Source organism: Triticum aestivum, chromosome 2B, assembly GCF_018294505.1.
Source record: "Triticum aestivum cultivar Chinese Spring chromosome 2B, IWGSC CS RefSeq v2.1, whole genome shotgun sequence".
Lineage (NCBI taxonomy): Eukaryota > Viridiplantae > Streptophyta > Magnoliopsida > Poales > Poaceae > Triticum > Triticum aestivum.
The window spans coordinates 532,006,744-532,077,972 of NC_057798.1; the positions used below are offsets into that span (position 1 = coordinate 532,006,744).

A 71,229-nucleotide genomic window follows, 5' to 3' on the forward strand; every position below is an offset into this window, starting at 1 on the left:
TTCAATCTCATTACCAGCAAGTCTCTTTACTCGTTCTGTAATACTTCATCCTGCAACTAACTCATTAGTCACATTGCTTGCAAGGCTTATAGTGATGAGCATTACCAAGAGGGCCTAGAGATACCTCTCCAAAACATGGAGTGACAAATCCTAATCTCGATCAATGCCAACCCAACAAACACCTTCGGTTAAACCTGTAGAGCATCTTTATAATCACCCATTTACGTTGTGACGTTTGATAGCACACAAAGTGTTCCTTTGGTATCCGAGAGTTGCATAATCTCATAGTTTGTGGAACATGTATAAGCCATGAAGAAAGCAGTAGCAATGAAACTGTAACGATCATAATGCTAAGCTAACTGATGGGTCATGTCCTTGATACGTATCCAACATATCTATAATTTTTGATTGTTCCATGCTATTATATTACCCCTTTTGGATGTTTATGGCCTTTATTTTACACATTTATATCATTTTTGGGACTAACCTACTAACCGGAAGCCCAGCCCATATTGCTGTTTTTTTGCCTATTTCAGTATTTCGAAGAGAAGGAATATCAAACGGAGTCCAAACGGAATGAAACCATCGGGAGCATGATTTTTGGAACCAACGTGATCCAGAGGACTTGGAGTGCAAGCCAAGAAGCTGCCGAGGCTCCCACAAGATAGGAGCCCCCCCCCCTGTAGGGCGTGCCCCCTGTCTCATGGGCCCCTCGGGCGGCCACCGACGTACTTCTTCCTCCTATATATACCTACGTACCCCAAAAACATTCAGGAGTGCCACGAAACACAATTTCCACCGTCGTAACCTTCTGTATCTGCGAGATCTCATCTTGGAGCCTTCACCGGCACTCTACCGGAGGGGGGATCGACCATGGAGGGCTTCTACATCAACATCCTTGCCCCTCCGATGAGTTGTGAGTAGTTTACCACAGACCTACGGGTCCATAGTTATTAGCTAGATGGCTTCTTCTCTCTTTTTGGATCTCAATACCATGTTCTCCCCCTGTCTTGTGGAGATCTATTCGATGTAAACTCTTTTTGCGGTGTGTTTGTCGAGATCCGAAGAATTGTGGGTTTATGATCAAGTTTATCTATGAATAATATTTGAATCTTCTCTGAATTCTTTTATGTATGATTGAGTTATCTTTGCAAGTCTCTTCGAATTATCAGTTTGGTTTGGCCTACTAGATTGATCTTTCTTGCCATGGGAGAAGTGCTTAGCTTTGGGTTCAATCTTGCGGTGTCCTTACCCAGTGACAGAAAGGGTTGCAAGGCACATATTGTATTGTTGCCATCAAGGATAACAAGATGGGGTTTATATCATATTGCTTGAGTTTATCCCTCTACATCATGTCATCTTGCTTAATGCGCTACTCTGTTCTTATGAACGTAATACTCTAGATGCAGGCAGGAGTCGGTCGATGTGTGGAGTAATAGTAGTAGATGTAGGCAGGAGTCGGTCTACTTGTTATGGACGTGATGCCTATATACATGATCATGCCTAGATAATCTCATAACTATGTGCTTTTCTATCAATTGCTCAACGGTAATTTGTTCACCCATCGTAATACTTATGCTATCTTGAGAGAAGCCTCTAGTGAAACCTATGGCCCCCGGGTCTATCTCTTATCATATTTGCTTTCAATCTACCTTTATTTGCATCTTTACTTTTTGCATCTATATTATAAAATACCAAAAATATATTTATCTTATCTTACTATCTTTATTAGATCTCACTTTCGCAAGTGCCCGTGAAGGGATTGACAACCCCTTTATCGCGTTGGTTGTGAGTTCTTAGTTTGTTTGTGTAGGTGCGTGGGACTTTTGAGGATTGATACCTTGGTTCTCAAAAACTAAGGGAAATACTTACGCTACTATTGCTGCATCACCCCCTCCTCTTCAAGGAAAACCAACGCAAGCTCAAGACGTAGCAAGAAGGATTTCTGGCGCCGTTGCCGGGGAGGTCTTCGCTCAAGTCAAGACATACCAAGTACCCATCACAAACCCATCTCCCTTGCATTTACATTATTTGCCATTTGCCCCTCATTTTCCTCTCCCCCACTTCACCCTTGTCGTTTTATTCGCCCTCTCTTTCCCAATCTCCTCCTCTCTCTTTCGCTTGCCTTTTTTCTGTGTGCTTGTGTGCTTGTTTGACCTTATGGCTTCGCCTAAGGGTCCTGACCACCTTCTCAGAAGGATGGATGAGATTGAATCAAATATTAGAAGCTTTATGAATTTGCAATTTGAGCATAATAATTTCTTTAGAAAAGAGCTTAAGGAACAAAAAGGTTTTTGGGGGTTTATGAACAAAGAGCTTGATGGTATGGATAAAGAATTTTCTGGTGTTAATGCTCAAATTACCCATCTTGAAGATGCTATAGCCAAAATTTCTGATAAGCAAGCCACCTTAGTCAATAAGATGGTTGCTAAACCAGAAAAGTTCCATGAAAATAATGATGAGGATCTTAAAGTTATTGATGCGTATCCTATTAGATCTATGTTTTGAAATGTGAATTTTGATGATTATGGGACTGATGATGACTCAACTTTGCCTAGAAGGCGTCTCAAGAATTCGGAATCTTTAGATCTTAATGCTAAATTTGGTAAAAGTGAGACTGGAGAATCCTCAACTTCTAATAATATTGAACCTTCTATCTCGGATTTCAAGGAATTTGATTATGATAATTGCTCTTTAAAAGGTTGTATTTCCTTGTTGCAATCCGTTGTTAATTATCCTCATGCTTATAGTCAAAATAAAGCTTTTACCAAACATATCGTTGATGCCTTGATACAATCTTATGATGAAAAACTTAATTTGGAAGTTTCTATACCTAGAAAACTTAATGATGAGTGGGAACCTACTATAAAGATTAGAATTAAAGATTATGAGTGTTTTGCTTTGTGTGATTTGGGTGCTAGTGTTTCCACGATTCCAAAAACTTTATGTGATATTCTAGGTTTACATGATCTTGATGATTGCTCTTTAAATTTTCGTCTTGCGGATTCCACCATTAAAAAGCCCATGGGAAGGATCAATGATGTTCTTATTGTAGCAAATATAAATTTGGTGCCCATGGATTTTATCGTTCTTGATATAGATTGCAATCTTTCTTGCCCTATTATTCTTGGTAGACCTTTCCTTAGAACGATTGGCGCGATTATTGATATGAAGGAAGGGAATATTAGATTCCAATTTCCATTAAAGAAAGGCATGGAGCACTTTCCAAGAAAGAAAGTCAAATTACCTTATGAATCTATCATGCGGGCTACTTATGAATTTTGTGCCAAACATGGCACTAGTTAGATCTATCTTCGCTTTTATGCCTAGCTAGGGGCGTTAAACGATAGCGCTAGTTGGGAGGCAACCCAATTTTCTTTATGTTTTCTGTTTTTGCTTCTGTTTAGTAATAAATCTTGCATCTACCTTCTATTTATATGTGTTTTTATCTTTTAGTTAGTGTTTGTGCCAAGTAGAACCTATAGGATAACCTACGATGATAGTTGACTTGATTCTGCTGAAAAACAGAAACTTTGCACGCACGAATATAATTTTGTTAAATCACAGAAAGGTGATTTTGCGTTGACACTTTTTTCTGCTGTTCAATAAACAAATTTTCCAGGACTTACTATTTTGGTAGGATTTTTAGAGTTCCATAAGTTTGCTTTAGTTACAGATTTCTACAGACTGTTCTGTTTTTGACAGATTCTGCTTTACGTGTGTTGTTTGCTTATTTTGATGCATCTATGGCTAGTAAAATAGTTTATAAACCATAGAGAAGTTGGAATACAGTAGGTTTAACACCAAAATAAATAAAGAATGAGTTTATTACAGTACCTTATGTGGTGGTTTTGTTTTCTTTCACTAACGGAGCTTATAAGATTTCCTGTTGAGTTTTGTGTTGTGAAGTTTTCAAGTTTTGGGTAAAGCTTTTATGGACTATGGAATAAAGGGTGGCAAGAGCCTAAGCTTGGGGATGCCTAAGGCACCCCAAGATATTCAAGTATAGCCAAAAGCCTAAGCTTGGGGATGCCCCGGGAAGGCATCCCCTCTTTCGTCTTCGTTCATTGGTAACTTTACTTGGAGCTATATTTTTATTCGCCACATGATATGTGTTTTGCTTGGAGCGTTGTGTATTATATTAGTCTTTGCTTTTTAGTTTACCACAATCATCCTTGCTGTACACACCTTTTTGGAGAAGCCTATTTGATTAGAATTTGCTAGAATACTCTATGTGCTTCACTTATATCTTTTGAGCTTGATAGTTTTTGCTCTAGTGCTTCACTTATACCTTTTAGAGCACGGTGGTGTTTTAATTTTGAAGAAATTATTAGTCTCTCATGCTTCACTTATATTATTTTGAGAGTCTTTTAGAACAGCATGGCATTTTCTATGGTTCTAAAGTTGGTCCTAGAATGATGAGCATCCAAGTTGGGTATAATAAAAACTATCATAGAAAGTGAATTGGATGCTATGATCAATTTGATGCTTGATAATTGTTTTTAGATATGGAGGTAGTGATCTTAAAGTCATGCTAGTTGGTTGATTATGAATTTAAAGAATGCTTGTGTTGAAGTTTGTGATTCCCGTAGCATGCACGTATGGTGAACCGCTTTGTGATGAAGTTGGAGCACAATTTTATTTATTGATTGTCTTCCTTATGAGTGGCGGTCGGGGACGAGCGATGGTCTTTTCCTACCAATCTATCCCCCTAGGAGCATGCGCGTAGTGCTTTGGTTTTTGATGACTTCTAAATTTTTGCAATAAGTATATGAGTTCTTTTGATTAATGTTGAGTCCATGGATTATACGCACCCTTTCACCCTTCCACCATTGCTAGCCTCTCTTGTGCCACGCAACTTTTGCCGGTACCATACACCCACCATACTCCTTCCTCAAAACAGCCACCATACCTACCTATTATGGCATTTCCATAGCCATTCTGAGATATATTGCCATGCAACTTTCCACCGTTCCATTCATATGACACGCATTACTTTTGTCATATTGCTCTTTGCATGATCATGTAGTTGACATTGTATTTGTGGCAAGTCCACTTTCATAATTTTCATACATGTAACTCTTGATTCATTGCATATCCTGGTACACCGCCGGAGTCATTCATATAGAGGCATATCTTGTTCTAGCTTTGAGTTGTAATTCTTGAGTTGTAAATCCATAAAAGTGTGATGATCTTCATTATTAGAGCATTGTCCTCGTGAGGAAAGGATGATGAAGACTATGATTCCCCCACAAGTCAGGATGAGACTTCGGACTTTACAAAAATAAAAAAAATAAAAAAGAAGAAAAAAAAGAGAAAGGCCAAAAAGGAAAAAAGAAGGCCAAAGAAAAAAAAGAAAAAAAGAAAAGAAAAAATAAAATGAGAGAAAAAGAGAGAAGGTACAATGCTACTATCTCTTTTTCCACACTTGTGCTTCAAAATAGCACCATGATCTTCATGATAGAGAGTCTCATATGTTGTCACTTTCATATACTAGTGGGAATTTTTCATTATAGAACTTGGCTTGTATATTCCAATGATGGGCTTCCTCAAAAATGCCCTAGGTCTTCATGAGCAAGCGAGTTGGATGCACACCCACTTAGTTTCTTTTGTTGAGCTTTCACATATTTATAGCTCTAGTGCATCCGTTGCATGGCAATCCCTACTCACTCACATTGATATCTATTAATGGGCATCTCCATAGCCCGTTGATACGCCTAGTTGATGTGAGACTATCTTCTCCTTTTTTGTCTTCTTCACAACCACCATTCTATTCCACATATAGTGTTATATCCATGGCTCACGCTCATGTATTGCGTGAAAGTTGAAAGGGTTTGAGATTATTAAAGTATGAAACAATTGCTTGGCTTGTCATCGGGGTTGTGCATGATTAAATACTTTGTGTGATGAAGATAGAGTAACAGCCAGACTATATGATTTTGTAGGGATAACTTTCTTTAGCCATGTTATTTTGAGAAGACATGATTACTATGATTAGTATGCTTGAAGTATTACTATTTCTTATGTCAATATGAACTTTTATTTTGTATCTTTTGGATCTGAACATTCATGCCACAATAAAGAAAATTACATTATGAATTATGCTAGGTAGCATTCCACATCAAAATTTTCTTTTTTATCATTTACCTACTCGAGGTCGAGCAGGAATTAAGCTTGGGGATGCTTGATACATCTCCAACGTATCTATAATTTTTGATTGTTCCATGCTATTATATTACCCCTTTTGGATGTTTATGGGGTTTATTTTACACATTTATATCATTTTTAGGACTAACCTACTAACCGGAGGCCCAGCCCATATTGCTGTTTTTTTGCCTATTTCAGTATTTCGAAGAAAAGGAATATCAAACGGAGTCCAATGGAATGAAACCTTCGGGAGCGTGATTTTTGGAACGAACGTGATCCAGAGGACTTGGAGTGCAAGCCAAGAAGCTGCCGAGGCTCCCACGAGATAGGAGCCCCCCCTGTAGGGCGCGCCCCCTGTCTCGTGGGCCCCTCGGGCGGCCACCGACGTACTTCTTCCTCCTATATATACCTACGTACCACGAAAACATCCAGGAGCACCACAAAACACAATTTCCACCGCTGTAACCTTCTGTATCCGCGGGATCTCATCTTGGAGCCTTTGCCGGCACTTTGTTGGAGGGGGGATCGACCACGGAGGGCTTCTACATCAACATCCTTGCCCCTCCGATGAGTTGTGAGTAGTTTACCACAGACCTTCGGGTCCATAGTTATTAGCTAGATGGCTTCTTCTCTCTTTTTGGATCTCAATACAATGTTCTCCCCCTCTCTTGTGGAGATCTATTCGATGTAAACTCTTTTTGCGGTGTGTTTGTCGAGATCCGATGAATTGTGGGTTTATGATCAAGTTTATCTATGAATAATATTTGAATTTTCTCTGAATTCTTTTATGTATGATTGAGTTATCTTTGCAAGTCTCTTCGAATTATCAGTTTGGTTTGGCCTACTAGATTGATCTTTCTTGCCATGGGAGAAGTGCTTAGCTTTGGGTTCAATCTTGCGGTGTCCTTACCCAGTGACAGAAAGGGTTGCAAGGCACGTATTGTATTGTTGCCATCGAGGATAACAAGATGGGGTTTATATCATATTGCTTGAGTTTATCCCTCTACATCATGTCATCTTGCTTAATGCGTTACTCTGTTCTTATGAACTTAATACTCTAGATGCAGGCAGGAGTCGGTCGATGTGTGGAGTAATAGTAGTAGATGCGGGCAGGAGTCGGTCTACTTGTTATGGACGTGATGCCTATATACATGATCATGCCTAGATAATCTCATAACTATGCGCTTTTCTATCAATTGCTCGACAGTAATTTGTTCACCCGCCGTAATACTTATGCTATCTTGAGAGAAGCCTCTAGTGAAACCTATGTCCCCCGGGTCTATCTCTTATCATATTTGCTTTCAATCTACCTTTATTTGCATCTTTACGTTTTGCATCTATATTATAAAATACCAAAAATATATTTATCTTATCTTACTATCTTTATTAGATCTCACTTTCGCAAGTGGCCGTGAAGGGATTGACAACGTCTTTATCGCGTTGGTTGCGAGTTCTCAGTTTGTTTGTGTAGGTGCGTGGTACTTTTGAGGAGCCTCCTACTGGATTGATACCTTGGTTCTCAAAAATTGAGGGAAATACTTACGCTACTATTGCTGCATCACCCTCTCCTCTTCGAGGAAAACCAACGCAAGCTCAAGACGTAGCAGTCCATCACATCATTCTCCTAATGATGTGATCATGTTCATCAAATGACAACACATGTCTATGGTTAGGAAACTTAACCATCTTTGATTAACGAGCTAGTCAAGTAGAGGCATACTAGGGACACTATGTTTTGTCTATGTATTCACACATGTACTAAGTTTCCGGTTAATACAATTCTAGCATGAGTAATAAACATTTATCATGAAATAAGAAATAAATAATAACTTTATTATTGCCTCTAGGGCATATTTACTTCAGTAATAGGGATTCCCAGTCCCAAAATAAAAACTGCAAATAACTAAACAAAACTCCCTAGGATTGTTGTTGGTATGGATGGTACCCATGGATTCGGCTAGCCATGGAGTGTGTTTGTTGGTGGAGGGGGAGTAAAAAATTACTTTTATCGCTTGGGAACCACCACTAATGTGTTTAGCATGGAAGATATTGATAATTCTTGGTCGTGATGTAAACAGGAAGGCTGCATTTCCCAAAATTTCATTTATCTCTGTCTTTAAAACTTTGAGCTCTAGCACCTCTGCAAATCCCTTCTTCCCTCTGCAAAGGGATTATCTATTTAATTTTATGTTGAGTCATCACCTTCTCAAATAAGCGCCAGATCTGAGAGCACTATTGTCATCCTCATGCATTGTGTGTAGTTAATGTTGAATGCATCATGACTGGATCTTTTCTGCCATGAATTAAAATGTTCAGTCGCTGCTTGAACTTTGGAGGTGCCCTGCATTTATGTTTTGCGGTCTCAGAAAGGGCTAGCGAGATACCACTGTTGTCATATTATATCATGGTTGTTTTGACAAAGTGTTGGTGTTCGATATATCTTATTATTACTCTCTAGTTGATTATGTCATTAATATGAGTTAATATAATTTCTAAGAGTTATTGCTAACATGGTTAGTCATGATCTTTGCAGAAAACCAGGGTGCTACTTAAGCTTATTTATGTAAACAAGAACAAAAGAGTTCGTAAAAGTTTTTCTTTATCACTTTCAGTTTATCAACTGAATTGCTTGAGGACAAGCAAAGGTTCAAGCTTGGGGGAGTTGATACATCTCCGCCATATCTACTTTTCCTAACGCGTTGCTCTTGTTTTGGAGTCTAATTGGCATGATTTGAATGAAACTAACTCGGAATGATGTTGTTTTCAGTAGAACTACCATGGTGTTGTTTTTGTGCTGAAATAAAAGTTCTCTGGATGGAATGAAACTTTTTAGAGAATTATTTTACAATAAATAAAAAATACTGGAGCCAAGAACAACCGGAGGGGGGGCTGGTTGAGCACAAGACACCAGGGGGCGCCCCCCTCCAGGCGTGCCCTGGTGGGTTGTGCCCACCTCATGGCCCCACTGACTCTAGTTCTGACGCTATAAAATTCTATTTTTCTAGAAAAAATAGAGGAAGAAGTTTCATCGCGTTTCACGATACAAAGCCGTTGCCGCCTCCTGTTCTTCATCCATAGGCCAGATCTGGAGCCCGTTCGGGGCTCCGGAGAGGGGAACCATTGAGCGCGAACAACCAGAGGGTTACTATCATCGTAATGAATTCCTCCTATGGTAACGATCCATTGAGCGCGAACAACCATTCTTTTGCATTCTCTTCCCTATGTGAGCACATGTGTTGAACCATATCATCGTTGGAGAGAGCCCATATGCACATGGACATGTTGCAGTCTAGCATGGAATGACGCCAATTGTCTGCTACTCCGCAAATGGCGCATACATGTGAAGGCGCCATGTTCCTGTAATGTAGCACGTCACGGGTATAGAGTGTCGAGCGAGACGCCATGTAAAAACTTTAAGTGTAAAAGGCACCTGCATGCTCCAACAGGAAGACCATCCCTTCTGCTCGATCTCTAGGTTTGAAGTGTCGTGGATCTCATCTAGCCATGCCTCTCTACACATCTTTATTTTATAGATCATCCTATAAGCGGAAGGTACAGTAAAACGCCCCTTGGTGTCCTCTGACCAAGCCCAAAAATCGCTGATGTTCCTAGTGCAAAGAGGAACCGTCAAAATTGATTTAGCGTCTACGGGAACAAAAGCTTGTCACGCCAAATCCTCACGCCAAGAGGTCGAAGTTGCATCAATAAGCTCGCTGACATACTGTGGTGGATGTGGTATGAGTGATGTGATCAGCTTCATCGGTCTAGACCTAGGAAGCCAATTATGGTCCCAAATATGCGTTGTCACACCATCTCCTACCCGCCTAATGATACCCTCATTGAGGACATTTCTTTATCAATAATTGCGTGCCATATCTGTGAGGGATTCGATCCCAGCTCCGCTTCTAGGACGGAAGAAGTTGGCAAATATATTGCTTTTAATATACGAGCACTTAGGGAACCTGGTTCCTGCAGAACTCACCAGGCTTATCGACATAACAATGAAATATAAAAATTGGGGTAGGGGAGCCGGTCACCATCGGCCCATCGGGACAAGCGGGTCGACCCAAATTTAATTGCCCAAAGTTACGATAGCATATGCCTTTGCAAGGGTTTTTATGGCCTTGTACTTGTATAAATTTTCAAACTATTGAACAAGACTACTTTTGTTTCATAGTTGAAATGATATCATTGTATTTCACAAAAAAAATTATATCATTGTGTAACCACTCTTCTTTTCTTGTGCAATCTAGTACGAAATGGGTCGAAGCAACCTACCTCGTGTCCTTGAACAGAGAGTAGCACAGGGGGTGACAGGACCATGTCTGGGCTAGAGCGGGCCGGTCCATTCCCATCCTGACATTTTATCATAATAAATTTTCTTGGCAGTAATTTATTAGGAGATCCCCTATTTGCCGCTCTTTGCGTCAAAATGGCGGTGCCACGCACAGGTGACAGCCCGACTGGGCCGGCCCATGGACCTCTACCGCGACACGAAAAGAAGGCAAAAAATCAATAGCGCGGCAGCGATTACAGGATTTGAACTGGCGACCTAATGCTTGTGCACGAGCGCTCATAGCCACTGCACTAGACTTGTAATGTTGTCATTACCGCGGCCTATAGCTTTAAGAACTACTCCCTCTGTCCCATAATATCAGAACATTTTTGACACTAGTAGTGTAGTGTCAAAAATGCTCTTTACATTGTGGGACGGAGGGAGTAAATCTGACTAGGCTCGAACATTTTCTAATTGTTTTATTAAACTCGAGCATTTTCTGAAACAAGAACATTTTCAGGAATCTCAAACATTTTTTTAAGGAATAATGTTGAAAATGATAACAATTTTTAAAATGACAAAGAATTGTTTGAAAACACTGATTTTTTCAAATACGCCATCTGAAAGGATCGATATAGTTGACTAGAGGGGGGTGAATAGGCAACTAACAATTTTTAGCTTTTCTTTACCAAATTAAACTTTGCATCAAAGTAGGTTGTCTAAAAATGCAACTAGGTGAACAACCTATATGATGCAACAACAATAAGTGCACAAGCAAGCAAGGGATACAACACAAATAGCTTGCACAAGTAAAGGCACGAGATAACCAACAGTGGAGCCGATGGAGACGAGGATGTGTTACCAAAGTTCCTTCCTTTTCAGGGGAAGTACGTCTCCGTTAGAGCGGTGTGCAGGCACAATGCTCCCCAAGAAGCCACTGTGCTTCGGCAGTACTACCGCTGTGGCCCGCGGTACTACCGCTGGGACCAGTCAGGGCAAGCTAGGAGAGGAAGGGGAACTCCATTGAAGCGGAAAGGAACAGCGGGTGCGATAAGGATGTGTACGTGTTGATTCCACCCTAGCCTTACCAAAGCGGATCCCCTCTTGATAGTATGGTGACTCCTACGAAACTAGTCCACCAACAGAGAAATGAAGGAGCTACACCGTCTTGAATACAACACCGAGGGGAGGGAATCGTCTTGTGCCAAAGGAAGAATCTCTGAAAAACTCAACGCACACGATTAGTCCGCAAAAGCATTGTCATCAATCACCAAAACACCTTGGGGATAAATATTCCCTTACAATCTCCCCCTTTTTGGTGGATTGATGACAATACGGGATTTGCACAAAAGGGAAAAGACATAGGACATGCGCAAACCCCACAACTCTAAAATGTTGATGGGCTCCCCCTAGATGTGTGCTATCTAGATAAGTGCTTTGGACTGCACGGCACACATACTAGGATCAACGCTCCCCCTACATTTTAGAGACCAACAACCTAAGTAGGATATATGAGAGCAAAGTATATAACAGGATAAGCATGCAACTCATAATATACCGAAGGACTAGATAGACATAGATAATGATAAACTAAAGATAAGGTAGCATATGTCTCACAACATATGTCTGGAACTTAGGTGTCACTGACACAAAACCAAGCAAAGCAAATGGCGAGAAAACACACCACTAAGAAGACACACTCGCGAAACAGACAACTACAACGACACAAATCCCTAAACTCTCTCCCCCTTTGCGAGACACCAAAAAGAGAGGGAGTGTTGCTATGGCTCCAGGTGATAGCAAGCAAGGGTCTCGAACATCAGATCCCAGCGGGATCATCTTCACTGCCGTTGTCGGTCGAGAACTGCTCGGCATCAGAATCTGTCCACGGGTAGTGTTGCTGAATCCACTCCTCCTCCTTAGTAAGCTGGTCCTCAGATCCACTGTTAACGGTGGCACCCAACTGACGCATGAGCTCCTTGTGACGTCCCCTGGCCTTCTTCTCGGCCACATGAGTCATGTACTGACCGTGAGACTCCATGCAGAACAACTTCTTCATCTTGAGCTTGAGCTTCTTTGCCCAAGAGGGCTCTGGCCCAGAAGGGTCATAGTCATCATCATCCTCAGCCTCAGCCTCCTCCTCGGTCTCCATGGCAGCAACAGACGATGTACCCCCAGATTTAGGGACCTGAGTGCCCCAGTTGTCCTTCTTCCTCAGGCGCTTGATCTCATGAGACACCAACTCTCTAGTCTCTAGCATAACCTTGGGATAGACCTGACTCCAGGCCTTCTCAATAAGCAGCATGATGAACGGACCATAAATCGGGCACTTGCGCTCAAAGATAGTAGACAAGAGCTCAGACCACATAACATGAGAAATGTCCAGGGACTCGCCAGTGTTTGCTTCCTTCTCATGTTGGCAGAAGAGAAGCATGTCCACGAGATAAGAGTGAACCATATCCAGATTCCCGATGCGAGGGAAAAGAGTCTCACGGAAGACACGGTGAAGAATGTCCAGAAAGGCGGGCAGCTCATATGTTTCCCTCTTAGTCTCAGGGTTGATCTTCAGCGTGCAGTAGGTCCAGAGAGCTTGCTTGTGAGTGGAGGTTGTGTTGCGGTGAGGGCGAAAGCCGACAGGAGACGCAAGCCCGTGATCTTCCACCCCAAGTAACTCCATGAATGCCTTCCACTTGATAGAAAGCAACTTGCCATTGGTCATCCAAGTCAGAGTCCTGTCCTCATCAGTCCCTAGATGGAAAGTGGCATAGAATTGAGCCACAATATCTGCATCATAGTCCTTGTTGAATTGCATGATTCTGAGAATGTTCAGCTGAGTGCACATCTGAAGAGCTTCACCAAAGTACTCAGGATCCTTCTCCATATAGTCCGTGTCGATGGAGCGCACATCAACATAGAGATTCTTCTTGGCCTTGAGCACATCAAAGAATATGGCAAACTGAAACCGGTTCCAGAACGGACGATTGACCAAAGTGGGTTCTTGGTCTTCCACATAAGGGTTGCGGCGACGCCTTGCCCAGTACTTCTTGGCATTCATTTGAGGCACAGTTTTGCCCTTTGGCTTCGGCTTGACGGTAGACTTCTTCTTGAGTTGAGGTGGAGGTGGAGCACTAGAGGAACCTCCTGCTGACTCTGATGTGCGGTAACGCTTCGACGTGGCACGACCGGGGTTGACACGGCGAGCATGATGCTCAGGATGTTCATCACCTGGAACCAAACACAAGAACACGCAAAACAACCAGAAAGAACGAGCATAAGCCACCAAACACAACAAAAAGGATCAATGAATGGTAGAAACATGATGGAATTTGGCAGGCAGCGGTAGTACCGCGACCTGGAGGCGGTAGTACCGCTCCAAGCGGTAGTACCGCTCCAATGAGAGCGGTAGTACCGCTCGAAGCGGGGAAACAGCGGTTTCCTACTACCGTGGTCAGATCCGGCACTACCGGCCTACCAAATTCAAAAATATTCCTACCAAACGTTAATCCAGAACGTCTAGTTGCCTTCTCCACCCTACTCAAGCCTAGATTTAGCCAAAAATCTAGAGATGCAACCACTATTGCCCCTAAGATGCTAGATCTGAAATATAGACACAAAGAGAGAGGGAGAGAGGGAACGGGGGCAATACCGGCATCCATGGCAAGAGGACGAGGTGGGGATCGACTCCACCAAAGGAAATGGAGAGGGACGCCCCGAAGAAGAAGATCCACCGGAGCCCTCCCGCGGCGAGACGTTGCTGGAGAGACGAAGAGGAGCGAGGGGGCGAAGCGAATGGGTATGGGGGAGAGAAACCTCCCCCTGCCCTGATATAACCCCCTGATCCGCCCCGCAGCAGTAGTACCACGCACCACCAGCGGTAGTACCGCCCAGCACGCCACGACAACTAGACAAAAGCGACTAAGCTCAAAAAAAGAGAGAAACCAACGGCAAAACGACTAGGAAACAAACACACTAGCAAGGGGCCAAGACACACCTCTTCAAGAGAGGACGGTGGCCAAGGCCACCTATGTTTGAGTCAAGAGGTATGGCACCGCGAAGATTTTAACCTTGGGCCCATGACCAAAACTCGTCCTTGAAGCACAAGTACCATCGAAGATGGTTAAAGTGAAAGACTTGATCAATTTATGCCTAATGGGGGGAGGGGGAGTTCATTGAGAGAACAACACTCCCCCTATGTCCATGCCTACACCTAAACTAGACCACGTTGAATGTGGTGGGATGTGCATGGGTTCAAGATACATTGCTCGAATCAATGATATTTAGCTCATGCCTTAACTCGCGAAATCTTGCTTCATCCAAGGGCTTGGTGAAAATATCTGCAAGGTTATCATTAGTGTTGACAGACTTGAGATCGATCTCCCCTCGCCTAATGTGATCCCGGATGAAGTGATACCGAATCTCAATATGCTTTGTCTTGAAATGTTGCACCGGGTTGAGAGAAATCTTGATGGCACTTTCATTATCACACCAGAGAGGCACTTTGTCACAAATGACACCGTACTCCTTTAAAGTTTGCCTCATCCATAAGGGTTGTGCACAACAACTACCGCCGCCACATATTACGCTTCGGTGGACGAGAGAGACACACAACTTTGCTTCTTGGAAGACCAACTCACCAAAGAGCAACCAAGAAATTGGCACCCTCCGAGAGTGGACTTCCTATCCACTTTGTCTCCTGCCCAATCGGAATCCGTATATCCTTCAAGCTTGAAGTTTGCTCATCTTGGGTACCATAAGCCAAAGTTTGGGGTATGAGCCAAATATCGAAAGATTCGCTTGATCGCTACATAGTGGCTTTCCTTCGGTGCGGCTTGAAACCGTGCACATATTCCCACACTCAACATGATATCCGGTCTAGAAGCACAAAGGTAAAGCAAGGAGCCAATCATGGAGCGATATACCTTTTGATCCACCGCTTTACCATTGGGATCAATGTCAAGTTGGCACTTGGTGGGCATTGGAGTGGAAGCCGGCTTGACATCACTTAGCTTGAATCTTTTTAGCATGTCTTGAGTGTATTTGGCTTGATTGATGAAAGTACCTTCTCTTCTTTGCTTGATGTCGAAACCGAGGAAGAACTTCAACTCTCCCATCGATGACATCTTGAACTTAGAGGTCATGAGAGCGGCAAATTCCTCATTGAAAGCTTTGTTAGGGGAACCAAAGATAATATCATCAACATATAGTTGGCATACAAACAACTCCCCTTTGACCTTCTTAGTAAAAAGAGTGGGATCGATTTGCCCAACCTCAAATCCACGATCTTGTAACCACTCGGTAAGGTGGTCATACCACGCACATGGGGCTTGTTTAAGGCCATAGAGTGCCTTATCGAGTTGATACACATGATCCGGGAAGTAGGGATCCTCGAACCTGGGGGGTTGCTTGACATAAACCAACTCATTAATAGGACCATTAAGAAAAGCACTTTTCACATCCATTTGTTGTAACTTAAAGTTGTGATGGGAAGCATAAGCAATCAACAAACGAATGGATTCAAGGCGAGCAACAGGAGCAAAGGCTTCACCGTAGTCGATACCCTCGACTTGGGAGTAGCCTTGTGCTACCAATCTTGCCTTGTTGCGAACGATGTTCCCATGAGCATCTTGCTTGTTCTTGAATATCCACTTGGTTCCAATGACGTTGTGTTTCCCCGACGGCCTTGGCACCAATCTCCACACCTTGTTGTACTCGAAGTTGTTGAGTTCTTCATGCATGGCATTGAGCCAATCCAGATCTTCGAGCGCCTCATAGACCTTTTGGGGTTCAACACAAGAGACAAACGCGTGATGTTCACAATAGTTTGCTAATTGTCAACGAGTGCTTACCCCCTTTCTTAGGCTTCCAACTACATTCTCCATGAGATGACCTTTGGTGGTGAGCTTGGAAGCAATCTTCACGGCACGACGCTCTAATTCCTCCTCGGATGTGGAAGGAGGAGGGTTAACTTGATTATCTTGAGCGCGGTCTTGAGCTTGTTCTAGATCTTGAGCTTGCTCTTGATCTTGAACTTGCTCGAGGGGGAGAACTTGACCTTGGGCATCATTTGGTGGTTCACCACCATCTTGAGGTTGATCTTGCCCTTGGTCTTGTTCACGAGGTTGAGGGCCTTCACTTTATTCTTCGGAAGCGTGTGGGTCTTGGGGAGTTGATGGATCCACTTGAGTGGAGCATTGTCCTTCTCCTTCGGCCACAAGGGGTTCCTCAATGGGTAGGATATGACCCACACCCATTCTTCTTATGGCTTGGGGAAGAATTTCATCACCTACATCACAAGTACCACTTTGCTCCACTTGGGAGCTGTTATTTTCGTCAAACTCCATGTTACACATCTCCTCAATGAGTCCGGTGGACTTGTTGAGGACACGGTAAGCATGAGAGTTTGTAGCATAACCAACAAATATGCCCTCATAAGCTCTAGCCTCAAATTTAGACAAACGAACACCTTTCTTGAGAATGAAACACTTACACCCGAACACCCGGAAGTACTTGAGGTTGGGCTTGTTACCGGTAAGTATTTCATAAGGAGTCTTGTTCAAGCCTTTGTGGAGATAGAGCCGATTTGATGCATGGCATGCTGTGTTGATGGCTTCAGCCCAAAAGTTGTAAGGTGACTTGAACTCCGCCATCATGGTCCTTGCCGCATCCATCAACGTCCGGTTCTTCCTCTCTGCTACATCATTCTGTTGAGGGGCGTAAGGTGCAGCATACTGATGCTTGATCCCCTCATCACTAAGAAACTCATCCAAGGTGTAGTTCTTGAATTTAGTGCCGTTGTCACTTCTTATTGTCAAGATCTTTGCATCATGTTGACATTGAGCTTCATTTGCAAAGTCGATGACGGTTTGCTGAGTTTCACTCTTCCTCTTGAAGAAATATACCCAAGTGTATCTTGAATAATCATCCACAATCACCAAGCAATACTTTCTACCCCCAAGACTATCAAAGGATGGAGGCCCAAAGAGGTCCATGTGAAGGAGCTCCAAGGGTCTCTTCGAGTAGATGATAGTCGTGGGAGGGTGAGCCTTCTCATGAAGCTTTCCTTCGATACACTCACTGCAAGCACGATCTTTGGCAAAACTAACATTTGTTAGTCCACGGACATGGTCCCCCTTGAGAAGACTTTGCAAAGATCTCATATTGACGTGGGCTAAACAGCGATGCCAAAGCCATCTCACATCAACTTTAGCCATTAGGCATGTCGCGGTCTTAGTGGGTCGCTCCGAAAAGTTAATCACATAGAGACCGTTCTCCACATGCCCAACAAAGGCTACTTTAAGAGTCTTGCTCCACAAGAGGGCCACGGTATCAATATCAAAGAAGGTGGCAAAGCCCATGAGTGCAAGTTGACGAACGGAAAGTAAATTGTATGCAAGGGACTAAACAAGCATGACTTTCTCGATCGTTAGATCATGAGAAATGACAACCTTGCCAAGACCCAATACCTTAGAAGATGAGGCATCACCCCACTCGACATTGGTGGGCATAGATATTTTGCACGTCCACCACCAAGTCCTTGCTCCCGGTCATATGATTTGTTTCTCCACTATCGAGCAACCATGATCCCCCACCGGAAGCAAACACCTACAAGAGATCAATGCTTGGTTTTAGGTACCCATTTAGTAATGGGTCCTTTGATGTTAGTAACAAGGGTCTTAGGAACCCAAATAGACCATTCAATGTACTCATAAGGAGAACCAACAAATTTAGCATAAACATGCCCATCACTAGCATGGCACAACACATAAGAAGGGTTAAAGTCGTCGGCTTTGTTGGAGGAGGTGGTTTTGCCCTTTTTGACATCAACACCCTTCACATTGTTCTTCTTCTCCTTAGGAGCACCCTCTTCCTCTTTCACAAAGGTTTGCTTGAGAGGAGGAGGTCGTTTGGTCTTGTCGTTCTTCTTCTTGTTCTTGGACTTGGGTGCGAACCCAATTCCCTCCTTGGCCACAACTTCCTTTTGATTGCTCAAAAGGTTGTTGAGGTTCTTCTCACCTTGAATGCATGCCACAAGGCCTTTCTCAAGTTTATCCTTCAATTTGGCATTCTCCTCCACAAGATGTACATGCTCACAACACGGGTTAGTGGCATATGCATTATCAATTAATACCATATGAGGAAAGGTGGCCTTTTCCTTGGTTAGCTTAACTTGGAGTTGAGCATGAGACTCCTTGAGGTTTGCATGAGCACCCTTCAAGACCTTGTGGGCCTTGTCAAGTACATCAAACTCCTCCTTGAGTCTAGCATGATCAACCCCAAGTTTAGCCTTCTCGAAAGTTAGCACACGAGACACAACAAGAGCATGATCAAGATCTTTCTTTAACTTGGCATGGTCATCGTTGTGTGACTCCTCAAGAGCCAAACGATGCCCACGCTCTTCCTCAAGAGCATTACAGAGATCTGATATCTCATTGGCATAGTCACGACTATGACCTTCCATCTTAGAGATGGTTTCTTCGTGAGCCTCAATCATGTCGTTGGCTTCACCAAGTTGTTCCAAGAGAGCAACAAAGTGCTTCTTGGATTTGCCCTTGAGCTTACTCATAAAAGACTCAAATTCATTTACTTCCTCATTAGACCCCTCACTTTCATCAATGCCATCCGTCAAAGAGGGATTAGTAATGATGGTGGTTTTGATGTTGGGGGTTACCTTGTTGGTGGCTTTAGCCATGAGGCACTTGGCGGTGATGTTCTCGTTGGTGAATCGAAGAGAGACATCCGGGGAGTTGTGGCAATGGCAACGGATGCCATGGCCATTGCTTCACTATCTTCATCATCATCGTCATCCTCACGGTATTCTTCTTGAACCACCAACCCTCGAGTAGGAGTCTTCTTGGTGAAGTTGTTATTGTTGGGGAAGGACTTGGCTTTGTCTTTTCGGATGAGCTTGCCACCATTGTCTTCCCGCTTCTCGTAAGGACAATCCGCAACGAAATGGCTCACATTGCCACAGTTGTAACAAGTTCTTACTCGTTGCTTGCCCTTGAAGCCACTTGAGTTGTTCTTGTTGAAATTGGGCCTTGAGTTCTTCTTGCTCCAAAATTGCCTTGAAGCAAGAGCCATGTGCTCATGATAATCATATTTTGTATCTTCGGGGTTGCTCTCCTCATCTTACTCTTCGTCCTCTTCTTCCACAATGACCTTGGCCTTCAAGGCAAGGTTGGGCTTCTTTTCCCTTTAAGAGCGGAGCACCGCATTATCGGCGGTCTTGTCCAAGATGCTCATTGCAACGAACTCATCCAACACTTCACTTGAAGTCATGGAGTGGAAGTCCGGTCTTTGACGAATGATGGAGGACATGGCCTTGTTGTAGGGCATCATGGCATTGAGGAACTTGCGCTTGATCCAATTGTCATCCATGTCCTTGCTCCCATAATCTCGGAGTGAGATGGCGAGTTTGGTTACTCTCCGAAAGAGCTCACGAGGTTCTTCATCTTATTTCATTGCAAACTCATCGACTTCATCTTGCACCACTTCATAGTTGGAGCGTTGAATGCTTGCGCTTCCCCGATAAAGAGACACAATGCATTGCCATGCGTCTTTGGCCATGGCATGGGGTCGGAGATGAGGGAGATCTTCGGGGAGGATAGCATCTTGGATGATGAAGGGAGCATTCTCATTGAATTGATTATCCACTGCTTCTCTAGGGGTGAAGTTGCTTTGGTCATGTGGATACAAACCTTCTTCAATGATTCTCCAAAGATTAGTATTCACATGATTTAAATGGCGCTTGAAGCGATACACCCAAGAATCAAGATCCTCATTTTTCACAATCTTAGGAGGAGGGCCGGCATGATTTAAATGAGTAGAGGGAATCGGTCCTCCATAAGTTGGAGGTTCCACATGGGCAAAGATGCCGGTGCCATTTCTACCACTAGTAGAAGGACCCTTCTCACTATTAGCTTCCCCCTTGTCGGAGTTAGCATCCATCACCTTGTTAGTGGGATCACCCACTTCCAACGGCGAGGTAGGTAGTTTAAGTCCTTCTAAGAATTTATTAAACATGTTTTCAACCGTGGTTGTCATGGAGGTTTTCAATGTGTCCAAGGCCACATTGAATTCCTCACGGGACACCGCGGTTTCCCCATCACCTGTAGACGAGATCGGATTCACACCGGAGTGCTCCTCCTCCCCACCATCTACGGTGTCAACCATACTCTTCGGGCGACAAAGTCCTTAATAAAGAGACGAGGCTCTGATACCAATTGAAAGGATCGATATAGTTGACTAGAGGGGGGTGAATAGGCAACTAATAATTTTTAGCTTTTCTTTACCAAATTAAACTTTGCATCAAAGTAGGTTGTCTAAAAATGCAACTAGGTGAAAAACATATATGATGCAACAACAATAAGTGCACAAGCAAGCTAGGGATACAACACAAATAGCTTGCACAAGTAAAGGCACGAGATAACCAAGAGTGGAGCCGATGGAGACGAGGATGTGTTACCGAAGTTCCTTCCTTTTGAGTGGAAGTACGTCTCCGTTAGAGCGGTGTGGAGGCACAATGCTCCCCAAGAAGCCACTAGGGCCACCGTATTCTCCTCACGCCCTCACACAATGCAAGATGTCGTGATTCCACTATTGGTGCCCTTGAAGACGGCGACCGAACCTTTACAAACAAGGTTGGGGCTATCTCCACAACTTAATTGGAGGCTCGCAAGGACACCACGAAGCTTCACCACAATGGACTATGGCTCCGAGGTGACCTCAACCATCTAGGGTGCTCAAACACCCAAGAGTAACAAGATCCGCTAGGGATTAGTGGGGGAATCAAATTTCTCTTGGTGGAAGTGTAGATTCGGGCCTTCTCAACCTATCCCGAGCAAATCAACAAGTTTGATTGGCTAGGGAGAGAGATCGGACGAAAATGGAGCTTGGAGCAACAATGGAGCTTTTTGGGGGAAGAGGTAGGTCAACTTTGGGGAAGAAGACCCCTTTATATAGTGGGGGGAACAATCCAACTGTTACCCCCCAAGCAGCCCCGCAGAGAGCGGTACTACCGCTGAACCAGCGGTACTATTGTCCCCTCCTAGCGGTACTACCGCGCACATGAGGGGAGCAGCGTTCTGGACCCAGAGCGGTACTACCGTGGTGGTAAGGGCGGTACTACCGCTTGGGAGCGGTACTACCGCCACTACTGCCGCAGCTAGTACCGCACAACCCGACACGAGAAAAAGAGGCCTCGAGTCGAGGCGTTAGTAGCCCGGAGCCTCAGCGGTACTACGGCGAAAGACAGCAAGCGGTACTACCGCTGAGGAGCGGTACTAATGCTTGATGTGCTTTGGCGGTACTACCGCTGTGGCCCGCAGTACTACCGCTGGGACCAGTCAGGGCAAGCTAGGAGAGGAAGGAGAACTCCATTGAAGCGGAAAGGAACAGCGGGTGCAATAAGGATGTGTACGTGTTGATTCCACCCTAGCCTTACCAAAGCGGATCCCCTCTTGATAGTATGGTGACTCCTACGAAACTAGTCCACCAACAGAGAAACGAAGGAGCTACACCGTCTTGAATACAACACCGAGGGGAGGGAATCGTCTCGTGCCAAAGGATGAATCTCTGAAAAACTCAACGCACACGATTAGTCCGCAAAAGCATTGCCATCAATCACCAAAACACCTTGGGGATAAATATGCCCTTACACCATCATTTTTGAAGTTATGAACATATTTGAAAATTCGTCTGAACATTTATGAGTTTGTGAACATATTTTGAGAACATAATTTTTTTAAATCTGCGAACAAATTTTGAAAACATAAGCATTTTTTTAATTTGCAAACAAATTTTGAAAGCATGGACGTTTTTGAATTTGTGACAATTTTTGAAAGTGGGAACATTTTTTGAAATGCCCGAACATTTTTTGAATTTGTGAAAAAAATAGCCAAGAATTTTTAGAATAGTGAATTAATTTTGAATACATGAACATTCTTTGGATTTGTAAAAAAAAATGGAAAGTGGGAACAATATTTAAATTACCCGAACATATTTGGAATTTGTGAACAAATATTTAAAATGCAAACATTTTTTGAATATGAAATTCTTTATTTTTTGTTTTTGAACTTTTTGTAAAAGAAGCGAGCAATATTTGAAGGTATGAACTTTTTTGGAAAAACAGGAATAAAAAAAAAGAAACAGAAAGAAGAAAAACGAAAAAGGAAAGGAAACGAAAAAAAGGAGAGAAAAGGAAAAGGAAACAGGACAAAAGAAAAATGAAAAACAAAAAAACAAAAAGGAAAAAGAAACAGGTTCAGGAACGTCCTAGAAGGTTCCTAAAACCAGAAAAAAAAAACCGGTTGGAAAACTGGTACAAGTTTCGTAATACCGGGTACTGTTGCGCGCGTTGGTTACGGGGCGGCCCATTTTGTTCGCAGGCCGCTGCCTCTTTGTGCGAATGATCGACAATCTGCCGCAGAATGCAGGATTTCGCATTTATGAGGACCTTGGACGTAACTATTGGCATGCACTGTCAGGGATAACTGCTGTTGTTGACGCGCCATAAAGCAGGGGATTTTGACATGCCGTGACCAATCCTGAAACCGAACGAGTCAGAGTGGCGGGATTAACTTGCTGGTCACCCTGGCTGCATCATTACCTGCCGTGTACTCTTACCAGGCCGTGTGCGACGTTGAATCAGGCAACAGGCCGCCGGCACGACGACCAAGCACATCACGTCACGTCGCTCTGCATCTGCATCTCTGTCGTCGTAGTAATTCGTAAATTCGTTATGCAGCTGCGTTGACGGCTCAATGAGGCCAGGACCGGGTGCAACATACTCCTTTGAAGTTTGAAGGCTTGACCTTGAACACGTAAAACCATCCGATTGTCAAAAAGGAAAAACAGAGGTTGAAACCCTTCCAAGGTCATCCCCTGAACTGACGTTCACATGTGTTTTCTTCCAATCGCGACGCACACGGACGTCAGCCATTTTTAGGCCAGGTTGAAGGTTGTGTGTGACTGACTATGGCCGACCAAGCCACGTCCGCCGGTTTGGCCGCCGAACGGCCCATGCACCGCCACGCGCCCACCCACGCCCGCGGCGCCTTCAACGGCCGTATCGGCCTCGTGCACGCACGCAGCGTGGGCCGATCGTGTGGGGAATGGCTGACCTGTCGCAATATGGCACGCGTCCCCGTCACTCCGCCAGGCGCCAGGGAGGTGTGCGCGGCCGTGGGCGCACGATCGATCGGCGACGTGGCCTACGCGTCGCTCTGTTACATGGGGCGGGCCCCGCAGGAAGCGCGTCGATCGGCCGACTGGCAGATCGCTGTGCCGCTAGCTCTTTGCTGCAATGCTCCTACTCTAGTCTAGGGGAGAGAGGACACAAAAAAAAAATTGGCGGGAAGACACAAATATCTAATTCGTCTGGGGTAGCCACTGTGTTCATCATCACATGCATCGTGAAGTGCAATTAATGGCAAAATAGCGGGAAAAGGGACGTGTCAACTCAACTCTTGCCTCTTGGGGTGCACAATTGCACATTTCAGATCCAGTGGCATGAAGCACGCAGGCCAGCAGCGAGACTCTGCCGGAACGTTCGCAAATAACCAAGCTGAGACGCTGGATTCAACTCAACTCCAAGAGTTGGCAGAATCTGACGCCGAGAGATGCGCTACAGTGTTTACATGCACACGACGAACAATAGTACAAAACCTTGTAGTTCTTCCAAGTAATTCTTGCGAGCAGCAAGCAGTACAACCATTAATCGGCAAGCCCATCAACATCTTAGCATAAGCGTGCGAAGGAACAAACAAACCAGAAAAAACGAGAAGAATTTCGGGAGCGGTTACACGGATTCCCCCCGGCCCGAGCCAAATATCTACATACACCTGCTACCAGCCAAGCATACAAAGCGCACATTCATCAGCATCAGTCGTAGTCGATCAGGCGAGCGCGGCGAGCCCGCCGCCGCGCATCATCTGGCGGAACTCGTGGAAGTCGACGCGGCCGTCGCCGTCCCGGTCCACCTGCCCGATCATGCGGCGGCACTCCTCGGCCGACCGGCCCTGCTTCAGCCCCAGCGACGCCAGCACCGCGCTCAGCTCGTCCACCGTGATGAACCCGTCGCCGTTGGCGTCGAACACACGGAACGCCTCCCGCATGTCCTCGTCGTCCTCCTCCGCCTCCGCCTCCTCGCCCGACGAGCCCTTCGCCCCGCCGCTGCCCGTCGACATAATGGTGCGGTAGAGCTCGCCGAACTCCTCCACGTCCACGCACCCGTCGCCGTCGGCGTCGATGCGCGCGATCATGGCGGCCAGCTCGTCCCCCGGCACGGGGATGCCCAGCTTGCCCAGCGAGTCCTCCAGCTCCTCCCGCGTGATGCGCCCGTCGCCGTTCCGGTCGAACAGCTCGAACACGCGCGCCAGCTCCGCGCGGTCCGCCGCCTTCACCGAGGGCGACATCTTGCTCGGGGCCGGGGACGCCGGCGGAGTTGGAGGCGACGGCGAGGGGGGCGCGGCGCAGCCGCGCACCGGGAGGATGGAGGAGAGGCTGGTCGGGATGTAGGAGAGGAGGCCGGAGGGTGGCATGGAGGGTGGTGTTGCTTTGCTCGCTGTGGAGGCTTTGAAGATCGCTCGAGTCGAGTTGGGTGGGGGAGAAGTTTGGTGGTGGTGGTGGCGCAAAGCTTTTGCCGTGGACCAGGGTTCTATTTATACCACTTTCTCGCGTCTTTCTTTCTTTTTCTTGTAAAAGGGATAAAGTGCTTCCGTGTCCTTGTATGTCAAGAGTTTAGTCGATGCGCGTGGGTTCGGACCCCACAGCCAGCATATTTCTTGTCTAACTTTTGACACGCAAAAAAAAACATTTAAAAAGAGTTCAGTCGATGAAGAATTTCGGACCGACTCTATTTTCCCGGGTCTTATTTGACTTCCAAATAAAGCGTCATTTTGTCTTACTTAATTTGTTACTGGGGTTTCCCTAGCCTAGATGTAAATACTAGTAATATGTAATATATCCCACAGAAAAACGGTATGACTCGCAAAAATAAAGGACGAACAACGGTATGAATACGTTGTTCTGAAAGTACGTGTTCCATGTATAGGAACATGCTACTCTGGACATGTCTACGTATGAACCCATTTCACGAAATTGGCAAAAGTTGCATTTACATATTTTGGAAAAAATACATGTGTGTGTTTTTTTGCGTGTCAATATTAAACAAAAAAAATGCTGGCTGTGGGGTTCGAACCAAAGTACTGTTCCATGTATAGGAACATGCTACTCTGGACATGTCTACGTATGAACCCATTTCACGAAATTGGCAAAAGTCGCATTTACATATTTTGGAAAAAATACATGTGTGTGTTTTTTTGCATGTCAATATTAATATTAAACAAAAAAAATGCTGGCTGTGGGGTTCGGAACCCACGCGCACTTATGTGCAGAAGATCTTAAGCCTTCCCCCTTAACCACTCGGGCAAACCAGCATATCGATGCCAATTTCTCACTGTAGCTCTATTTAAACGTAAAAAAAAGGTAAACAAAAAAACATGCTGGCTGTGGGGTTCGAACCCACGCGCACTTATGTGCAGAAGATCTTAAGTCTTCCCCCTTAACCACTCGGGCAAACCAGCTCTTGCTGTGACAAAGATACATGTTCCGTAAAATATACTATGATTGCACAAACTCACATATGGTCATGCTAAATAACAGTAGAGGCAAAATGACACTTTATTTAATGCCTGGGTAGAAATATGGGGCTTGCTATAGTTGATCAACGTTGCTATTCGTGTATATATATATATATGGAAAATAAGAAAAGAGGAGAGCTACTGAAAAAGTCTGAAATATGGTGTATATATGTGGAAAATAAGAGAAGAGCAATACGGGGAGGGGAGGGAAATTCTTTGGTATTTTTGAAATTATTAAATTTAACTTTTGAATTATTACGAGGCATATGATTTCCACATAACTTAAAAATGCAGCATTCTATTCTTTATTTCGGTGTGCTATATGCTTTGTCCCAGACTTGTTGCCACGATGGAACTAGAAGCTGAAAACTAATACATGAAGCAATATAAAATACATTTGACTTCTGTTTTGAGAATAAAAAATCTGGCCAGGTTACGGCATCTCCAAAAGCAGACCCTCGAATCGCCAGCAAACATCCGGAACAGTGCTGTCCGGATGCGTTGACATCCAACATTGTCCCGCATCAGTCTACAGACCAGTTCGCGTGTCCATTTTCTCATAAACCGAAAGCAAACTAAGGAGGCTTTGCGGGGGTCCGGACCGCCGCTACGTCAAGCTCCGACACCCCCGGCCCACCCAAAACCACACCTAGACCCGGTCTTCATCTCTTTTCCCTTTCTCTGCATCTGCTTCCTCCCTGGTCGTCGCCGTTGTACCACCTTGGTCGTCCGTCAAGCCCTTGTAGGACCTCCGCTGCCTCCACCGCTCCACCCAGTCGCCACGCGCTTTGCCTACGCCGTCATTCGTCACCACTCGTCCGTCCACCATGCAGGTACCATCCACCCATGCGGATGCTGTCCGTGGGGTCACCACGTCCGGTAATTATTTGGTGAAATGCCCGTGTTAAAATTTTGACTTTTTCCCCCTTCTTTGAAGCAATGGATTTAAACATGGAGTCCATGTACGAGCACTACATTGAGTCGTCCAACGACTCGTCCGATGAGGAGGGTTATGCGGGTACAACAACGATGATGCAAGCGTTTCTTCCAGATGTGGAGCGTGCGGAGCATGTGCTCTATTTCAAGGGATAGACCAATGACCATCGAGTGTTAGATTGGAACAGTGCACGTGGGCATTTGACGCTGATGGATGACTACTTCACCCCCGATGCCCTATTTGCTGACAATTTTCGTTGGTGCTTTGGAGTGCGAAAAAATGTGTTCGGTCGCATCGACAATGGCATCCGGTCCTACGATGACTACTTCATCTTGAACAAGGATGTTGTAGGAAGAATTAGATTCCTCTGTTAGCACAAGTGCATGGCTACATAGTGAATGCTTGCATAAGGCACGACTATAGATTCGTGGGACAAGTACCTCTGAATATCTAAGAGCACATACGGAGACGCCATGGTCAGATTTGCTACTGGGGTGGTCAGGGTGTTTGGACCTCATTACTTGAGAGAACTAACAGTCACAGACACCGAGAGGCTCATGGCACTCTTGGAAGCAAGAGGATGCCCATGGATGTTCAGATCTCTTGATTGCATGCATTGGAGATGAAAAAACTACCCAAAAGCTCTACAAGGACAATATCAGCGCCATGATAAGAAGCCCACCATCATTCTTGAAACAATTACATCACAGGACCTCTGAATTTGGCATGCTTTCTCTGGCATGTTTTGGTGTCACATTAACATCAATGTGCTACAGCGGTCTCCATTGTTTGCTAGGTGGACCGAAGGACAAGCTCCTCCATGCAGCTAAGTTGTCAATGGGCATGAGAAAAACATAGGCCACTATTTGGCTGATGGTATCTATCCTCTGTGGGTTACCTTGACCATCTCTGAGCCAGTTGATCAGAAAAGACTCACTTTGCCCAAAGACAAGGAGGAGCTAGAAAGGATATGGAGACGGTATTTGGAGTGCTCCAAACCCGTTTTGCAGTTGTCCGTGGATTTGCTAAACAATGGGATGTGGAGACCTTGTGGAAGGTGGTGATATGTTATGTGACCATGCACAATGTGACTGAAGATGCGGATGAAGATGTTGTCGGGATGAAGATGTTGTCGGGGGTATGAACTTTGAGAACATAGGTGATCCTATCTAACTTCCACGTCAGAATCTGACCATGTTTGATGAGTTTGTCCAAATGCGTCAACGAATTCTAAATCGAGCAACTCAAGAAAGATTTGATTGAGCATCTGCGTGCGGTAAAGATGGGGACAACTATATTCGTAAATATTTTAAGTGTTGCGGACTTAAGAAAAAAACAACAGAGACGGACGTTTAGGGGACAGAGTTGGATGGTCCGCTACCGTATCACTTCCCGCGGACGAGTCCGGACCAGTCCACGGACAAATACTAGTATGTCCGTTTTGGGACGCCGGCCGGCGTTGGAGATGCCCTTGTATATCTCCATGTTTTCATACTAAAAGACTTGCTGGCACGTACTGCCCACTCAATATACATATATACTCAAATAAACGAAGGGAAGGAAATGCTGCAAACATATGGACAAACTACTTTCCATTTTTCTCCTCAAATGCAGCGGCATACAGCACCATTTGTTTTGTTAATATAAAGCGAACATCTTGTCACGTCTGATTGTCTGAACGTCCGGTCCTCCTAAACAAGAGAAGAGGATATGCTGCCGCCGATAGTACCTCCTACGTTTGGGGGCTGGAGACACCTGTTGCCATGCCAGGTGAGGTGAGAAGCGAGAGCTCCCGAAAGGATACCGACGAAAACGGTGGCCGGCCCTTGTCATCAAGTCGCATGCAAACGCGTTTTGGCAGGTAGTTGGTCTGCACTCCTCTTCATATTCAAGTTATTGAGCCGCAGAGGCACAGGAGAAAAGAAAGGCCAAGAAAACTACAGGTCAACCGAAACCGCGTGGAGCAAGCAGTCCCCACTGTACCGTCGGATGCGGATCTCGGTCGTCGACCGTCGCCCGCGATCTCACCGTCCGATCGGACATCGACGGCGCGCGGCGCGGCAGATGTGCCTGCTGCCGCACGTGGGGGGCCGTGCGGGCCGCACGTGCCGAACCGCCGACAGGCCGGCGCTCTCTCATTCCTCGGGTAGATGCACGAATTGCAGCTGGCTAGCCCGGCTTCACTGGATTGCAGCTCATCCCTGAATTGAAAAGGGTGGCAGTCGACCGGGACTGACCTGTGGTTCGCGATGCGCGTGCATGGATTTGGTAGATTAATCCCCGTGCTAAGAATCGTTTGGACATGCCGGGTTAGCTTAATAGTATGGGAGGAGACTTACGAGTTGGGAGGGCGATAGATTCCTTCTCGAATGGCGGCATTCCTTGTGCACCGCACAGTACATGGCGTGAATTTCCAACGGGCAGGCGAGCAGTGCTCGTCTAGTGCGAATAAAGAACAAGAACTGCTAGAATGGTCCTAGCAGTGACAGACACAGACGGACAGTAGCTAGCTTTACCTAATCATGTGGTGTTCAGTTTGACGAAGGGCTCAAACAGGAGGTGACAACTGCAAAGAGCAACGCACGACACCGGCCTCTCATGCCGGGTTGGTTACTTGGCACAGTGACGAAAACACTTGAGTTGAATCTAGTGATGCTCTCTAGCACCGTGCACAGATTACATACATTCTACTTTGACTGATATGTAGCAAAACTGCACTGGCTTGTCAAGCTAAGCTAGTTGCAAAACTGGGCATTTCCTATGAGCATCAAAGAAGGAAAATTGGTCTGTACATGATTGTAAACAATTTGAACCATTCACAAGACTGCCTTCTGTAAAAAAATTAAGCCAAAAAATTTGCAAAGGGCGTAACTAGGTGAGCCTGTTGCACAGCCGTTCCACTATCAACAAGAACGTTGTGCAGGATTGCAGCACCATGGTCACATCGCAGAAGCAACTCTCCCCATCTAGCTATCCACAGAATGGTGGCAGCCAATATTGCCGTACAACAGCTACCCGTCAGCTTGCATTGACCGCGATACTGCTCCAGGACAATCAGGCTTACAACAAGCCGTCAAATCAAATCACTTTTCTTGAACTGAGGACACACCGCATAATCTTGGCCCATGCAGGGACAACCAAGATTGCACAAAGCCACCAGTCACCTTGCAATCTTGTACTGTAGCATCATGAATGCGTTTGGTGTAGGTGAAAATGTTTGTAAAGGCAACACTGCTTTCACCTGGAAGTTCAAAGAGAAAAATATCAGTAACCACAAGCTGGCTCAGCCGCAGAAAAAGATGGTACTCGAGAAAATAATGGAAACTAACCCGACCATAGAAAGATTATATCCAGGACAGGTAGATAAAAAGTCTGATATCGATCGATCCTTTGGAATAGCAAACCTGACCAAAATTCACTAAGGAGCGGATTGCCAATCAGCTCCAGATTGTAGGATTTTTGAACTGTAAAGATATTGCTTCAGACAGGAACTTCACAATTTCTTCCTTTTCAACATCTTTCTCCTTTCTTGCATCGAGATGTCTAACCTGAACCAAAGATAATAAAAGCTTAGAAACATTAGTAATTTCCTGTGAACCAAGTGCAGGTAGAACGATCCGCGGTTTTCCTTGACGTTAATTTTCCTCGTCGAAATAGACATCAATGGTCAAGTTTGTATCTATCCTAAAATTTTCACTATTTTGCATGAGGTTTTTAGCGTGCCTCCGTACGACATTAGAATAAAGGACAGCAGAAAACATATCACGTAACAGATTTTTCAGATGGAACCCAGCAAACTCAAAGATTATCCAAAATAAAGAAAGAAATCCAATGTTTTTGAAAATATGTTGAATTCATACAAGACACTCAAGAAGTCTTCCTAGCAAGAAGGTACAGTAAAGAAAAACAGGCACAACTGTAAAACCAGATTTGAGCTTTTCTTAAGATTTGTACTCACAATAGAAGCAGATGGTCCAAATGCAAATCAGTGCACATCATTCTGGTATTCATGTCACAGCCTCTTTATTTTGTGACGATGATAATAAAACACCAGTTCTTAACAGTGTAAAAACACAATAAGGTAATATAACCTCACATATTTACCTTCACAAGATCTGTTTGCGAAAGACCTGCTTCAGTGATAAATACAAGGCATTTGATGTCATGATCACTGGCGTACTCATATTGTTCTTGAAGACTTGGGTCTTCCTGAGGAACAAACTGGGCCTAATAATAGTAAATCTATCAGCACTGGCTGAAAAAATATATATAGTCTGCAAGGCTTGTGTAGAATTCACCTTTATGTTAGCTTCCCAAAGTTCTGCAACAAGTTCCATGCGCTCGTTTAAGAGTCCACCGCCACCCTTTGAACAGACAAGTACACTGATGCTATTTTCAATCCTGATTTTCAAAAATTATTAGTGCGTCTAAAGGAATTTCAGTGACCGATTAAAGGGGGATGTAGAGTGCAGTACAGATAGATGATCAGTTGTGTAACCTTGGCAACCCAACGTCAGATGAAGGATTATTAGGAAGGAATTTCTCAAGTGCAATGCTCACACCAACAGCACCCGGGGGTTTGGTTTTCTGTGCAGGTTATCAAATACAAGTTAATCAGTTGACAATCTTTCATTTTGATTGTATGATAGGCATTCACAGGGGAAAATGTCGTGGTAACAACAATTATATAACTCCTTTGTTTTCTCGTCCCGAGGAATCACCCGCATTTGAATGTAGTCATGATTGGAGACTGCAGAGTGAGTTTCTAAGCAGATGAGATCAAACTGTTATTAATCATATGGCGTGAGCGACTTCCTATCAAAAGCTGCAGAGTGAGTTTCTAAGCAGATAGAGATCAAACTGCTATTTTAATCATATGGCGTGAGCGGCTTCCTATCAAAACAAACAATGTATTCTAGGGGATGGCTACGGTACAGATAATTTGAGAAAAGTTTCTGGACCTACTTTTCCTTCCACATTTTGCACTTCTCACAATTTCCCATCTGTAGCTGGCCAGTGAAAAGTTATGAAGTACATAAAATACATGATATGTACCCCCCTAGTCACTCCTTAGTTCTAATGCCACAAAAGTTCCATCTCGTGACTCATCTCCTTTGCATCTTCCTGAAGCACAGGTTAGAAGCCTCCCTGTCAAGGTATATTATCTATTTCTCCTTATCAGGACATCAATGCTAAAGGAAGAATTAGAGTTATGTACACCTCGCATCACATTGCTGGTGAAAGAGCTGCACAACAGAACAGCTGGTGCAGTGGTAAAGCACTCTTCTGTTATGTACATCCATTCCCTTGCAAATCTACTTCTATGGGTGTGCAATAAAAAGGGTCTTGAAAATTTAAGATGTCCTTAAAGTTGCCAGGTAAGGATTCCGTGCCATCTATATGTAGTTACTTGTTACTGCAAACAGTTTCATTAATTCTTTTAAGTTCCCCTCAAGCATACAGTAGCATTAAGTACAACTTACATGTGTCTTATCCCAAGCATTTTCCATCAACATATCATATCGTCCTCCAACAGCAAGCAACTTTTCATGGGAACTCAACACAGGATTACCTTCTTTTGAGTATATCTGTGATGAAACATGGTTAATCGTATATACCATAGTGATGGGCTGATGGCTAATGAGAAATTATATCATCAAACAGTAAGATATGCTTTGCACATATTAACATATCATCTTCTAAACCATGTGACTGAACTTAACAAATGTTGAGATTAATAAGAAGAATACAGTACGTTTTATTGCCATACTGATGACAAGGTAGTATGTCATCAAGCAGTAAGGTATGTTTTGTGCATATTAAGTTATTAACCCATCAAACCATGCGACTGAACTTAACAAGTGTTGAGATGGAGAAGAAAATTACAGTACTATTTATTCCAATTACCATATTCTCAACACGTTATGAAAAAGTAAATATAAGACGAGAATGTACAGCCTATGCTGCATATCATGAGAACTGAAAAATAATTATCTCCAAAGATACAACCGTACTATTCACCAATGCTTTAGAATTGCAGATAAGACAAGATATAAAGTTACAGTTCATCACCTGAAAAAACATATCTGTGTAGTAATAGTCTGAAGGAGGCATAAGTACGTCAATAGCAATATGTTCTTCAACTGACCATATCCTCAAATATTTGAGGAAAGTGGAGAGATCATCAAGAGCCTTGCAAGCAGATTTATCTACAACAGGAAACACAAAATGATGACATCATAGAAATTCCTAGTTTAAGGAGCTAGTTAAGAAATGTAAGAGCCACTACCATAGAAAAGAGTCCCTCTTAATCTAGCAAGTACTAGATCTGCAGATCCACAAAAACGTTGATCTGCTTTATGTAGCTTCTCAACAACTTCTTCAGAAAGACGAAGATCCTGGTGCATTCAATAAATTAGCTTAAACTGAAAATTATTTGCCACAGAATGTCTCTTATGATGTTCAGGTGTGTAACTACAAGACCGACAGAAATAACTAGTATGTTCGATTCAGAAAACACAACGCAACAAACAAGATAACCTGTGACACATTAATGAAGAGTGAAGAATGAATAAACTTTACACTTCCTACTCGTGGAGCGGGTTCTACCTGTAATAGTTGCCCTCGAATCAAACTCCACTGTGACTTACGATCCGCCTTATTTGGGCAATATTGAACAAGCGTAGAAGATAGAAACTGAACAACAGGAAAGGATAAGTATCAGCTAAAATGATTCCGCAAATTATAGAAACTGTCAAGGCAAAACAGCATACCTCAGCAACATTCTGTCTTCGTTCCTGAGGAACTCCTGCCCAGGAACAAACTGCTTCAGCGAGTTTGCTGTGATTCAGCCGAATAACAATTGCCTTCGAATTGTAAAAACGTCTCACAAGGTCCAAAGCTACCTATGGTTGCATGGAGCAATTGTTTATGTCACGACACACTTCAATGTTAAAGAAAAAAGAACTCCAAGATAGTTGTGCATGCCTACTTCGGAATGCATTATTGCCATCCCTATTTGCAAACGAAACATAATCTAAAGAATATACGATCGACGCAAAAATGCAGTCACAGAAACAAGGTAAATGGCGCCACACGAAACTGTATTACCTTGATAACTTCGGCCTGTGTTATTGGTGAAGAACCTCCAATGATGTCAAAATCACCCTAAAATGACATGAACATAATCTTAGAGAATGAATCTAGAAATGATTTCATGACAATGAAACAGTAGACAAAGAAAGATATGGCGATAACCCGGCTAGACAGTAAATAATAATTATATAAATGGAACATTACCTGAAGAAAACGATAAGGAGTTGAATGGCCAACTGCTCTTCTGTGAACCCATGATATTTCATAACGCTTACATGATGATAACTGTAAGTGAATTGTGTACAGAAGTATTCTCTGTTAGCTATACATCATCGTACTCACTGGTAATCTCTTACAAATGAATGAGTGAAATCATTACACAATACAAATACAACAACATCAACAACAACAACAACAAAGCCTTTAGTCCCAAACAAGTTGGGGTAGGCTAGAGGTGAAACCCATAAGATCTCGCAACCAACTCATGGCTCTGGCACATGGATAGCAAGCTTCCATGCACCCCTGTCCATAGCTAGTTCTTTAGTGATACTCCAATCCTTCAGGTCCCTCTTAACGGACTCCTCCCATGTCAAATTCGGTCTACCCCGGCCTCTCTTGACATTCTCCGCACGCTTTAGCCGTCCGCTATGCACTGGAGCTTCTGGAGGCCTACGCTGAATATGCCCAAACCATCTAAGACGATGTTGGACAAGCTTCTCTTCAATAGGTGCTACCCCAACTCTATCTCGTATATCATCATTCCGGACTCGATCCTTCCTCGTGTGGCCACACATCCATCTCAACATACGCATCTCTGCCACACCTAACTGTTGAACATGTCGCCTTTTAGTCGGCCAACACTCAGCACCATACAACATTGCGGGTCGAACCGCCATCCATTACACAAGACGTACATTCAAATTTATTACTAGTCTGGAACAAATGGTTTACTACCATTCATTAGAAACATCTCCAATCCAAAAACTGATAAGAGTTGTATATGCTTTCCATGCATCAGTTGTCTAATATCCCCATTGTATAAGGGGTTTTCTGCCTATGACCTTATGGAAATACCAGTTGCTATCGGCCTATGGCCTTATGGAAATACAAGTTGCTATCGCCCTATGGCCTTATGAAATACAAGTTGCACATCTGCATACTTCCTCCATCCGGAAATACTTGTCCTAGAAATGAGAGTACTTCCTTACATGGTATCAGAGCCCTAGGTTTTTTTTCCCACAGCACACACAACTCCTGCTCAACACAGGCAGATTGGTTTTTATCTTTTCTTGGTATCATCTCGATTTCTATTTCCAATCGACTCTCACGACATCAATTACCCTGATCAAGTTTGTGCCCAAGTTGCCCGATCCGCTCCATCCCAACTCTGATGATTTCCAGATCAATTCCCCTACATGGAACTCGCGCTATTTCTAAAGGAAATAGGAAATAGAACAAATAGATCTAAAAGTTGGGAGCAAATATGATGTAAAAACAAAAACAAGGCATACACACTCACACAATTAGGTAAGGGCTATTGCACTAAAAAAATAACTATATCACTTGTTAGACCTGGTTAGCAGCAACGTTCATAACAAATGGCGTTCGCTGCTCATAGCAAAGTTCTAGCATCTCTCCTCCTTGCGTTAGGATCTTCACTGTCTGTCCACTACAATTTTGCAAATAATAATATAAAATGTTAGTGCAGAGTAGTTGTGATGGAACAATCACCAGTTTCTCTTCTTCATACATTAAATATTCATAAGGTAAGTGGACTAGAATTCAAACACACCTATTTTCAGTAAATTTCCCATCCAATGTATGCAAGGGTGATATCTGGAACCTTTTAGCACAATGTCGCTTAAAAACCTCTTTGCTAACCTCAATAATGGAATCCAAGAGTTCACTGTTATCATTTTTACAAGTGGATTTCTTACTGCTTTCATGCTGACATTGCATTTTGGCGACCAGTCGATCTTCATTAAATATTGTAGATATAACTCGATCATAAACGTAAGTGTCTTCTGGTGTCTGTATCATTCTAAGTACATCTGCATCAAGTGGACAAAGGCAGAAATAATAAGTAAAAAAGATTGAACTGCCACTTCAAATACATTCAGTATCCATATACAAGAAAAAGGCTGAAACAAGTTGCCTTAAAGGCCCGTGATGACAATGATACGGACATGAATTTATTAAATTACAGAGCACACAAAGCGAGCACCATAGAACAGACAAACAGTCTATATTTGAGCAGCACAATTGCAGTCAAGAAATCAACAAAGAACAAAGCAGTCTATATTTGTGCAGCATAACTACCCATTGGTGCTCATCTTATAATACAGAAAGACACGCGGTCCAGTGCATGTTCGAGAAAACAAAGTATAAAGCACAAACATGAGCAGATAAAGGCATAAAACAAAGAAATGTCCACCCCCACCCCCTCTCCCCCGCCTGTATTGTGCAGAGGGACCACACAAAATAGAAAAAACTTCAAAATCATCAATTAAAAGAATTAGCAGTCATCACCATTCAATTAAACATCGCCTCATGATCTGTTCTTCAAATGGTATGACCTAATGTTAATGCAGAAAAGTCAAAAGCTTACCATTTAACCACTCGTCCTCCATCCGAGGAGGCAAGTCATTTTGCAAAAGCTCAATCGCAGATGGACGTTCGGACGGGCTTGGACACAGTAAGCGTTTTAATAGATTTGACTGACCAGGAAATTGTGTTGACCATGACATTGGAGACTCGCCTTTCTGTTTAAGATCAGTGAGAACAAGATGTCTTTCCATTGCTGTTGAAAATGGATGCCAAAGCTCAAAGAATATCACACCCGCACTGTACATGTCAACCTGAAAATGACCAAGATAATACCCCAAATAAGTTTAGAAAATACTACAGCTGATATGAAGTTGTTATTATCATAAGAAAGAAATAACTAATTCTCAACAAAGATATATCAATTTGTTGATTTTTTTAAATGAAGAAATTAGAACTCCATTCTGACCTTTTCGTTTATCTGTGGCCACTTCTGTTCTACCTCTGGTGCAGTATAAAAATAGGTGCCTACTTGACCTGTTCCATCCATTGAAACGCCCATTCCTTCAGTAGGAATATATTGGTCATGATCCAGCTGCTCCAGCTTTAGAAATTTGGCTGAAAAAATGATTAAAATGGTGTCAGTTCAAACTTTCCCCAAATCACCTAGAATTACACTTCACATAAAACAGGGTAATTAACTAAGTAGAAAATATCTGCAATTCAGGATGTCAAACCCCAAGAATAATGCCAAGATAATCATGACAATTTAACATGCGCTGTTTTGTGGGTTCATTCAATATTCAATGTCAATATGCTGGAGAGAAGACTGAAGTTGTAACTTTGTATGTCATTTTAACACTTCATGTTGAGATGACAAATTCCAACCTATCAACCTCACAACTCCAGGAAGAAATAAAATATTGCCAATAACTATAACTATGAATCCACATGATTTGTGGCTTAACCAGCACATGCCGTTGAAAATAAAATTAGAAGTCCAACCGACTGCAAAGAAATGTCCAGTTCCGGATATAACTAGAAAGTTCACCTACCAAGACCAAAATCACCAATTTTGATATCGTTGCGCACATCAAAAAATATGTTGCTAGGTGTCAAGTCCCGGTGTATGATGCCTTGACTATGAACATGTGCTAGGCCTTCCACGATTTGTCGAAATAGGTGCCATGCATGGTCGACATTGAAAGATGAACTATATGTCTCAAAGTCCTGTCGCAGGGTTCTGAAAACAACACACAAAACAAAGTTAGGTAAAGAGAAACCGTCATCAATATCATAGTTAGCATTGTGGTGTCACTAAATGACCAAAATATAGAAACAGAATGGGTAGTCCACAGTCCCACCGACCTGAATTCTCAGGCCGAAGATCATGCTCATCACCCAGCTTAGAAGTTTACAATTGACACTTTTCTAATTGTATGTCTGGTCTGTTTGTTCTGAAAATATTAACTTCTATTACTCCTAAAGTGAATATGTGAAGTACAACAACTACACTAAAAGCTGTCTGGTCAGAAATCAAGCTTACAGGTGAACCCTAGCAATGCCCAACTATGAAAAGACTGCCTGCCTGAGCTCCTGAAACAAAATTCAATCTACGACTAGGTCTGTGTATAGGACATGACTCCTCATATAAATGTCACCCGTTTCTTTAGAGATAACAATAGCATAGCTTTCTTTAGTGAAGGTTATTTGAAGTTCCAGGTACTGAGAGTCGTGAGATGCAGCATTGTTACTCTCCTCCGATGTTTCTCCGGTTTCTTTCAATTGTTGTACACTAACGTAGCAAGACCAGCTTTAGACCCTGTGTTCCAATAAAACTTCCTAGTGCACTGTGTAATGAACGTACCTAGGACAATACTCCATTTGGATGTACAAGTACGTGGATTCCTGCTTATTTCCAGCACCTGCGTCTGATAAGCTGATCTCATCGAAACTATACATAGAGCTCTCAGCAGTGCGGGACCCCCCAGTGTTCACAACATGACGTTGACCATATTCAGTTTCAACCCATGCCTAGTATCGGAAAGACAGAGGTGAGATATAATTGTATGATCTCCTAAACTTGAACATAAAAACTAACTTCAAAGGAAAAAACTAGATTTATAAATATATTCACCTGGTAGTACCGAACAACATGCTGATGCTGCAGTCGTGAAAGTGTGGCAACTTCTCTGAATACCTCATCAAAATAGCAATTGCATACATCAAACAAGAGAGAGCAGAAATGCTTCAAAAATTGTTGATAAATTAAGCAAAAAAGACTTATTGAACTCCTACAAGTATACGGAGTATATGTTCCTCTGAAAATCAAAACATAGGTCATTCTAATCTGTGCCAACATTTTTTACTTTGACCGTGAATATATAAAAATACAAACATTACCAAGATGAAATTACCAGATTCATCATCAAACATATTCTCATAATGCACAGTTATTTATTATATGAAGCAACAAATTTCACAGATACTGATGGTTAAAGTGTCACCTTAGAGACCATGTTCATGTCCAAAAACAACTTACGTTTGGGATCAAAGGGTGTAACAAGTGAATTAGTGTATTTATTAAATTCACACAGTTATAACAACTCATTGAATATGATAGGGAATGACAATGCTGGAGTTAGTTTAGTACATTAAACATAACGGCTACTCTGCTACTGACCAATTATCTACATCAAGGAAATGAAATGAAAACACATAGAGCTGCATGGACTTGGAGTACAGGGCTAGACAGTATATACTCCCTCCGTCCGGGTTTATTAGGCCCCCCAACCAAATCGCAGGTACCAAGGCACCGTGATTAATTCCCTGGAAACAAGCGCTGGTCCTTCGGTTTCCATGCACGATTTACTGCCCAAAGCAAATCCCACTTCACCCACATGCAGCCCCACGCTCAATTTAATTCCCTGGCGCTTCCGAACCAGACGCCACCTCACGCGCGGTGCTGCTGCTACTTTTTTCGCGCGCGCTCGCTCGGATGCTGCATGGCGCATGCATGCGCCAATCAAGGAGGATTAGAAGGGCATGCATTGGCTGGTTGGGAGACAAACGCAGCAGCGGAAAAATCAGCAGAGCATGCTCGCGCCATGTTTTTGCAGTTTTGGTTTGGAGAGCAAGCTCGCGCCATGTTTTTTCAGTTTTGAGCTCGCGCCATGTTTTTGATTAGTAGAGCTCGCGCCATGTTTTTGCTTTGAAAGGAACTTGTGTTTCCATTATAAATATAGGCATGCTCTAAGCATCCACCAACCACAAAGTCATCGAGCTATGCTTCCTTTCGATCACAGGACGGCGGTGCGTACTGTGCACAGGACGGCGGCGCGTACGGTGCCCACGACGGCGGCGCCTTCCGTTCTCACGATGGCGGCGTGTATGACGGCCACGACATGGACCAGCACGTCGAGGAAGAAGGCCACGGCACGGACCAGCACGGCGAGGAAGACGGCCAGGGTACGGACCAGCACGGCGAGGACGGCCACGACATGGACCAGCACGGCGAGGACGACCACGGCATGGACCAGCACGGCGAGGAGCACGGCCATGGCATGGACCAGCATGTCGAGGAAGAAGGCCACGACACGGACCAGAACACTGAAGATCATGAGACCAACAACAGCATCGATCTAAGTAGGTTTGCTTGCTTTGTGTATGAACACTCATTTTTTAGTTCCAATATGCAATGGAACAGTACGTATTTGTGTGCCCAGCAGCGGCGAGGTTGGTCGGCGACGCGTCCAAGCCCAGCCCGGACTGGGTCTCCGCGTCCGGATCAACGTCGACGCTGTGCTCCGCCTCCGGTCGCGACGACATGCTAGTACGGCGCTGCATCCGGCCGGCGAGACGCTGGTTTCTTTCCTGGGACTACTGTTGTGGCGTTGTGCTGGGAGGAGTACTAGTCTGCTCAATGTATAGCAGCTTCTTCTGCGTGTCAGCGGTTGGAAATTTAATGCGCTTTGGAAGACGAACCGCGGCTGGGGAGATCGAGAAAGCAACGAAGCGTTTTTTGCTTTTGGCAGCCATATCGATTAAGGGGCCTAATAAGAGCGGACGAGCTCCCTCCGCCCAGGGGCCCAATAAACCCGGACGGAGGGAGTACTATATTACCAAAAAAGTTTTAGAGTATGTTGGTACTCAGTGTAGTCATTCAATAGTTTATCTCAAGGAAACAGTAAAATTGTCAAGTTTTTTGGCATAACTCGACAACATTGGTTAACAACCGGTAATTGCTATCAGGCAAGAAAAGAAATACATTTCGAAATAATCCACAAAAAATCATATATGTGCATGTGGGAATATTATGCACACTTGCAAACTTTTGCAGAGAAAAAACGACAAACGTATGTTTGCTCTGCACAAAAATAGTCAAATTGGGTACACATATAATTGATAAATAAACCCGTCCCTTCACCCCTTGTCTTTTTTTGTGCAAGAATACAGACCAACATTTTGTCGACAAAAAGTGCAAAATGATGCCTCTTAGTGCAAACAGTCACTATTCTTTTGAGGAGCAGGTGTGCTTGGATGCAATGAAGATGCACCAGTTAGCAAGTAAAATTGCAAATACGTCCATGTAAAGGATAGGGAGACAGCACATCTCAACTAACCTTAGAATCTTTTCGTTCACTTGAGGACTTTTATCCTTGAGGCGTATCTTCTTTACAGCATATTGGCGTCCATCGAGCTTGTTTTTACACAATGCCACACGGCCAAAGCCCCCCTGACCTGTCACAAATGATTTCTTAGGAGTTAATACTAATCCATGTAAATACATTCATTTAGTAAGTGCACATATATTTAAACATACTAATCCACTATAATGAGTTTTTTGGGCATATAGAACGACATCAATCCATAACTTATACAACTATCAATCATCTTAGCATAACTGTCTTACTTACCATATCAAATGAAAAAGTGAATACAGAACAATCCAGCACCACTCGTGCCAGTCACTTAATGTGAAATATTGAGCAGGTTAAGCACCTGAAGGATCTAAGGCCTATCAAGCTCGGTAAGTGTCAAACCTTCTCATGAACTCCTTACCTTTTGGTCTAAATCATGTTTAAAACTTTTTAAAAGTATCTTCATGGAGTAGAACCTCATTTGCATAGTACAGAACACAGTAATTGGTGCGTACCCAACATCTAAATTATCCAGGAATGTGGTAAATGATTGGTCCATTCTGACATAGTACGCAGAACAGTATCAAGCAGAAGCAAGACACTCACCAAGTGAACGGAGCTCTTCAAAATCATTTAAATAACGGGAATTTGGCCTAGATGAGGAATTGTCAGCCCTCCAAAATAGAGAGCACTCTGAAGATATCTGTTTGATGTCATCAGAAAGCCAAATAACAATTAGAAACGACCAAAACCACATCAGTATTGGTAGAAGTAAATCATGAGTTGGCAGAACAGTATCAGGTGTGGCATACCATTTGCTGCCCAAAAACATGATCAAAAGTTTCCCCAAAAACAGCAGGAGATTCAGAAATTAATTGCTTAGCCCATTCAGAAAGAACCTGGTTAACAGAAAATAACATGTAAATCATCTAACTTGGAAATGTGATAAAGAGAAATTGGCAAGGAAACATAAATAATTATACTAGATTGACACACCCCTATGTTGCATAACTCCGATGATATTACTGGCAAAGCAGCCGAAAGAGAATCTTTTGACGCACAGGCTAACCGAAGCAAGTGTACCTAATGAGGGTACCAAACATGGTCACTACTCAAGGAGAAAATCCTGCTCAAAAAGAGATGAGAAAATCTCATTGGAAGAAATATGTATGCAAAACTAATACCAGAATTAAGTCCCTTTTCTTATTTTGCGAAGCATCATCAAACATGTCTGAAACATGAGATGGCGCATTTGAAGAGCCAGAGTCTGGAGCAGAATCTGCATCATTCCAACCGTCATCTGCAAGGTCAGAGTCCTACGAGGATTAACAAATATGCCGTCAGATTCAGCATTTTGGATGACTCGTTTCAGTATATCAGTGTGGATGTGATCATTCAAAAGTAAGCAGAAATGTAGTACAGGTAATAAAGTAGGAGCAGCACTGCAGAAGTTTCTAGCAAACCATCTAATTTCACCCAAAAAAAGGCAAGCCATCAAATAAACATTTTTTTAGGAATAAAAATTGACACCTGATAGAAAATGAAAGCTAGAGCTATCAATTTACCAAACAGAAAAGCATAAAAAATACCAATAAAAGAACAAAGATCGAAAGTACAACAAAACAATATAGCACAGAATTCAAAGCCGTGAAAAGAAATAGGATGAAAGAAAATTTGAATGTTCATGTAAAACTTAGACTGTAAAGTGTTCCTTTGAAATCTCGCATTATTATACTGTTTTCTCTTTCTCCATATCAGCATTCCTCAAATCAGACTGTCCTTCAAATAAACAACTCCTTTTTTTGGGTGTGGGTGGGGGGGGGGGGGGGGGGGATATGTGAATCATATGTCATAGTATACTAAAAGGAAAACTGTATAGCACCGAGGACCTATAGAAGTTCTGTTTTATCACCTCGGATTCATGTACACTGCTGAAACTCCTCTCTGGAGTATCTGCCATACCTCCTCCGTTGCTTGTGGACAAAGTTTTGCTGTCATTATCAGTTTCCTCTGCAACAGCAGGTAAACTTGGAACTACCTCTCGTACAACACCATGCTTCATGGCATGCTCAGCATTATCCTGAGATGAACTTTTTGCAGCATTGATCTTATCAGCTGAAAAACGGGATTTCTCGTCGACTGTTTTCCTCTTGCTTCTAACATTTGAATTGACTTGAGATCCAATATTTTTCCTGGCATTATCAGTTGTTGGGTCGAAACCTTGCCTTTGCCAACTATTGTCTTCATATAGTTGACCATACAAATCGAATGAGTTATAGATGTAAAAGATTCCAGGATAAGGACCACTGTCAAGGCTAGCATTCACATCTGCGTCAGTTATTTCCTGTATTGTACTTGAACCTAAGTGAGGAGCCTGCAACATAGGATAATAAGCCTCCTAAGATATGTTTCTTATGCTAAAGCTCGATAAATAAACAAAATTAAGTTATCCAGTGATGAAGGAGAAAAACAAGTAATCCCATACATACATTAAATCCTAGGATAAGTTATTAAAAGTTGCAGTGTGTAGCAGAGGCAATAGATTGTATATTTAAACCATACTGATCAAGTACCTTAACAATAGAGTTATTGCATGAGTACTCCTGGTGGTCCTTTTTCTGCTATGGCTTGTACAGTCTCTAAGACCTCATTTCTTTCTATCTACTATATACACATGCAGTGGTTTGCACATTCTAAAAAAAGTGCTATTGCACGAGTTCAAGATCACACAAAATGTGAAATAGAGCATTACCACAAGTTCTCATAATATATATCATAAAACACGGTGCGCTAATTACCAAGTAACATGTGAAATAAACATGATGTAATTAGCTGACCAAATGAGTCAAAAGTAGAAGTGTAGCATATCAAAAAATTGTAGTATAGCATCAACCGGTGAAGGTGATAGATAACCTATAATCCCAAGTTAAATGCAACTTCAGCAAACCTCGCTGAACTAAACAAGAAAAGCTAACTGGTCTACTTTCTCAAGCACACAAGGAGCATGCGAAGAGATATCATTGATCTTAAGTCAACAGAAAGTGGTCAGGAAAAGGATGAATTTTGCTTATCTTATTTTTACGGGGCAATCTTGATTATCTTTTATGACAGAAAATTAATGACATAATGACAAATGGGTAATGCATCGCATACAAGAACAATGAGGAGGGCGACAAAAACCATGTTATGTATTCTAATGAATGTCATGAAATCAACTTACAGTACTCGTTGAATCAGTAGCTGGAGCAATTTCTGACAGGAATTCTTGGGCAGCCTCTACCAAATCGAAAATCATAACACGCCCTTCTCGGGAATAAATGTTTGCCTGAAAACAAACACCAACAGACGAGTCAAAGGTGCTTAGTATATGCACATACCAAGGGAAAGCAATTATCACATTTCACATCGTTGACTGATACGCAAAACTTTTACTTAATAAGATAATAGCGAAACATAAATTTTATCTTTGCGATCTAGATAATCGAATTTTGAACAAAATACCTTAAACTGGTTTTCTTGACTGGCATACTACTAACTTACTAAGGTACTCAGCTTTCGGATGCTACTCTAGTACTGAAGTTCCAGGACTAACAACAGTTCAATGAAAATGATATTTAGAAGCAAACCAAATAACAGTACGAGCTTAGGCCCATAAAGTCACAAACTTGAATGAGGTCATGACGCTATTGCAGTCTCTATTTTTTACTGTCAAGGCTCATAGCGTTAGTAAGTGTGTGATCGGTTAGTTGTGTTATTTAGTTGCCGTTAGTCATGTATCAATTGTACCGCATCAAGTTAAGTTGTCGCCCTCAGAAGTTAAAGGGACAATTGGTGATGAGTGGTGTGTTTGTCCACCTTCAGCTAAGAAACCACACAGGGAATGAGCACACCACATAAATCACCTCCACCAAAAATCCTAAGCAAACTATAAGCATACCCTATCCATCTTTCTTTTAACGAGACCTTATCTCCTGAGCTGCTCCTTGCCATAAAACTAATTCCGACTTTTAAATTGGTCATGATATATTTTGATCCATTGCAACACGTGGGCACTCAACTGTCCTCTGTCAAAGGATTCAACCAAAAGTGATAGGCAATAAAGTCAAAATACCTGGTCAGAAAGAAGGGAAAGTAGCCGATCAGCATCTTCTTTACACAAGTTTTTCTCAGGTATGATTCGCAACTTTGGGCACTTGTGGGGGTAACCAGCAAAGCAACTGTATTATAATCACAAGACAGATGTCATCAAATGCAAAACACACGAAACATCTCTTAAACAAAAAGACTTACATTACATCAAGAATAGCCGAAACATTTAAATCTCCAAAGCCCATGCCGTCAGAGTAAGGCCTGTATGTTATTCATTAATGTAGAAACTTTAGATGGTCAAATACATAGTGATACATTTAGAAGTATGTTTGGGGTCACATAAGACAATACCTGATACATATGCTAAATCGGGTGTGAGGTGATTGTGAAGTTATTTTGAAGTCCTCGAGAAAAATTGCAGCCCTGATTGATATACCAAAAGGTGGCATTAAGATGAGATAACCAAAACACATAAGAAGCAGGGAGACTAAATTATTTTAGTGCCTTGGTTGACAATTTGCAGAGTAAGTCAATTATAACTTGTCAGTACTCAGTCCACCCTGAAATTCTGTATCGAACAGTTGGATAATACTCCACATCCCATAATTCTAATTTGACGATCACAAAGCAACCAGAGAACAGAAGGGCTAGACCAAGTACCAAAAGTACGCAATAACAAACAGAGCTGGCGATAGACAAAATGTTAGGCACCTACATACTCAGGACCACCCACCATGGAGTCATCAGGAACAGAGCAATAAAAGCATACTTGACAATCGACTTGGCACATAAACATATACAATGAGCAAATACTCTACACTCTACAGGAACCCAAGCTTTGTAGTTTCCAAAAGACTACTAACATATTAGACAGCGTAAGATCATCACATAGTGTAAACCATCTGTGACAGTCAGTATGGCAATCCAATTCCAAAAACAAAAGGTGATGCTACCTCCAGAATCTCATAGGGCACCGGTCGGAGAAATGTGCACCACATGCTACGAAACTAGTACGGTATTCAGGTAGAGACAGCTGAACAACATTGGGTTCGCAGATTGCGAAAATTTGAAAAACACTGGGTTCAAGCAGAAACAAATGCTATCAAACTACTCCAGTATTCAAGCAGAGACAGCTGAACAACACTGGGTTCGCAGATTGCCGAGAACTTGAAAAACCGAACAGGGGCGCAGCACGAAATCGGTGCGACTGGGGCTGGTGCAATGGGGGCTTACAGCGCCGTGAGCTCGTCCGTGAGCGCGGTCTGGTCGCCCTCGAGCTGCGCGGCGTGGTCCTTGGCCGCCTTGCGCCCGGCGCCGCCCTTCTTCTTCTTCTTCCTCGCGCTGTGCCCCATCGGAGCGGAGCGCGCGCGGCCGCGTCGGAGGCAGCGCCGAAGCAGAGGGGGTGCGGCGGCGGCGGCGGCGGCGGCGGCGATTTGGTCCCGCGGGGGGGCGGGGTTGATCGGATTGGATGTTCCGGGTGAGGGAGGGGATCTGTGTGCTGGGGTTTCTCTGACTCGAGTCCGGGGAGGAGGTTTTGACGTGGAATGGAGTGGAAGGGGCTGCGTGCGTCGTGACCGGGGTCCAGACTGTTATCTCGATCCGCTCAGCGCAGAGGCGGCGAGACCTTGTGACCAACTTCGGTTCGGATGAGCGTTTCCTTCCTCTGCTCTAGCCGGCTAGCCGCCACCCAGTGTCCTCTCCACCCCGCCGCCTCCTTCTCTATCTCTCACGTCAGCAGATGGATGAGTGGGATCCATCCTTTTCGCTAAGGACAATGTTATTCAGCGAACATTCGCTAGGTGCATAGCAAAACGAACGTTTCGCCGCAATTCATGTGTCGAAAGTTTGGCGATTTCCTTCAGGCGACATGGCAATTTTCACAACAAATCCGTTGTTTGCCAGAATACCTATGTGTTTCCAAAGTAATTGCCATGTGAGTTTGAAGAATTTGCCATAAAAAACCTTTTGCAAATGTCGCCCCCAGCGCTAAAGGGATCCTTTGTTAATAATCATTTTCGTTAATTTCAGTCTTAATAGGTCTCTTTTTTAGGTTTTATTTTCTAAGTAGTGACAACGATGACATGTTGAAATAGTCTCTTCGATTGCAGTGAAAAGTTTGTGAGGGTAGATATTACCAAATTTTTGTTGACATATAGCAAGAATTCAAGGCAAACACACGCAACACTCACACTATCATACATTACACTGATACACAAACTCAAATAACTCATAAGAGCATCGGGTTTGTTGACATGAACTCAAATCATAGTACCGATTCATGGTGTAGCCAACAAATTTCCTTAGAAAAAAAACAAATCTAACAGATCCCTCGCTTAATTATGCATGCGCATGATAAGTCCTTTGTTGAGATTGTGCTTCCTTAAATCTGAACTACTGGTATAATAAAATATTTCAACCTTAAAGAAAGAACAAGCTCTCAAAACAAAGACACGACAGACACGATTCAAGTAAGACCGACAAGCAAGTACAGTAACCATTTCCATTTGTACATATTGCTGATAGCGTGCTGTGATATGCCAGCACCATAGATTCGGTATGCAAAAGCTCAACAGTCACCTAGGAGATAGGAGATCTACAAAAGGGTTAAAATGCCAACACATTTGCAGGTTTAACAACTGAGACGCATACTTGGACCTATCACCAAAGAATTAATCGAACTAAGCTTCGCGGTATGTACAGCGCTGCGAGTAGACAAATGAATTTTTCTTGTATACGACACTATGGCCAGGATCATCTTTTTCAGTTCCAACATTTGCCGGTTTACTTGAAAAAGAACTTCCATATCTCCCGGTCAGATATCTCAGTCAAGAAGTGACCACCAAGGACACCTTCCTCCTCCATCAAACTTTTAAGCTGCCTTGCGCCGCCGTTTGAACCAACCAAGTTCTTCTTTGAAGCCACATACAAGACTCCATAAGGAGGGCGTAGGCACTGCAAGTGTAACATGCACGGTTAAATACTTGGAATAAGTAAATCGTACTGTGCTCCATCGGCTACATGCACGAGTCAACATATGACACATGAGAAGGTGATGATGGGAGGAACTGACCTTAGTGATAAGGGCATAGAGCTTCCTTAGAGAGTTCACCGCATTAGGGATCTCAGAAATCAAAATTACATCGTATCCTCCATCTGCTGGGTCAGTCTCACTGGCCCTCTCCCATGCACGGCTGCCAGAAAGCTTCCTCGATCGCCTGGGGTCCTGACCAACTATACTGCTTCCGTCATGGCTACTGCAGCCATCCATAAAATCATCCTCAGAGAAGCTAAGGTTTGTTGGTTGTGCAGGTGGATGCACAACTGAGAGAATTGTGGGGAGCTCATCCCACTCCCCGGCATAGAAATGGACAACGGGAGCTAACAACTGTCTGGATGGTGTAACTGGGCTCTCTGATGGTCTGTTCTGTCTGTCCCGAGCCTGCTCAAGATTCGCAAGCACATTGGGCATTGTTCTGCATCTTATGGTTTCTGCATTTGTGTCCTGGAAGTGAACTATAGACGCACCCTGTAGTCACATTTAAGCAAGAAATCAATACACCAGTACATCACTTGGTGAAGTATGACAAGAGAAGGTACAAACATGCATTTTCCAAAATTGAAGGGAACCGTAAATTTATTATTAAAACAATAAGTTAATAATTTAGATAAACACCATAAACCATGGAGAGATGACACACCTTCAAGCAGGCAAAAATCCCAGCAAGGCCAGATCCACATCCAAGCTGCACCAATTGCCAAAATAAGTTAATGATTTATGAAACCTTTAAGAAATAAAAAAGGTACAGGCTGAGAGTCCTGTATGAAAATATATGACTGCTATTAGGGTAGTAGGCATAGTTGACAGTGAATTTAACAGCTCCTCTGAGTACATAGATATCAAGCCCAAAATAACTTTTCCCTAAAAAAACTGAAATAACCTAAGCACCTAATACTAGTCTTATGCAGGATACCAGACCGTGTGGCACACATTCTGCTTCTATGGAAGCAAAATCAGGACCTGACACCTAGTAAGAAAGCATAGCACCATTTAGATGAAATCTGTAGAATGGGAAATTACCTCTAGAACTCGCTTGCCCCTGAAGCTCAGCTGCCCATCACGGATCTCATTCTTAATAATATTCACAATAGTGATGGAACTCTCCCAATATTTGAGACTACCTAAGAAAAGAAACACAATGACGAATAAGCTTTCCATTTTAAAATATACACTCATAAAGGAGGAAATATTGCATATTTAGTGGCCAACTTACCATCATGCTTTGATGATGCTACTTCAGAAGGGGAAAAGGCTATCATATCTGCTACACTGACCTTCCCCTGAACCAAAAAGGAAAAAAAAGACATGCATTAAAATTTAGAATCAGTAATTTAAATGTTTGAGCAATTACTAGCAGAACGACACGAAATTTAGTGCTGGACAGAATACTAGGGAATTTGCATGAGCTATTCACCTTGAAAACATCAAGACCTTGGACATCGACCTTCTCTCCAGCATATTTGTAAGGATGAGCACTCTGAAAAAGATTCAAGGCATACTTTATTTTACCATCAATTGTTCAGAAGACCCTCTTTGAACACAAATAACATAGCCATTTGGGGTTTCATGTATGAACAATCAAACAAGTATTACCTTTGAAGGGATTAGTTCAACAGCTGGTGATGGTAGATGCAGATCCCTCTCTGATATAATCGGCACACAACTAGTGGCCTTGCTTGGAAGCAAGCCAGGGAAACACTGAACAAGCAGTGATGGTGCCTTCATTCCGCTACCAGTTATCTTCAGTAGTTAATAAAGTTCTGTAGAAAAAAATATTGAAATGAAGTTATGCCTTGACAGAAGAATAGACAATTGGCTACATTAAAACGAAAATCATGTGAAAAAACATAACTCTTTGTTTTCAACAAAAAAAAGAAGCCCCATCCATCCACTAACTAATGGATCGAGATCTTTGGGGCTCCAAACTATTCAAGGACCATCGATCCCTACTCTCAAATGAGAATAGGTAAACCAACAAAATGGAACTTTCTCTATTCTGCAGCCAAGTTTCCACACCTTCCTTCAGATATAAAAATCCTAAAGGTTTGAAGTGTGCCACTTCCAAATCCATAGAAGTGCCCCCCAAAAGTCCAGTGTGGACAGAACACTACATGCTCGTAGCAAAAATCTGGAAATCGACTTCCCGTGCAAATCTGTCACCTTCACGAAAACTCTAGTGTGGACCATGGCGGGACAAAAGAAGCCGCCCACAAGGGTGGACTGCAAGTACGAAATCAATAACAGCGACCCACGCTAGCTCCTCTGCGCCACTTCTTTGGTCCAGAATTGAGATTTTGTACTACAACAGCAGAACCAAATCTATCCAGATTCAGCTTCCGGGGACGGCAAGATTACCAGTACAGCTCAAGCACAGAGCCCTGATCGCTAGACCCCTGAACCGCAGAGGCGACCTGCAGAAATGCTTTGGCAAACAAAGCCAAAACTACAATTTGTTTATGGCTAAAACGCACATCAGAGAGGTCGTCATCCAATAAGGGGGGCACAGAGCTCCTCAACATCCAAATCCCCGAAACTGAAACCCAACAGACGCACCGACATCTCACCGAATTTCCGTCAGATCACGCCGCGAGACGAGCAACAGAAGAAGACGAAAAATCCCCACTGGTTCTCTGCAATTAAGACCGAGCGACGGAAGGGAGCAGCGGGGATTACCTCCTCGATCGGAGCGAGGGCGGGGGCGAAAATCCTGGTAACGGCGAGGCGCGCTCTCCTCTACCGCCCCTGAATCCGCGGCTTCTTCTCCAGGAATCGCCCCGGGATTTTTCCCACGGAAGGCGCCTTCGATCGTTTCCGAGGTCAGAAAGTCAAACCGCCACGTCTGAACTGGAGGAGGAAGAGCAGCTCGGTCTGGCCAGGGAAGGAGGCGCGTGCGGGCGGGGTATATATAGGCGGAGACCGGCGGCCAACTGGGGGAGAAACTTCGCCCCTGCTTCTGCCATGGCCGCCCGTGTACAGTCGTGGCGAGAGTAAAAAGAAATAGTCGTCAGTCCCCTCCCTTTCTCTCTCCGCGGCGGTGGCGTAATTACCAGGCTGCCCCTGGGAGTATGGTGGACTGGTAGAGACGTAGAGTAGAGTACCCCGCGGACCGCGCCGTGCGGGTTGGGGGTGTGAAGCCCGAGGTTCGCTTTTGGAAAAGTGGTCGCCCTTTTTTCCTCTGCTGCGGCGTCTGGCAAAGCCGGCCGGCCACCGGTGCCTCGGGTCAACTGCCGTGGCTCGCCTGCGATCGTAGAGCACCTCAACGAATTTCATGACCTTGCGGATGGCAGAGGGTAAGAACATCTCCACTCGAGCCCCCAACACGCCTCTCAGGGTGAGTTTTTTCGCGTCGGCGCCCAAATAAACCCTTCAGTTGCAATCTCAGAACGCCGAAATCCGCCGGCTCGATCCGGTTTTTGGCCCAGCGATTTCAGGCAGAACCCAACGCACTGTAGGGGCGCTTGGGGGCTCCGGCGTAAAGGGAAAACCGCGTCCGGGCCATCACTGTCAGGCAAAAACGCATCTGGTACGTCCAAATTCGCCCCCCCCCCCCCGCGGCGCGCACGCCCTCCCGCCGCTTTGCCGATCCCAGCGCCGCCCGCCCACCCGCCCCCGCTAGAGCCACCCCCCCTCTGCGAAAAGAGAGGGTTTCGCCGCAGCATTCTCCACCCCTGTCCCTGGGTGAGCTTTCCGAACATACAGGACTGGAATACCGGCGGTTGCACGCCTACCACGACCGCCAGGTGTTTGGCGATTTGCCTGCTTGGCGATGGACTCAGACGAGTAGACGACGACGAGGCGCTCGCGGCGTTGCTGGAGGAGAAAGTCGATGTCGACGCCCAAGACGAAGAGCATCTCATGGTCCTCGCCGCCCTGGCTAGCCTGCTCGTGAGCAATGCAAAGTCGCGGCGAGGTGGCTCGGCGTCGGGCCGGCTAAAGGCAAAGTAGAGGCATCGGCTGGGAGGCTATTGCTTACTCTACTCCGACTACTTCGCCGACGCTCCACTGCACGGCAACAAAGTATTTCGGCATCGTTATCGGATGAGCCAAAAACTCTCCCTCGGGATTGTGAATTACATCGGTGAGTTCGACGACTACTTCAAGTGCAAGAAGGATTGCACCGGCACACTTGGATTCACCTCACTCCAGAAGTGCACAACAGCTATGAGGATGCTTGCATACGAAGCTCCCGGTGATTCACTAGAAGACTATGGACGCATGGCAGAGTCGACGATCATTGAGTGTTTCTACAAGTTCTGCAGGGCAGTGATGGCAGTGTTTGAACCACAATACTTGCGATCACCCAATGCTGAAGACATTGCTCGGATTCTAGCACAGAATGCAGCAAGAGGGTTTATTGGGATGCTTGGAAGTATCGACTGCATGCATTAGAAATGAAAAAATTGTCCATTTGCTTGGTAGGGGTTGTACAAAGGCGCCAAAGGCGGATGTAGTGTGGTACCTGAGACAGTGGCCACACGCGACCTCTGGATTTGACACTCCTTCTTTGGTATGCCAGGAACTCACAATGACATCAACGTACTGCAGTGCTCCCATGGCTTTGCCAAGCTTTGAAGGTCATTCTCCTCCGGTGAACTTCGAGGTCAATGGACGACACTACAACAAGGGATACAAGGCAAGACCTCCCACTTTGCCAAGTGTCAGGAGGCTTGCAGGAAGGATGTCGAGTGGGCATTTGGTGTGCTCCAATCTGGATTTGCTGTTGTCCGGTACCCCGCTCAGACCTGGTTGAAAGATCAAATACAGGAGATCATGACTTGCTGCGTCATCTTGCACAACATGATCATTGAGAGCGAGCAGGAAGAGCCAGTGTTTGACACCAAATCATATTACAAGTTGGGTCCTCTTGTCCAAGTTGATCACCAGCTACCGACAATCTGGACTGTCTTCCTCAATATGCGTTAGGAGATCCGAGACCCACAAGTGCATCAACAACTGCATCAGGATCTGGTGGAGCTCCTATGAAGGCTTAAGAGCAACGCCTAACTGGACGCGTGATGAAATATGAGTTTTTATTTGTTGAACTATTTGCTGAACTATATAATTTGTATTGAACTAGATTCTCTGTAATAAGCTATGTGATAAAAAATAGCTTTTGTTTAATTTGCGCCGAAGCACACAGACCATGGGTCGAAATTGATCAATTTGGGTCGATAGTGGGTCAACTTCCGCCAAAAGTGGGCTGAAAAGTGGGCCAATTTACGTTGAAAGTGGGCCAATATCGGCGCCTGGGGGCGGCGACTAGAAACCCGATCACCCCAACATCGATTTTTCAGCCGGCGCGCCCCCAGGGCGGCGCTGGGCGAAACCAAGGGATGTGACCGAATATACGTGAGCATATGATTTTTTTGTAATTATATTATTTGGGTCATTGGATTTTAAAACGAGTTTCTTTTTCCTCAGCTCTACATACAGTGGTGTTTTTGGGTTAAAACTAACTCGACCCAAGGGAAGAGAAATCCCGAAGGCATTACATTGTAAGGTCGAGAAAATGCCCCGAACGCCGACTTGCGCAGCGCAAGTATACACAACAAGAGGCTTTTTTTTTTGTGAGAACCAGGAACGCACGTTCTCGTGTTTTTGGGTTACCCAGCGCACCCAATTACATTCCAAAGAAATCGAGCCAACCAGGGGCGGCGCCAGCGTGGGGTCGTGTAGGGGCGGCCGCCCCGGGTAAAAATTTTGTACATAGGGTACCCACCCTGCTACTCTGGCCGACGACACCATGGGAGCGAGCGTCAGGAGGTTCGGTCGTGGTCTGTGAGGTCGACTCGAGCAAGAAGATGAGACATAGAAGAAAACGATTCGTTAGATGGGCCAGCGAGCAAATAAAGGCCCAACTGAATAAGAGCACGTTATTATTGTTCCTAACTCCTATGATTTCCAATCCACCACGACCAGGGCATCCCGATCATGCCTCCCAGCACGCCGCCTCGCCGATGGCGCTCGATGGAGACGTGTGTCCCTTTGTTCATGTGGCTCAGTGCGCCGTGCACACGGAAGATGACATCGCCACCGTCGCTTGCACGTGCCCCGCTCAAAATTACAAGCGACCAAACAAGATCAGGTTCTTCGACTCTCCCCTGATCTTCTCTTCTTTCGTTCTAGGTTTCTAGGTTCTTCTCACATGGGCTTAATCCTGAAAATTGGATATTAAAAAGAGAATTGTTGGGATTGAAGACCAGAAATTTGTTGAGAATTTCCATGGCACACGGAACACTAGTGGCCATCTACCAAATCCTCCACGTATAACTACAACTTAGTGGTAAATACTTGTCTTATATTTTGTGTGAACGAGTGCTGTTTATGCTAGACTTTATATAAATTTTCAATTGTACCATGTTCTTGAATTTGAAACTATTTTGAGAAAATAACAGCATTTATTGTCTTGTCTGAATGCATACTACTACTTGCAAATTACTTGTATCAATGATTATATTGTGGCTTCATTTTTTACCTTCAAAAGTCCGCCCCGGGTAACTTCAAATCCTAGATCCGCCACTGGAGCCAACAAGCAAGTAAAAAGTAAATTATCAATATTCATCCATAAAAAAAATCAGAATTTTCTGTTTCTTTTACTATTTTTTTGTAATCTACTGTTCATGCAGGTGCATTTGTGCTCGAGATGAGAGTAAGACTTTCGGCCTTTCCAACCCTTTTTTGCTCAAATCATCTTTGGTTAGGATCCTTCTTGCGACCATCAACCAAATTCGACCATCAACCAAATTCTCTTCTCTCGCTGCAAAAGAAAAAAATAATAATTTCTGTTCTCCATACCTTTGTACTACCTTCGTCCGGGTTTATTGGTCCTCATTGTATTTCGTGCCAAATTTTGATCATAAATTAAACTAACAAAATGTTCACGAATGTCACCAAACATTATATTTTTGAAAACTATGTTCGAATACGAATCCAGTGAGATAATTTTTCTTGACATGCATTAACATTTTGTTAGTTAAATCTTTAGTCAAAATTTGACACAAACTATAAAAGAGACCTATAAACTAGGACGGAGGTAGTACCTCCGTAAATAGCATGGATGACCCGCAAAAGATTATTGGCAATATGCTATTCAAAGTCAAACAGCCGTTGGAGAGACTATCCTTGGTCAAGATCAGCAAACCAAGGGATAATGTCATGGTTGTGCCACAAGCTTAGCTAGTTCGCCTTTGTACCCGGATCTGGTCGTTTCCGTGCAAGTGTGCAACAATGCGCTCATTTTCTAGTGTTGCACGATCAACCGACGAGTCCGGCCAATAGAGTAACCCAAATTAATCTTTGGTTGACATGCACAACTTTGCCTGTGGTTTAAATACTCCATCGGCTGCTGAAAATACGTAAAAGGTAGGAGCCCACACGAACGAGAGCATTAAAGTAGTTACGTGTGCGGTGCTTGCACCAGCTGTGCACACATGGTTTCCCCGGCTCCTCCGGGGCCGGGGAGGATCAGTGCCGTTGAGTCGATGGCATGGTACAATGATATGACCTGCGAATGACTGTTTATTGCAGAGAAAGGAACCCGGGATCATTAGAGCATGAACAATGCTATTGATTCTAACAAAAATGTTAAAACTTGGTTCTGGAAAAACTAAATTTGCTTTAATGTTAAACTTTTTTGTAGCAACTTTTTTTGGGCTCACATGTCATAATGTTATACCTTCTGTTGAGAGAGATTACTTTGGCAATGCAATTCGATATATTGATCGGTGCATAACGCACGTATATATGGGTGTACAAAGTGGGTCTCGACCTCAACTACAAGGATTAGGAGGTGGGCCAAGATATACAATATCGATTTTTGTATTTTCCGAACGTTCGGATCTTGGGAATAGATCCGAACGATCATTCGTCACTGCCTTTTTTCTATATTCGGTAACTGGGTCTCGACCTCAACTACAAGGATTAGGAGGTGGGCCAAGATATACAATATCGATTTTTGTATTTTCCGAACGTTCGGATCTTGGGAATAGATCCGAACGATCATTCGTCACTGCCTTTTTTCTATATTCGGTAACTGGGTCTCGACCTCAACTACAAGGATTAGGAGGTGGGCCAAGATATACAATATCGATTTTTGTATTTTCCGAACGTTCGGATCTTGGGAATAGATCCGAACGATCATTCGTCACTGCCTTTTTTCTATATTCGGTAACTGTCTTTTTTTCCGCTCCAAAAAAATTATTGCGTCCAGCAACAATCGAACCTGGGTCTTCTAGCTTTTGTATGATGATGACAATGACCAACACACCTCATGCCACTTTCATGTTTTATAGTTGGAAAGTATCTAGATGACCTTTTTAAAACCCCATGGCAGCAAAAGAAAAGTAGTTTCTTTTTGCTTGCTGGTCGTCTCTAGCATGGTACCCAGCTCATCTCTGTTGGTTTCTTATCAAATAGGGAAAACCTGATGCTGTTTGATCATTGTGTAGTGTTTTTTTACCTTGACAAAAAACTAGTTTTTTCTAAGTTCAGTTTTTTTTTTAAATTGTTACATGAAGAACCACCTAAATTTTGCAACAAAAAAGAACGACTCGTGGGCCATTGGATCGATGACACTTATGTTTCGCACAAATTCAGTGGTAACTATGTGTAAATAGCATGAAAATACACACGGTAGAACTGATAATCTATGTACAAACACCATGGTAACTTTAGAGGTGAAGAGGAAGTTGTCGAAAAACACAACCCGATAACTTATGTGTAATTAGCATGATAATATAAGCACCACATAACATGATCATCACGCACAAATACCACAATAACTTTGACCCTGGGGCGGGGGGGGGGGGTGCGGGGAGTGTTGGAAAACATACCCCGGTAACTTATGTGCAAATAACATGGTAATATGCACGCAACAAATCTGATAACTCACTAGAAACAACATGATAACTTTTGACCACTGGATAAAAGTTTGTTAAAAAAACGTATCTCCGGTAACTTCTGTTTAAATAGTATGGTAATAACCGCATAACAGAGCTGATAACTTACTCAGTCCAGGCGTGGTAATTTTTAGACCCGGGGATAAAAGGTGTTGACAAACATTCCCGATAACTGATGTGTAAATAGCATGGTAACATACGCACAATAGAGCTGATAAGTCATGTACGAACATGCGGTAATTTTTTGACCCAGGAAAAAAAGTTGATGAAAAACATACCACGATAAATTTTGTCAAATAACATGGTAATATGTACACAACAAAGTTGATAACTCATTAGAAACACCATGATAATTTTTGACCTTGGGACAATTTTTTTTAAACATATCCTATTAAATTCTGTGTAATTAGCATGGTAATATACACAGATCAGAGCTGATAACTTACCGAGCCCAAGCGTGATAATTTTTTTGTGAGGTCAAAAGGTTGTTGCAAAAACACCCCTGATAACTCATGTGTAAATAGTATGGTCATACACGCACATCAGAGCTGATAAGTCATTTTACCCATGTGTGGTAAAAAAAATTGACCCACGACTTTTTGTTGAAGAACACCCCCTCTCAGGTTACTCGTGTGTAAATATCATGGTAATATATGCACAACAGAAATATAACTTATGTAGCCCAGATGTGGTAACCTTTTGACCAAAAAAGGTCATCATAACACGCTGACATCTGATCTTATTTTGAAGGTCTCGTCTAGAAAACAGATTTTGAATTGGACAAATTGTTTGACCTACAAAACTTAATGAATCCTCAAAATAGGGAGAATATAGGACGTCATTTAACCTTTTTTGTCCTCTAGTGTATGCATGTGGTGAGAATGTTGGAGGCTATGCCCCAGTAATTTCAGCGTAAGTAACATGGTAACTTATGTACCATAGTCATGATAACTTATGTTGTCTAAGCGTGGTAACTTCTTGACAAAAAAATTCATCGAAACATAACAACATGGGATCTAGTTTCAAAGGTCTCATCGCGTTGACTTTTTTATGTAAAAACGGTTTTTCAATCGGCACGACGGTTTGAGCTACAAAACTTTTTAAAGTTTTCAAAAGAAGAGAATATATGATGACATCAGCTTTTTGTTTTTTATGCATGCATGCAATCAGTTGCTTCTAATACACGTGAGGAAGGAGAAAAAAGTGGAGAAAATACATACTTGATTTGGTACTAATAAGAGAAAAGGAAGAGGATCAGTATATGCATGCATGATTATTAGTGGAAATCAGAAATTAGCAGCTACATGCGGGATTACGTAGCAAGAGTGAGTCGCGGGTGGAAAGCTAGATGGCTGGATGTGATCGTTCGAATCTTTTACAATATACTGAACGTTCGGTAGTTATAAATGTCCATACAATAAACATGCACAACCATATTGTCGTGGTGGGCGTACGGCAGATGCTAAGGGATGACTAAAGAGAGGAGGAGGCTCGAGGGCGCTGGTGGGCTCCAGAGGCGAGGTTGGCATGAGCGGGCGCGGGACGCCGGACATACCCAGGTTTGGGGCTCTCCGGAGAGATAATACCCTTAGTCCTGCCGAGTGTAGTTTGATGTTCGATAGAATAATGTCGCTCCTGGAGCTGTGTGGGAGAGGAAGGGAGCTGGCCAAGGCTTAGGCTGCCCCTTCTCTCTGGGGTGGCTGTTTCGGTGGCTAGCTGCTTACTTGCTCCTGTTCTCTACATACATCACATGCCCGTATATGCATGGGCTCCTGGGGGGTTTTATAGACCAACCCCCCAGGGATACAATGATAATATTGTGAGTCGGTGGGTCCGGTCAGCGTCCGGGAACCCGGGCTGGGTCCCGCCGGGGGCCTGTGGTTCGCCGGGTTCCCCTAGGTGCGGGCCCCGCATGCCTAGGAGGACTGTGCGCCGTCTTGTCGATCGTCAGGGTGAGACCGAATTGAGTCGTGTATAGTGATGCCTCGTCAGGTCGCCGCTTGCTGTTGTCAGCGACGAGGGCGGGGGCACTGTAGCCACGCCAGCCCTGGTCAGCGGGCAGGTGAGGGGCACTGTTGCCACGCTCCGGCTGACCATAGGCACGGGTGGGGGCACTGTTGCCTTGGTCATCAGTTATTGAAGTCTCATCCCATCGTACGACCTGGATGGGACGAGAGTTGACCCGTGGCTAGATTGCGGAGCACGCCACGGGTGAGGCCGGCTTGTTGGGGAAGCCTTGGTTGCGCCGGGTTTGGTTGTCTCGTGCCAGTTGTTGGGGCCGAGTCGATGTGTCTTGCCGGGTCGAAGAACTTGGCCGGGTTGCGGGGCTTGGCCGGGTCGAGCCACCCGGCCAGGCGCGTGCCGGCTTGAGGGGCGATGCGGGCCCTGCTGTTTTTGAAAAGGATCCGGGTTCCGATACCTGCCTGGGGTTCATCCCCCCGACAGTAGTCCCCGAAGCTGTGAAGGTCCGCCATCTTCGGATGAGTGGGCCTTCACAGTTTCCCCCTTGAGCAAGGCGAATTTTGTGAGCGCCGGGTCCGGCAACACCCACTGTTTTCTCGGAAACCGGGTCGCGGCACCCCTGTTGTGGCGGGAACCGAGGAGTCCGTCGAATCCTGGGGCAATCCCCCGGTTCTCGCGCGGGCGCCACGTGGTGCCCGAGAGTCGGAGGGGCCTGACGGGCCACGCGCGTGACGGGACTGGGCGACGGGCTGGGGCCCGCCGCCGCGCACCCTTGGCCCATGCGTGCGGATTTATTGCGGCGTTCGGGGGTCGGTTGCCCTTCCCCAGACAGTTACTGCGTGTGTACGTGCACACTTATTGCGGGGTAGTGGAAAGGGCACATGCAGCCGATCCCACTCCCCCACGTTCAAACCGAGGGCTATAAATCGGGGAGCAGGGGCGGCGGACATCATTCTCGCTCGCGTCTTCCTGCCCCTTGCTCTCGCCCTGCTCTTTGCAATCGACGCACCGCGACGCCTGCTGCCCCGAGCAAAACTTCTCCATCATCCGTCTTCTTTCTTCTTCCTCCGCTCATGGCCCTGCCGTCGGGCTCTTGGATGGGCTCGAATGTCACTGCCGAGGACATCGCCCATCTTCGAGCATCGCGGCGCCTGCCGCGGGAGACGGATGTCACCGTTCGTCTGCCGTGCGGCGAGCAGAGGCCGCAGCCCGAGGAGTCGGAGCACGTGGTCTTCCTCACGCACTTCGAGCATGGGTTCGGGATGCCGGTGAGCACCTTCTTCCGCACATTCCTGGAGTTCTTCAGGCTTCAGCCACATCATCTTGGCGCCGGCGCCATCGTCCAGCTCTCCGGCTTCGTCACCCTCTGCGAGGGGTACATGGGGGTCGAGCCCACGATCGACCTCTGGGCGTGCTTCTTCTCCCTGAAGCAGCAGGGGCCGTCGGCCGGAGAGTTCGCCGACTGCGAGGCTACCGTCATCTCGAAGCAGTCGGGGGCGGATTTCCCCAAGATCCCGCTTGAGGATTCTGCCAAGAAATGGCAGAACTCCTTCTTCTACATCCGCAACCTGGGTGCGGACCGCATCAATCTTCCGCCCTTCGCCATCGCGCCGCCGCGGGCGAAGATGAACTGGGGCTACTCGCTTAGACGCCCGTCGCAGGAGATTCTCAATCTCTGCGAGCTGGTGATGGTGATGAGGACGCGGGAGGGGCTCTCCGGCAACAACCTCATCGCCGCATTCATCATGCGCCGGGTCCTCCCGCTGCAGAGGCGCTCCTGCCTCATCGGCAAGATGGTGGGCCTTCAAGACCCCAACCGCATGGGGTCGGCGCGGCTGACGGCGGAGCAGATCGTGTGCCGCGTGAATGACATCTCCAAGGCCAACCTTGGGGAGGACTGGCGGTTCGGCAAGGTGCCATACAGCGACTCGAACCCGGCACCACAAGTGAGTGTCTGGTCACCTTACTTTGCTGCTGTGCACCTTCTCATCCGTCCTGACATGATGCAGGAGGTGCTTCTGAACCCGATCCGGCATCCTTACGCCCGGGCTCCGTCGCAGGTGGCGCCGGTGGCACCAGAGGGGCCCGCGACACGAGGCGGGGAGGAGGAAGCCGAAGCCGACGCCGGCACTGGGCGTCGTGCAGGTAAGTCTTGTATTTTTCTTCATGTATCTTGCATTGTTGACCGTTGTATGGTATGGTATGGGCGACGCTGACGCCGGTTATTGGTGCAGTGGCGTTGGGCGGGGGAGGTGGCGACGTGGGCGGAGCCGGGCCGTCGCATGGGGCGGCGCCGAGCCGCCCACACGGGAAGGACAACGTCGCGCCGCGGCCCCGGGCCCTAAAGCGCACGGCGGACACGGCCGAGGTCGGGAAGCCGGCTAAGAGGAGGCGCGGCGGGAGGCCAACTCCGGTCCTGGTCTTGTCGGAGTAAGCTTCATCTCCTGTGCGCGTCCGGACTTGTCATGCCGGCCTTGTTTCTTTTTACTCATTCAATCTTCTTCTTCTTTAGGTCACCAATCGCGTTGGCGAGGGCGGCGGCGGCCGCCGTGGCCGCCGAAGGGACCGCGTTTCGTAGGAGCCGGTCCAACCTCGTCGACTAGGGCGAGGTGGAGGGGTGGGACGACTTGGACCTCGGCCTAGACCCGAACAACACCGAGGGCTTGGCCTGGCGTGACAGGAACAGGGCCGAGGCGGAGCTGGAGGCGGCATCGGTCCGGGCTTGGACCGACGCGGTGGTGGCATGGGCGCGAGCCGACGCGGAGCCGGCCTGGCGCGAGATGCCGGAGGGCACAGTGGTGGCGGCGACGGTCTTTGAGTTGTCGCCGGTTAGGGAGCGTGACTGCGAGGGCTGGGCTGAGGTGGTAGTCCTTGACTGGGAGGTCGTGGATGTGGAGGATGACACCCCGCCGCGGGTGGAAGCGGTGCCGTCTTGGAGGAGGCGCTGCGGATGGCGGCGTGCGAGGCGTCGCCGGGTCGGAGGCGGCGACACAGGGAGTCCTGGAATCCGGGTTGCTGACGGCACCGGAGTGGGCGCCGGAGGAGGTGCCGGTCGCGTCGGGAGTGGCCGACAGGGAGCGCGCCTTGGTGATCCGGTAGGGAGGACGCCGGGATGCCGCGCCGCAGCCGGCGTGGAGCGGGGGCGCTGCAGTCTTCGGGCCTCAGACCCAGGAGGAGGTGGCGATGGACGCCGTCAGCCGCCGCCTGCGTGGCCGGACTGACCGGCTCGAGGCCTTTGCCCAGGCTGAGGTGGAGCGGACGCGGGACCTGGAGCGCGCTGTTCTAGTAAGCTTCTTCTTCTTCGTGATTTCTCCTTTGTGGGGGCGCACTAGCGCACCCACTGGGTGTAGCCCCCGAGATTCGGGCCAACTACGCAGTAGTTGGGTCGAATCTTTGGAGCGTTGACCTTGTATTGATTTCTGCTCTCTTTAGCAACTCGACGCCTACCGGGTCGGCGCCTTCAATCGTCTCCTGGGCAAGTACCGGGAGCTCAAGGAGCAGCTTGCCGTCAAGGAGGAGGAGCTTCACGTCGCCGCAGGTATCTTCATGCTCTCTTCTAGTGGGGCCGCGCTAGCGCACCCACTTGGTGTAGCCCCCAAGATTCGGGCCAACTATGTAACAGTTGGGCCAAATCTTAAATCTTGTTTTCTTGTTTGCTGAACTCTTCTTTTTTGCAGCCGAGGTGCTGTCCTGGCGGACTCGTCTACTCCGGGCTGGTAACCACTATGACCGGCTCGTTGCCGACAACGGCCGCCTTGGCGTCGAGACGGCGAAGGAGAGGGCGTAGGCGGCCGTGGCCCGGCGGTCTCTCGACGAGGCCAACCAGCTGCACAAGCAGCTGGCGGGTCACAAGAGCCGCCTCGAGGCCAAGGTGGAGCTTCTTAAGGCGGAAGCCGCCAAGGCGGTGGAGGCGCAGCAAGCCCTGGTCGAGCCGGACTAGCAGCGCGGCCGGCTGGCTGATGACAAGGGCCGGCTCCAGGCCGAGGTGGATCGCCTGCGGGAGCAGGCACGAGGCCCATTGTCGCGAGGTGGCCGAGAAGGCGGCCGATGACAAGGACGCCGAACTGAAGGCAGCCCTTGCCAGGGCGGCTGATCTGGAGAAGGCGCTCCAAGAGCGCGACTGTGCCTTTGAACGGGAGCGGCGCGGTATGTTGCTTGAAGTGCAGCACCTGGAAGAGTCCTTCTTTAGTAAGTGCTTTTCTTGTGTATGGTCGGGTCGGGGTCCGGTCTTTCGTCCTTGTTCTTCTTCTTCTGATATGCTTCGCCTTTTGTGTCAGGGGCCTTCCCGGAGATGCAACGGCTGGCGGAGGAAGCCGTCCGCTTTCAGCGCGACCCGACCAGAGCCGTTGGATCCAGAACGGACCCGCGGGTGGTGTGGACCTTCCCGGAGATCATCGCCGCCGCTGAGGCCCGCCTGCGGGTCTTGGGGACGCAGATGGAGCGGCTGTCCCAGGCCAGAACCGCGATGACGGCGGCCTCTGGCCGGACTCCGTCCGACCAAGCAGCTTTATGCGCCTGGCGCATTGGTTGGAGATGGGGTTGGATCATCTTGGGCGCGTCTCCGCCGCTCGTGCCGACGCTGAGATGGCACTCCGGTTCATGCTGTCTTGGCATCCGGACCTTCAGCTGGACGCGTTGATGGGCCAGCGGGCCGGCTTGGAGCAGTTGTTGCAGGAGCAAGCTGGTTGGATTGCCTCCCGGGCAAGCTACATCGCCGAGTTCGCCTTCCACGACGAGTTTCATCCGGAGCAGAGGAAGACGGCAGGGTCGTGGATGGCGACGACTATGGCTTGCTTCTCCATGATCCGGAGGGGAGCTCGGAGGAGACGGGCGTCTACCGCGACGAGGGTGCCGAGGAAGACACCGGTGCCTCGCTGGACCCGGAGGCCGCCAGGGGAGAGCCATCGACGCCGCAACGCGGCGCTGGAGATGCCTGAGACATTCTTAGTAGAATTTGTTAAGTAGCAGGTCCACCCACCCACTAGGGTTTTAGGGTGTAATGAACTCGGGCCGTGGGCCTTTTAAATATTTATGTGTAAATGCCATGAGTGCTTTTGCTTTTGCCTTCCGTTTTTTGGACCGTTTCCTTGCGTTTCTCCTTTCTCAAACCTCCCCCCCCCCCCGCGAGTCAGACGGCCGAGGCTCCGGTGACAAGGAGTTCGGTTCTTTGAGAGGAGCGTGCAGGACTTGGGCCCTTCAAAACGTTGAGCGTGAGCGAAACACCCATTGGGCCGGCTTGCGGCAACCCGGCGAAACCGGTTGGCAAGCAGCCGGTCGTGCGGCTGTTTTGTTTCTGTGTGACGGGCCGGGTTGATCGACCCGGCGGCCTTTGACTTGGCGTTTGAAGCATGAAGGAGCTTTGGCCCGTTGTGCTTGCCGGCCGACAGCCGAAGCCGGATTTGTGGCTTTTAGGCGAAGAGGGGGACCGCGGCAACCTTACTGTATCAGGAATCACCAAGCAAGGCGGAGGGGTGGCGATCGAGCCGGCCAGCCCCCGAGCCCCCGGGTCGAGTTGGTCGGACCGGTGGCCGGGTTCAGTGGCATGGTGATGCGAGCAAGTAGGGACACAATAAATTGGTCGACAAAAGGCAGCCCCTGAGTCTCGTTCGAGAACCCCATAGTTTCATGCATTTACAAAAGGTGATGATACATACACTCGTGCGGCTAACTGTAAAACGGACGGAGGAGTTCCGTGTTCCACGGCCGAGTCGTTTCTTCACCGGTGGTGTCTCTCTTGCGCTTCTTTGATCTTCGTGCATCGATGAGGTAGTAGGCATTGCGATCATGCAAGGCCCTGCTCACGATGAATGGGCCCTCCCATGGAGGGGACAACTTGTGCTGGGATGCTTGCTCTTGGATGAGTCGGAGGATGAGGTCGCCCTCGCGGAACGCGAGGGGCTTGATCTTCTTGCTGTGGTAGTGCCTTAGGCCTTGCTGGTAGATGGCCGAACGGCTGAGCGCCAGGAGGCGCGCTTCTTCGAGCAGGTCGACGCCATCTTCGCAGGCTTCTCTGGCTTCGGCTTTGGTGTACATCGCGACGCGCGGCAAGTCGAACTCAACATCAGTCGGGATGACGGCTTTGGCTCCATAAACGAGGAAGAACAGGGTGAACCCGGTCGACCGATTCGGCGTGGTGCGGAGACTCCAAAGGATGGCCGGCAACTCATCGAGCCAGCTGCCGGGTGAGAGGATAAGTGACTCGACTAGTCGCGGCTTGACGCCGGACAGGATGAATCCATTGGCCCGCTCGACCTGCCCGTTGGATTGCGGATGCGCAACGGAGGCCAGGTCAAGGCGGATGCCGGAGATGAAGCAGTATTGCTCGAGCGCGACCTTGGCGAAGTTGGTGCCGTTGTACGTGACGATGTTGTTCGGCATGCCGTAGCGAACCGCTATGTCCTTGATGAACCGGACGGCTGTTGGCCCGTCCAGTTTCTTGATCGGCCGAGTTTCGATCCACTTGGTGAACTTGTCCACTGCCACCAGCAGGTGCGTCATGCCGCCTCGAGCCGTTTTGAAGGGTCCCACCATGTCGAGTCCCGAGACCGCAAAGGGCCAGGCGATTGGTATGGTGCGGATTGCTGACGCCGACTGGTGGCTGCGTTTGCTGAAGCGCTGGCACCCCTCACACGTGAGAATGAGTGACTCAGTGTCTTTGAGGGCCGTGGGCCAGTAAAAACCATGGCGGAACGCCTTGGCCACCAGGGATCGTGATGCGGCGTGGTGCCCGCATTCGCCCTAGTGTATGTCGAGGAGGATGTCGATGCCCCGATCCTGCTCGACGCAGCGCTAGAACATGCCGGTGGAGCTACGCTTGACGAGCTCGTTGTTGATGATGCTGTAGGCGGAAGCCCGGGGATGCACTTGCCACGCCTCGGTTTCATCCATGGGGAAAACCCCGTTCTCCAGGAACTCTGATATTGGGAGGGCCCACGACGAAGCCGTAACCACGACGAAGACGGTCACCAGGGTGGGTTCTGGGTTGGCAGCCCCTAAGCCGGGTTGAGCAGTCCCCGGGCCGGGTTGAGCAGCCCCCGGGTTGGGAACGGCGGCGGACGAGTCTGGGGTGATGTCGACCGGATCGAGCTGAGCAGCCCCCGAGCCGGGTTGAGGCGCGGCCAGGTTATTTGGAACGTGGATGGACTCGGAGTCCGGTGATGGCTTGAGGGACGGCTTGCGCAGGTGCTCGAGGGAGACGCCGGACGGGATGGACTGCCGGGACGATGCAATCTTGGCGAGTGTGTCGACCGCTTCGTTCTCCGCGCGTGGGACATGGAGGAACTCGCAGCCTTCGAAGGACCCGGCCAGCTTCTGGATGAGGAAGCGGTAGCTTGCCATGTTGGAGTCGCGGGCGTCCCACTCACCGGAGCACTGCTGCACCACAAGGTTCGAGTCGCCGTAGCACATGATGCGCCAGATGCCGAGTTCCTTGGCAAGCCGGAGGCCGTGTACGAGGGCTTCGTACTCGGGGACGTTCTTGGAGGCGGCAAAGTGGATCTGGAGCGCGTAGCGGAGTCGGTCGCCCTTCGGCGATGATAGCACGATGCCGGCCCCCAAGCCGAGTCGCATCTTGGACCCGTCGAAGTGCATGCGTCAATGCGTCGAGTCGGGAGGCGGTGGTAAGTACTGGGTCTCAGTCCAGTCGATGAGGAAGTCGGCCAGGGCCTAAGACTTGATCGTGGTGCGGGGCTCGTAGAGGATGGTGTGGCCGGCTAGCTGGAGCGCCCACTTGGCGACCCGACCAAAGGCATCCCGGCAGCCGATGATTTCTTTGATAGGCGCCGCGCTGACGACGGTGACGAGGTGCTCTTGGAAGTACTGCTTCAGCTTCTTGGCGGTGAGGTACACGCCGTAAGACATCTTCTGGTAGTGCGGGTAGTTCTGCTTGGAGATGGAGAGCAGCTCGCTTAGGTAGTAGACTGGACGCTGGACGGCCTGGATCTTGCCCTTCTCTGGTCGCTCGACCACCAGCACCGTGCTAACCGCCCGTGAGGTCGCGGCTATGTAGAGCAACAACGGCTCCTTGTCGGTCGGCGCGGCCAGGACTGGTGCGGTGGAGAGCATGCGCTTGAGGTCTTGGAAGGCCTCGTCTGCCTTGTTGTTCCATTCGAATGGGCTCGTCTTCTTCATTAACTGGTACAGGGGCAGCGCCCTCTCGCCCAGCCGGCTTAGAAACCGCTTGACCGAGGCCAAGCATCCGGTGAACTTCTGGACATCGCGTAGCCGAGCCAGCTTGCACATGCGCTCGATGGCCTTGAGGTCTTGGAATACAGGAAAGAGGCATAACACTAACACCGGCTCCTGAATCACATAAAGCAGTTTTAACATAATTTGTTTCAATAGAGCAAGGTATAGTGGGTACTCCGGGATCACCAAGTTTCTTAGGTATTCCACCGTTAAAGGTATAGTTGGCAAGCATGGTGGAAATCTCAGTTTCGGGTATTTTCCTCTTATTAGTGATGATATCTTTCATGTATTTAGCATAAGGGTTTGTTTTAAGCATATCAGTTAAGCGCATGCATAAAAAAATAGGTCTAATCATTTCAGCAAAACGCTCGAAGTCCTCATCATCCTTTGACTTGGATGGTTTAGGAGGAAACGGCATGGGTTTCTGAACCCATGGTTCTCTTTCTTTACTGTGCTTCCTAGCAACAAAATCTCTCTTATCATAACGTTGGTTTCTTGATTGTGGGTTATCAAGATCAACATCAGGTTCAATTTCTATATCATTGTTATTACTAGGTTGAGCATCTACATGAACATCATCATTAGCATTATCATCAGGTTCATGTTCATCTCCGGATTGTGTTTCAGCATCAGAGATAGAAGTATTATTAGGATTCTCAGGTGTTTCTACATTAGGTTCACTAGAAGTTTGCAAAGTCCTATCATTCTTCTTTTTCTTCTTCTTAGAAGAACTAGGAGCATTTAGATTATTATTCTGAGAATCTTGTTCAATTCTTTTAGGGTGGCCTTCAGGATATAAAGGTTCCTGAGTCATTCTACCAGTTCTAGTAGCCACTCTAACAGCAAAGTCATTTTTATTATTTAATTTAGCAAGCAATTCATTCTGAGCCTTAAGTACTTGTTCAGCTTGAGTAGCAATCATGGAAGCATGTTTACTAGTGAGTTTAAGTTCACTTTTAACTCTTGCTACATAATCATTCAAGCGTACTATTGTATAAGCATTATTCTTCAATTGTCTACCAACATAATCATTGAAATTTGCTTGTCTATTCATGAAATCATCAAATTCATCTAAGCAAGGGCTATGAAATTTGGTAGATGGGATCTCATCTTTATCCTATCTATAGAGAGAGTTTACCTTTACTCCCTGTGTAGGGTTATCAAGACAATGTGTTTCTTCAATAGGCGGTATATTAAGACCATGTATTTCTTCAATAGGAGGTAAATTCTTAACATCTTCAGCTTTAATACCTTTTTCTTTCATTGATTTCTTTGCCTCTTGCATATCTTCATGACTGAGAAATAAAACACCTCTCTTCTTTGGAGTGGGTTTAGGAATAGGCTCAGGAGTTGGCTCAATTGGTTCAGGAATTGCCTCGGGAATTGGCTCAGGAAGAGTCCAATTATTTTCATTAGTCAACATATTATTCAATAGTATTTCAGCTTCGTCGACTGTTCTTTCCCTGAAAACACAACCAACACAACTATCCAAGGAGTCCTTGGAAGCATCAGTTAGTCCATTATAGAAGATATCAAGTATTTCATTTTTCTTAAGTGGATGATCAGGCAAAGCATTAAGTAACCGGAGAAGCCTCCCCCAAGCTTGTGGGAGATTCTCTTCTTTGATTTGTACAAAATTATATATTTCCCGCAAGGCAGCTTGTTTCTTATGAGCAGGGAAATATTTAGCAGAGAAGTAATAAATCATATCCTGGGGACTACGCACACAACCAGGAGCAAGATAATTATACCAAGTTTTAGCATCACCCTTTAATGAGAACGGAAATATCTTAAGGATATAAAAATAGCGAGACTTCTCATCATGAGTAAACAGGGTAGCTATATCATTCAACTTGGTAAGATGTGCCACAACAGTTTCAGATTCAAGGCCATAAAAAGGATCAGATTTAACTAAAGTAATAATCTCAGGATCAACAGAGAATTCATACTACTTATCAGTAACACAGATAGGTGAAGTAGCAAAAGCAGGGGCAAGTTTCATTCTAGCATTAAGAGACTGCTGCTTCCATTTAGCTAATAATTTCTTAAGATCATATCTATCATTGCAAGCAAAGATTTCCCTAGCAGCTTCTTCATTCATAACATAACCCTTAGGAACAACAGGCAATACATAATCATTGGGAGAACCTTCATCATCACTATCATCAATAATAACATCTTCAATATTTTCATTCCCCCTAACTCTAGCAAGTTGTTCATCAAGAAATTCACCTAATGGCAAAGTAGTATCACGCACAGAAGTAGTTTCATCATGCATAGCAGAAGTGGCATCATCAATAACATGCGACATATCAAAATTCATAGAAGTAGCAGGTTTAGGTGTCGCAAGCCTACTAATAACAGAAGGAGAATCTAGTACAGAGCTAGATGGCAGTTCCTTACCTCCCCTCGTAGTTGAGGGTAAAATCTTGGTTTTAGCGTCTTTCAAGTTCTTCATAGTGATCAACAGATATAAATCCCAAATGACTCAGAGAATAGAGCTATGCTCCCCAGCAACGGCGCCAAAAATTAGTCTTGATAACCCACAAGTGTAGGGGATCGCAACAGCTTTCGAGGGTAAAGTATTCAACCCAAATTTATTGATTCGACACAAGGGGAGCCAAAGAATATTCTTGATAATTAGCAGTTGAGTTGTCAATTGAACCACACCTGGATAACTTAGTATATGCAGCAAAGTATTTAGTAGCAAAGCAGTATGATAGTAATGGTAACAGTGGTAAAAGGTAAAGATAGTAATAGCAATGTTTTTGGTGTTTTGTAGTGATTGTAACAGTAGCAATGGAAAAGTAAATAAGCGAAGCACAAGATGTGAAAAGCTCGTAGGCAATGGATCAGTGATGGATAATTATGCCGGATGCGATTCCTCATGTAATAGCTATAACATAGGGTGACACAGAACTAGCTCCAGTTCATCAATGTAATGTAGGCATGTATTCCGTAAATAGTCATACATGCTTATGGAAAAGAACTTGCATGACATCTTTTGTCCTACCCTCCCGTGGCAACGGGGTCCTAGTGGAAACTAAGGGATATTAAGGCCTCCTTTTAATAGAGAACCGGACCAAAGCGTTAACACATAGTGAATACATGAACTCCTCAAACTACGGTCATCACCGAGAAGTATCCCGATTATTGTCACTTCGGGGTTGTCGGATCATAACACATAATAGGTGACTATAGACTTGCAAGATAGGATCAAGAACACACATATATTCTTGAAAACATAATAGGTTCAGATCTGAAATCATGGCACTCGGGCCCTAGTGACAAGCATTAAGCATAGCAAAGTCATAGCAACATCAATCTCAGAACATAGTGGATACTAGGGATCAAACCCTAACAAAACTAACTTGATTACATGGTAAATCTCATCCAACCCATCACCGTCTAGCAAGCCTACGATGGAATTACTCACGCACGGCGGTGAGCATCATGAAATTGGTGATGGAGGATGGTTGATGATGACGACGGCGACGAATCCCCCTCTCCGGAGCCCCGAACGGACTCCAGATCAGCCCTCCCGAGAGAGATTAGGGCTTGGCGGCGGCTCCGTGTCGTAAAACGCGATGAAACTTTCTCCTTGATTTTTTTCTCCGTAAGACGGAATATATAGAGTTGGAGTTGAGGTCGGTGGAGGTCCAAGGGGCCCACGAGATAGGGGGGCGTGCCCCCCTGTCTCGTGGACAGGCCCTGGGGCCCCTGGTGTATTTCTTTTGCCCAGAAATTCTTATTAAT

At 45.6% G+C, this 71,229-nt stretch overlaps 3 protein-coding genes and 2 non-coding genes across 7 annotated transcripts; all 5 read right to left on the reverse strand.

Moving 5' to 3' along the window:
* Nucleotides 1–24,077: 24,077 nt before the first annotated feature.
* LOC123041569 (probable calcium-binding protein CML22) lies at nucleotides 24,078–25,051 on the reverse strand. The gene has a single exon (XM_044464164.1). It carries the CDS (start codon nucleotides 24,961–24,963, stop codon nucleotides 24,319–24,321), a length of 645 nt encoding a protein of 214 aa, XP_044320099.1. The 5' UTR covers nucleotides 24,964–25,051; the 3' UTR covers nucleotides 24,078–24,318.
* A 725-nt stretch (nucleotides 25,052–25,776) lies between these two features.
* Nucleotides 25,777–25,860, reverse strand: TRNAL-UAA (transfer RNA leucine (anticodon UAA)). The gene has a single exon. It is a non-coding gene; the product is annotated as a tRNA-Leu (tRNA).
* A 64-nt stretch (nucleotides 25,861–25,924) lies between these two features.
* Nucleotides 25,925–26,007, reverse strand: TRNAL-UAA (transfer RNA leucine (anticodon UAA)). Its single transcript has one exon. It is a non-coding gene; the product is annotated as a tRNA-Leu (tRNA).
* Nucleotides 26,008–29,624: 3,617 nt separating this feature from the next.
* LOC100682486 (eIF-2-alpha kinase GCN2) lies at nucleotides 29,625–47,055 on the reverse strand. Of its 3 annotated transcripts, none has more exons than XR_006421633.1 (30): nucleotides 46,603–47,055; nucleotides 45,721–45,792; nucleotides 45,571–45,630; nucleotides 45,392–45,497; nucleotides 44,501–44,605; nucleotides 43,193–43,654; nucleotides 42,465–42,596; nucleotides 42,277–42,363; nucleotides 42,093–42,179; nucleotides 41,887–41,983; nucleotides 41,263–41,380; nucleotides 38,778–38,832; nucleotides 38,508–38,674; nucleotides 37,696–37,883; nucleotides 37,110–37,258; nucleotides 36,705–36,954; nucleotides 35,889–36,147; nucleotides 35,669–35,765; nucleotides 34,301–34,381; nucleotides 34,112–34,168; nucleotides 33,775–33,906; nucleotides 33,611–33,697; nucleotides 33,291–33,399; nucleotides 33,074–33,210; nucleotides 32,485–32,589; nucleotides 31,500–31,588; nucleotides 31,300–31,402; nucleotides 31,106–31,228; nucleotides 30,331–30,549; nucleotides 29,625–30,242 (listed from the first exon to the last, which is right to left on the reverse strand). XR_006421633.1 is itself a non-coding variant. In XM_044469094.1 (30 exons), exons 1-29 carry the CDS (start codon nucleotides 46,719–46,721, stop codon nucleotides 30,439–30,441), a joined length of 3,744 nt encoding a protein of 1,247 aa, XP_044325029.1. In that variant the 5' UTR covers nucleotides 46,722–47,055; the 3' UTR covers nucleotides 29,625–30,242; nucleotides 30,406–30,438. The 3 variants fall into 3 exon arrangements, 1 of the variants encoding a protein (XP_044325029.1); XR_006421634.1 differs by having other exon boundaries at nucleotides 30,336–30,549; nucleotides 46,603–47,054; XM_044469094.1 differs by having other exon boundaries at nucleotides 30,406–30,549.
* An 800-nt stretch (nucleotides 47,056–47,855) lies between these two features.
* Nucleotides 47,856–51,408, reverse strand: LOC123045870 (histidine protein methyltransferase 1 homolog). The gene is made up of 8 exons (XM_044469095.1): nucleotides 51,101–51,408; nucleotides 50,021–50,187; nucleotides 49,842–49,904; nucleotides 49,641–49,707; nucleotides 49,448–49,548; nucleotides 49,068–49,112; nucleotides 48,440–48,895; nucleotides 47,856–48,321 (listed from the first exon to the last, which is right to left on the reverse strand). The coding sequence occupies exons 2-8, from the start codon at nucleotides 50,150–50,152 to the stop codon at nucleotides 48,151–48,153; spliced, it is 1,035 nt and encodes a 344-aa protein (XP_044325030.1). The 5' UTR covers nucleotides 50,153–50,187; nucleotides 51,101–51,408; the 3' UTR covers nucleotides 47,856–48,150.
* Nucleotides 51,409–71,229: the final 19,821 nt, after the last annotated feature.

Bases quoted from the DNA above. Each gene is read 5' to 3' on its own strand.
- LOC123041569 (XM_044464164.1), bottom strand. From the start codon at position 24,963: ATGCCACCCTCCGGCCTCCTCTCCTACATCCCGACCAGCCTCTCCTCC.
- LOC123045870 (XM_044469095.1), bottom strand. From the start codon at position 50,152: ATGAAGGCACCATCACTGCTTGTTCAGTGTTTCCCTGGCTTGCTTCCA. The intron at 49,708-49,841 runs GTGAATAGCTCA...TTTTTGGTTCAG, and splicing joins AAGGTCTTGATGTTTTCAAG to GGGAAGGTCAGTGTAGCAGA. The intron at 48,896-49,067 runs GTGTGTCATCTC...ATGTGACTACAG, and splicing joins GGATTTTTGCCTGCTTGAAG to GGTGCGTCTATAGTTCACTT.
- LOC100682486 (XM_044469094.1), bottom strand. From the start codon at position 46,721: ATGGGGCACAGCGCGAGGAAGAAGAAGAAGAAGGGCGGCGCCGGGCGC. The intron at 45,631-45,720 runs GTATTGTCTTAT...AATAACATACAG, and splicing joins CGATTTAGCATATGTATCAG to GCCTTACTCTGACGGCATGG. The intron at 34,382-35,668 runs GTCTAACAAGTG...ATTCACTTACAG, and splicing joins TGAACGTTGCTGCTAACCAG to TTATCATCATGTAAGCGTTA.